Raw genomic sequence first — 55,302 nt, forward strand, 5'->3', positions numbered from 1 at the left:
GCTCCCCATCCAACCTTACATAGCTTGAGAGGATCTACAGAGAAGAATGGAAGAAACTCCCCTAGTACAGGTGTGCCAAGCTTGTAGCGTCATACCCAAGAAGACTCAAGGCTGTAATCTCTGCCAAGGTGCTTCAACAAAGCACTGAGTAAAGGGTCTGAATACTTATGTAAATGTAATATTTCAGTTTTTTATTTTAAATAAATTAGCAAAAAAACAAAACGTGCTTTGTCATTATAGTGTATTGTCTGTAGATTGATGAGGGGGGGAAACGATTTTATCAATTTTAGAATAAGGCTGTAACCTAACAAAATGTGGATATTTTTTTGGGGGGGGGGGGGTCAAATAACATCAGTGATCTATCTTCAGGTCAGAGCTCTAGAAATATGCTGCGTTCAATACAACAAGGGACTGAGAACTAGGAACTCAGAAATGTCCGATTTGATTGTGTTCAAGACAGCTGGACTCGAAAAAAAACGAACTCCGACTGGTAAAAATCATTTTGAACTATCATCCAACTTGGAATTCCATTTCGGCTGACCTGAAAATCACTTTCCGACCTGAAAATCTACATCCAAAGTAGGCTAACACATTTAGGGTGTGGTTTGTTGGATTATTTAATGATTCGGATTATTATTTTTTTCCGCTGTGTTTAATGACGGTTTTCGCGAAGATACATTTGCCTACACAAACTGTATTAGGCTAAAGTTGGTCTATTGCGATGCTAATCTTAAGAAGTTAGAATAGGCAACAAGTGTGAGTAAGCATTTTGCATTAAGGTAAGACAAAGCACAACATCACCATGGAAAGGGTGGGTTTATCATTGTGCCACATATGTTCATTAGAATAGAGATAAATGATAAATCTGGAAAGCCATGCAGTAATCATGAACGTGGGCATGATGATGTTACAGTTACAGGTCCTTAATTCATCCAGAGTGAACCACACTTGAATTATTCAAATCTTAATTCAATTATGCTGGATCGTCTTTTAAATAGGCTCATGTTGTTTACACGCAGCTCCATCACAGCACATACATGTTTTGGAGAAAGCACACGTGTAGTTGGCGAAAGTTGGAGCTAGAAATATACTGAATAGAGCAGATGTGATTCCTTATTGTACATGTCAGAGAGGTGTAACAGTATAACTTTAAACCGTCCCCTCGCCCCGACACGGGCGCGAACCAGGGACCCTCTGCACACATCGACAACAGTCACCCACGAAGCAGCGTTACCCATCGCTCCACAAAAGCCACGGCCCTTGCAAAGCAAGGGGCAACACTACTTAAGTCTCAGAGCAAGTGACGTAACTGATTGAAATGCTACTAGCGCGTACCCGCTAACTAGCTAGCCATTTCACATCCGTTACACTCACCCCCCTTTCAACCTCCTCCTTTTTCCGCAGCAACCAGTGATCCGGGTCAACAGCATCAATGTAACAGTATAACTTTAAACCGTCCCCTCGCCCCGACACGGGCGCGAACCAGGGACCCTCTGCACACATCGACAACAGTCACCCACGAAGCAGCGTTACCCATCGCTCCACAAAAGCCACGGCCCTTGCAAAGCAAGGGGCAACACTACTTAAGTCTCAGAGCAAGTGACGTAACTGATTGAAATGCTACTAGCGCGTACCCGCTAACTAGCTAGCCATTTCACATCCGTTACAGAGGCATATTTGTTCTAAAGAGCCTATTTCTATCTGAACGTTTCAAAACGCCCAGCAGGTACCACAATGTAGCCTACGCCCTCTGGCGAAGGAGTTTGATTATTACACCACACTTATTTCCAATCTATTTTAATCTATTTTAATCAGAATCATATCTGGTGACAATTCCGAATGCACTGTTGAGTAATTGTATGTCCAAAATCAATTGTTTTTCTATAAGCTTAATTATTGGACAAATTGTAATGAAATAGCTTCTTGTTGGTTATTCTGTAGATGTTTGTATTTCTTTTTTCAACCCCACGTTTTTATGATGGCATTGTGTCAAGCGCCGCTGTGGTGTGTGCGCCATGAATAATCTTATGAATTTACAGGATGCAAATGCTGTTGCCGGTGTCGAAGCTGTAGGGAATTTTCTCTTTTGTCCAGTAGTGGATTTTCCTCCACCCCGTGTAGTAGGACACATCCCTTCATAGCGACCACGGCTGCTGTCACCAACACCACAGCGCCGATGCTATCATAGGAGGACTGGATGACAATCTCTTTCGCCTATTAGGACATTGGATTTGAAAGACAGCTATCAGCCATTTTAACGTCGGTAAATTTACGCTCTTTCTATCCCTTTTCATTTTGAACAATGCCTTCATGAAGTAGGTTTACAAAAGCTAAATACGCCAGGTTTGGATAAGATAACAGTGACTTTTATTGACGCCAGTTTCCTGCTTTCGCACTCAATTCTAGCGTGTGACGACAGGGATGCGGAGTTTGGGGAAAGCAAATAAACTGGTTCGCATTTTGAACTATTTACAGGATTTATCAGTCTACTGCACGCTAAACTGTTACATCAAATAGTTTCTTTAATTTTCCAGAACCTACACGCAGTAGCCAGTGATTGTGTTTTTATTAGGGAGTGAGTATCATTCATAAGCCCCCCTTAAATTTCCTGATGTGGCAAAGCTGGTGAAATAACCAGAAATCGGTTTTAAATCACAAACAAGAGGTCGAATAGAAGGTCCTATATGGCTACATGGAATCTGGAACTATAAATTCAGTGTAGATAAAGTGATGATGATGTTATTGTACAGATACAATGTTGCTGATGGGCCACATTCCCAATGTTGACATGTAGGCAGTGATTTTCTCATTTTGTTGACACATGGCTATCAAAAGAAGTTGTACTACTAGCTAGTGCCAGGTGCATCAGCTTAGCAAAGCATACAGGAAGCACACAGACAAGTCTCAGTTTGAGAGAGGTAAGTTACAATGTTCATTCAATGTTTCATTTAGTTTCATATGAATAGTTACCTACTTTCTATGTATATAAATTCACTGTGACTTTTGTTATTAAAATAATGCTATGCTACTGTTATAATGGGTATTAGTTAAGATGGTCCATTATATCAGTAGTCAAACTAATACGGTGACTCAAATATAGTAGGCTGCCCTACAATGCAAGCACATGCCATAAACCATTTTTTTTGTTTCCTGAATCTGTCAGAAGTCATATCTTAAAATAGCCTACCATTTTTGAATGGTGCATTTATTGTGCAAATTCAATTGAAGGAAAGACTCAAATCATTTTGATGGAAATACAGGTTCATTCAGAAAATGGGACATGTCAATAAAATGTGTTCTGTTGACTTGACATCTTAGGTATGTTGTAAAACAACTTTTAGCTTTCTACGCCTTTCCATTCTCAAGCAACATTTTAATTATGTTGGTTTGTTGTCCTTACTGTACTGTATCATAGAAAATAGTACTAACAGAGTAGAACACTCCTGATTGGGTCTTTCTCACAACTCACATTTGACCAAAAAAAGCATAATTTTTCAGGAAGTATCATTTTTCACGAAATGTCCTCCTTAAATCACTGAGATTAGGATCTGTACTTATCTATTTCATAATTATTATACGTTTTTTTTAATCCGATATTATGCATTTTACCACAATCGATGCAAAAATTCTCATTCTTGCAATAGTTTAAAAGTCCCAAAAAGTAATAAACACGTTTTTTTTTGTACCCCCTTTTTCTCCGCTATTTCGATTTTGTCTTCTCGCTTTAACTCCCCAATGAGCTCGGGAGGCAAAGGTCGAGTCATGCGTCCTCCAAAATATGACTTGCCAAACCGCGCTTCTTAACACCCGCCCGGAAGCCAGACGCGCCAATGTGTCAGAGGAAACACCGTTCAACTGACGACGAGGTCAGCCTGCAGGCACTCGGCCTGCCATAAGGAGTAGCTAGAGCGTGATGAGCCAAGTAAAGCCCCCCCGGCCAGGCAAAACACATTTTTCACAAAAATTACCCCAAAAAACACAAGAAATGGATGATCAAGCTTTTTAAAGTTTCTAAAACAATACATGTATTACTAGTGAGAAGCAATGTGGTATGTTGTTTAAGTACATTTTTTGTGAACTGAGTCTTTTAAACAAAATATCACAGATGAGACAAAACTGTTCACCTGTCCCTTTAAGTGCGGGATGTTACCGTGGTAACGCGACTCGAGTCATGTTTGTGCCTGTGAGATTGAGAGTCTGACTAGTCACTACATTGTCTTCTCATCCCTAACATTTGAAACTCATAACTTTGAAAAACAACCTAGTTTGTGAACAAAGCAATGTAAATAGCCAAGAAACACAAGGACAAAGTCTCACTTAAGTAGACTTTCGTTTCAAGTAAATTAGACCAACTTTTATACCCGTGCCAGCGCTACTAAAAATAAAATATTTACTCAGTTCATCAGGTGTGCCACAGCCCCCAGCCAGGCAATGTTGCAGCGCTGTGTGGGTTAAAGACGCTGCATGATCAATCTGACATCTGTATGGGCCTTGCAGCATTTACGATGATATGGCCTCTGCACGAGTCATGGCATTCATACTTCTTGCGCTCCACCGAGAAACGCAGAGCTGTTGTTTAGGAAGTGAGTTTGTGTTTATACAGGACCTCTCGCCCTCACCTTCCAACCAATCATGTTAATGCGGAGCTGTACTGAGCCCTCCACGCTCTACATTTTTTTAGAAGTGCATGGCGATGTGGTACGGAGCTCAATTTGGCCTCTGTGTGCCATACTGGCGCCTCCGACCACGTTTTCAGATCAAGCATAAATTGTCTCTTACCTGCCAATGCCAAAATCTACCTTCATTTGACTGGTGGTGGGTGTTTATTTTAGGCCCTGTTAAAAACGAACTTGTCATTTAGAAAACAGCCTATGTGGGGTTAATATGAGTCAGTAACATTTATTCTACTGTCAAAATGTACTACAAAGTGTAAATAGGATAATTTTGTTCATAAAATCAGTCTTGTCCAAAACAGAGTTTTGTGAGACTTGTGGTCATTACTGCATCACAACGTAAATGAAGGTTGGGTTTGTTTCAGCCCTATCCACATGCCCACAACTGGCAGCAGCAAGTAATCATACATTCGGAGTGCAGCTGCTCCTGACCAGATCAAAATGCCTGTGGTAAATTTGGGTTGACTTTGGATAGCCATATAAGGCTAGTTTGGGACCATCTGTAAATTACACAACGTCCATGGGATAATATGTTAAAATTCCAACAGCTCCAAATTTCAATGACTTAAAGACCTCAAACCTACTATACATTGTAGAAATGTATTTACAAATTGAAAGTGTTTCATGAGAAGTTGTGCAACATAAAAATATTGTCTCATTTGCATTGTGTAGTTTATTGATGTCCCTAACTAGCCGGAGATAGGCTATCCAAAGTCAAACCAATTTTGCCAACCTCTCACATCAGCTGGAAAAGATTATTTGCCTAACTCTTTCCACCTGCGAACACAAGACACGAGACACCAACATCAAACCACACCCCGAAACCAACTCACATTTGAAATCAGTAATGGGCACTAGCATTTCTTAATTAACCAAATCTAAAACGAGGCCAAATCAGGAATGCAGTCGCCCTTTAATGCAATTGACTAAAATACCCCTTCAGTGTAAGTATAAGTACTGTAATTACATGCATGTTTTTTCAAAAGTGGATTTGAACGTAACACAGTGACTGTAAAAAAAAAATATATATATATATTATACAGTACCAGTCAAACGTTTGGACACACCTACTCATTCCAGGGTTTTTCTTTATTTTTACTATATTCTACATTGTAGAATAATAGTGAAGACATCCAAACTATGAAATAACACATCATGTAGTAACCAAAAAAGTGTTAAACAAATGTAAATATATTTTATATTTGAGATTCTTCAAAATAGCCACCCTTTGCCTTGGTGACAGCTGTACAGGTAATATTAGCTTTGTGTAATAGGATTTGGATATTTGTGGTTGTAAGGTATTTTAGATGTATTTCCGAATTGAGTGTGAATGCAAACAGCACAACACATTATGCCTATAAAGTACCTAAATATGTGAGATACTGATCAAAAACTGTCTTGGGATATCAAACAACAGTATAGGTAAGTGTGAAAACAGGTACACGTGTCAAAATGGGGGATATACTGGTGGGGTTGCTCTTTGCTGAAACATTAACTGCCGATTGTGGTTTAAAGTAAGTTAAATGTTTTTTATACACCCCGTATTTCTTGACAAACCTTACTTAATCAAATAACTGTTCTTTTACAAAAAATCTGTACAATCAGTTTATTAAGGAGTGGTCCTAGTAAATAAATAAAGGTACCAACACGCCCCCCCCATTGACTATACATTAGAATTAGCTTATTATCATTCCCGAAATTACTGTTATCATTACCAAAACGGACCTAAATATGATGTGGTAATGAGAAATGTGTGTATCGGTTATGAGAGGCACATAGCTCAATTTTCATATTATAGGAGACAGCAATTATGAGTCAGCAAACAATTGACCACATCACTGAAGTCCATTCATGCCAACATTCTGGTAAGGTAATGGTTCTCTGACATTTTACCAATTTTTGCTTTCAAACATTCAACCTCCAGCTGCATACCCCCTCTAGCACCAGGGCCAGTGCACTCTCAAATGTTGTTTTTTGCCATCATTGTAATCCTGCCATACACACACACTATACGATACATTTTATTAAACATAAGAATGAGTGTGAGTTTTTGTCACAAACCAGCTCGTGGGAAGTGATAAAGAGCTCTTATAGGACCAGGGCACAAATAATAATAATCAATAATTTTGCTCTTTATTTAAACACCATACAAATATAACACAGTATTTGTTCATCAAAAATTGTGAATAACTCACCACAGGTTAATGAGGAGGGTGTGCTTGAAAGGATGCACATAACTCTGCAATGTTGGGTTGTATTGGAGAGAGTCTCAGTCTTAAATCATTTTCCACACTCAGTCTGTGCCTGTATTTAGTTTTCATGCTAGTGGTTGCAAAGTGCATCAGTGTCTTAACAGCCGATTTGCCAAGGCAGGATACTCTGAGCGCAGCCCAATCCAGAAACCTGGCAGTGGCGTCTGATTAAATAACATTTTCACAGTACCGCAGGTTGCAATTTCGATGAGGCTCTCTTGTTCAGATATCGTAAGTGGACTGGAGGCAGGGCATGAAAGGGATAACGAATCCAGTTGTTTGTGTCATCCATTTCGGGAAAGTACCTGTGTAATTGCGCACCCAACTCACTCAGGTGCTTCGCTATATCACATTTGACATTGTCCGTAAGCTTGAGTTAATTTGCTCACACCTGTGTGTTGTTCTTGTTAATGCAGACAGAGAAGAGCTTCAACCTCTTAATCATAGCCTCAATTTTGTCCCGCACATTGAATATAGTTGCAGAGAGTTCCTGTAATCCTAGATAAAGATCATTCAGGAGAGAAAAACTTCACCCAGATAGGCCAGTCATGTGAGAAACTCGTCATCCTGCAAGCGGTCAGACAAGTGAAAATTATGGTCAGTAAAGAGGACTTTAAGTTCGTCTCTCAATTGCCCCTTGATAACAAGCGCACTTCTGTATGTTGTAAAAGCGTTACATGGCCATATCATTGCATAGTGCAGAAAATACATGAGAGTTCAGGGGCCTTGTTTTAACAAAGGGAACCATTTTCACTGTAGTGTCCAAAACGTATTTCAAGCTGTCAGGCTTTCCCTTGGTAGCAAGAGCCTCTCGGTGGATGCTGCAGTTTACCCAAATGGCGTCGGGAGCAACTGCTTGCACGCGTGTCACCACTCCACTATGTCTCCCTGTCATGGCTTTTGCAGCATCAGTACAGATACCAGCACATCTTGACCACCAAAGTCCATTTGGTTGTCCAGCTGTCCAGTACTTAAAAATATCCTCTCCTGTTGTCCTTGTTTCCAGTGGTTTGCAGAAGAGGATGTCTTCCTTAATTGACCCCCATAAACGTAACGGACATATCCCAGGAGCTGTGCCAGGCCCGCCACGTCTGTTGACTCATCCAGCTGTAACACATAGAATTCACTGGCTTGTATGCGAAGCAGTAATTGTTTCAAAACATCTCCTGCCATGTCACTGATGCGTCGTGAAACAGTGTTGTTTGATGGAGACATTGTATTGTTTTTTTGGCTTTTCCCCCAACATTGTCCCAGCCATATCCATGGCAGCAGGAAGAATTAAGTCCTCCACACTAGTATGGGGCTTGTCTGTCCTAGCCACTCGGTAGCTCACCATATAAGACACTTCTAGCCCCTTCTTATTAATGGTATCTGCTGCTTTTATACATGTCTTAATACTCGAAGTCGTCTTAATTCATGCTCAAAAAACTCCTGTGGCTTATTTTTCAAATTGTTATGTTTTGTTTCTGAATGTCTGCGCAAGAGTGAAGGTTTCATCGAGTTGTGTTGTGAGATAGTACTTTTGCACATATAACACACTGTGGCTGAGGAAAGGCACTTTGTGCCTCTTTGAAGGCCCAATGTCCCTGTCTGTTTTTTCGGTGCTTTCCCAGGAAAGGGGGCAGTAGCTCTTTGGCTGCATCAGATTCACAACTGTCAGTGTCCATGCTAGCTAGGTTAACAACAAATGTAGAATTACTGATGCTCAATTACTGATACTCATTGGATGTGCTTGAGGAAGCAGAACAACTTGTGTCATCGACAGGTGCAGGTGTAGTACTGCTGGTAGTAGCTGGTATGTGTCTATAAATGGATTGTTTGAAAATGTGAAGAATCCTTTTTTATTTTATTATGTGAATCACATTTTTATTTGGCGTACCCCCGACGGCATTGCGCGCACCCCAGTTTGGGAATACCTGCTTTAGATGATGCATCATGCATGGGTGAATACAACTTTATTTAAAAACTAATTGGAGTTTTTACAGTGTTACGTAATTAGGCACGTCTACAGACACTGTGTTGTTACATAATACATCTAACAGTTTAATGTAAAATTCAACTAAAATACAATTTTTGTGAGTTAAGGACAAACTACAGCAACATATTTTGTTTTATAAAAATATGTTAGGCTTTCTAAAGTAAAATTGACCCGAGAATTTAATCCAGACACATTTCGGTAATGAGAATTTGGGGTGAGAATGTACAAAATGCAGGCTAAAATATTGTACATTTATTGAAAATAAGACACATTGCCAAAAACTAGAAATCTAGTTGATTTTTCATGCATTAAGTTAGTCATGCTGTGTTCATGATCTGTGAGTGACTGAAGGCTTTCATGTCTCCTGTAATTGTATTTGAATCAGTGAAGGTCGTTCCCATCTGCTTGAGCATTACTGCTTCTTGCAGAGAAAGTAGGAATCCAAACACATGAATGGTGAAATTTTCCATATTCATCATCTCCAGCAAAACCCCAATGTCAATGTACAGTCGTGGCCAAAAGTTTTGAGAATGACACAAATATTAATTTTCACAAAGTCTGCTTCCTTGAGTTGTGTGATGGCAATTTGCATATACTCCAGAATGTTATGAAGAGTGATCAGATGAAATGCAATTAATTGCAAAGTCTCTCTTTGCCATGCAAATGAACTGAATCCCCCAAAAACATTTCCACTGCATTTCAGCCCTGCCACGAAAGGACCAGCTGACATCATGTCAGTGATTCTCTCGTTAACACAGGTGTGAGTGTTGACGAGGACAAGGCTGGAGATCAGTCTGTCATGCTGATTGAGTTTGAATAACAGACTGGACGCTTCAAAAGGAGGGTGGTGCTTGGAATCATTGTTCTTCCCTGTCAATCATGGTTACCTGCAAGGAAACACGTGCCGTCATCATTTGCTTTGCACAAAAAGGGCTTCACAGGCAAGGATATTGCTGCCAGTAAGATTGCACCTAAATCAACCATTTATCGGATCATCAAGAACTTCAAGGAGAGCGGTTCAATTGTTGTGAAGAAGGCTTCAGGGCACCCAAGAAAGTCCAGCAAGCGCCAGGACCGTCTCCTAAAGTTGATTCAGCTGCGGGCTCGGGGCACCACCAGTACAGAGCTTGCTCAGGAATGGTAGCAGACAGGTGTGAGTGCAGCGAAGACTTTTGGAGGATGGCCTGGTGTCAGGAAGGGCAGCAAAGAAGCGACTTATCTCCAGGAAAAACATCAGGGACAGACTGATATTCTGCAAAAGGTCAGGTATTGGACTACTGAGGACTGGGGTAAAGTCATTTTCTCTGATAAATCCCCTTTCCGATTGTTTGGAGCATCCGGAAAAAAGCTTGTCCGGAGAAGACAAGGTGAGCGCTACCATCAGTCCTGTGTCATGCCAACATTAAAGCATCCTGAGACCATTCATGTGTGGGGTTGCTTCTCAGCCAAGGGAGGGGGCTCACTCACAATTTTGCCTAAGAACACAGCCATGAATAAAGAATGGTACCTACACATCCTCCGAGAGCAACTTCTCCCAACCATCCAGGAACAGTTTGGTGACGAACAATGCCTTTTCCAGCCTGGTGGAGCACCTTGCCATAAGGCAAAAGTGATAACTAAGTGGCTCAGGGAACAAATATTTTGGGTCCATGGCTCCCAGACCTTAACTCCCCAAACCTTAATCCCATTGAGAACTTGTGGTCAATCCTCAAGAGGCTGGTGGACAAACAAAAACTCACAAATTCTGACAAACTCCAAGCATTGATTATGCAAGAATGGGCTGCCATCAGTCAGGATGTGGCCCAGAAGTTAATTGACAGCATGCCAGGGCGGATTGCAGAGGTCTTGAAAAAGAAGGGTCAACACTGCAAAAATTGACTCTTTGCATCAATTTCATGTAATTCTCAATAAAAGCCTTTGACACGTATGAAATGCTTGTAATTATACTTCAGTATTCCATAGTAACATCTGACAAAAATATCTAAAGACACTGAAGCAGAAAACTTTGTGGAAATTAATATTTGTGTCATTCTCAAAACTTTTGGCCACGACTGTACACTACCGTTCAAAGGTTTGGGGTGAAAATATTTCAGAATTCTAACCACCTTTTTAAAAATATATTATTAAATACAATTATTAACTGCAGAAATATGGTAATTTTACAGTCACTGACTTGAAGTATTTTTTTTTCCCCTTCACATTAAAGTCAGCCTCAAGCAGTGTTAATTACACCTAGATTTCACACCATGTTCCCATTTTGTACTGTACACGATGGGTTTCCAAGGCAGCATCAAGCAGACTATCACTGCATATCACTGAGGAATGGAAAGGGTTTGAATGCATGGCAACATCTTGCTTTTCAATCTGTTGCAGTATCATAGTAATATTTGGATTGAAGAATAGAGGGAACCCAGATGATTAAATGCACTGCTGAAATATGCTAATTGACCAAGCTAGATAAAGCCCCATCAAGGATTTCATCTCAGCAAAATATGTCCATGACTCACCCTATTTTGCTGCTTGGTTACAAGCTGTCATAGCAACAGTAGCACATTTTCTGGGAGGCATGTTGAGCTATTTTGAAAAACCTGTTAGAATTTGATTGAGAGGCTGCTTTTGGAAGCTCTTGTGCTATGAAATAACAGAGAAACTATACGGCTGAAAAAGCGAAACAAATCCAATAGCCATACTTGTCATTCAAGTCAGGTTATAAGCCAAGCTCTTGACCATTTATATGACTACTACCGAGGGTAAGCTGTCTCTGTGGACAACATGAATGTGTCTCTCTCAGTGAGAGGAAACTTTATCGATCCAATGGTATCATTACACAGCAGAGTCATGGCCATTAGCCAAGCTAAGGTTTCGCTCCTCTCGTCTCCAGTGGGCTATAATCTTGGGAGATGACAGATGGACACATTGGGAAGATTGGAACCTGTGACCCTGCAGTCTAAAGACACCATGGAGCAAGGCTTCAGCTTCAGCTTCAGCACACTGGTGAGTCTTGTCAGTCAGCGGTGAGGGTACTTAGGGTGGGAGGGTGGGGGGGGGGGGGGGGTAGGCAGGGAGGGGTGAGCTGTGTGTGGAGTGGGATAGGTAGAGGAAGAGGCAGTGTGAAAGGAGGAGCTAGAGGGCTCTTGTCTTGGTAATCAAAGGATTCAAGGTTAGTATAGGAAGGCTGATGGAAGGCTGGGGTGAATTGAGTTTACTCTGTAGCGGGTGTTTATGAGGGTCTGGGAAGGCGTGTGTGTGGGCTGTATTGACTTCTTCTGTAGAGTGGGGGAGGGGGGGGGGGGGGTTAGTGGGTCTGGGGTGGTCCACTCCAACATTTTCCTCTGACTCACTCCCATTAGTATTCCCACTGCAGCTGCTCTGTCATTCAGACTCATCTCTTCATTCAGGGCCATCCCTCCATCCTGCGTTGGGAGAGATGGATGGAAGAAGAGAAGGAGGGATAGAGCGGATGTTAGCCTCTTCAGACTTTACTTCCGCTGCTCTTGAATAGATGATTAGACAAAGGAGATGTTATTATCAAACCCTCAAAAGAGAGAGCGCTCATGCCTGCTTCAACTGTCACTGCCAAAAGGATGTCAAAATTTGATACTTTGAGTGTCCAAACACTTCCCCCATTATTTTGCCCGTTATGTTCTGCGAGCAATGGTTCTGTCTGCAGTCTTCGTCAATTTCCCCCTGTGGAGTCCAGTAGAATCTTGATAAGACGCCCACATTCAGTAGTAACCTTATAGGAACTCTGCAGCAGCAGTGTCCAGTGTGTACTGTGCTGTGCTCATTAGTATGGTGCAGAGCAAGGCCGTTCAGGCCAAAGCGGGGGCTAGCATAGCAGCGGGCTCAGAGGAAGCAGGCTTCCGATCAGCTCCCCCCTCAATCCCCCCAACCCCCGCCCACTGAACCTGCACTGGCTGCCCTGTCCCAGTGAAGGATGAACAGTGATGATGTTGTCTGGTCATGTGACCACCTGGAGAGGGAGGGCTGGGAGACTACTGAGGGAGACAGCCCATGCTGATGCTAGCTGTTGTTTCAGAAGAAGCTACAGTAGTACTGCTGCTAGGGGTGATAGTGTTGCTGTGTCAGACTGTTGGCCTTAGGGTTTTTCTGGTACTGATGCAATGTTAGTGATGCATGTGTTGTTTTAGGCCCTGGGGTGTAGAAAGAGGTGTTCTAATGCTGGTGTTGATAACCAGGTTGACTTAGTCCTATCCTAACCTTATCCATTAGATGGGAAAATGCAATAATAGCCTTTGATCAGTTTCTAGGGACATCTACTACACTCCGATGCTTGTACTTTGACTCCTAAGTTGACCTCTATGACTGCTCTGCCCGTGTCCTCTCGGACTCTGACCCTGGTGTTTGAACGTTGATCTCTGATCCCGGTGACCTTTGACCACCAACAGAAGAAGCTGGCGGCCGAGCCGGACCACACGGACGTGAGCCTGACGGCGGCAGAGCGCGTGCGGGCCCTGAGCAAGATGGGCTGCAGCATCGAGATCAACGAAGAGATCACGCCACGCCGCTACTTCCGGTCCGGGGTGGAGATGGAGCACATGGCCGCCGTGTACCTGGAGGAGGGCAGCCTGGAGAATGCCTACGTCCTCTACAACAAGTTCATCACGTAAGGAGAGAGAGACAGTATCTTATACCTGTGTCTAGACTAGGGCCAATGATAGCCCAAAGGTATGCTAGTACTACACTCTATGTCCAATGTAATAATGGCAGATCAAGTACAGTATCTGATGATTAATGCACTACTGTAATCTGTCTAACCACCCACTATCTCTCTGTTGTGTTCTAGTCTGTTTGTCGAGAAACTCCCCAGCCATCGAGACTACCAGCAGTGCAGTGTGCCTGAGAAACAGGTGATAATAAAGGTAAGCCCTTGGGCTTCTGTTTTAAGTGGACCCATGTGGTGCTCAGCCCTGCGGAAAGCTCATTAACATCAGGGCTTATTAGCCTAGCTGGAGGGATGGAGAGAGGTGTCGAGGGATGGAGAGAGGAGTGGCAGGGTGGTACGAGGGCCCTGTCTGTCTGGCTGAGTGGTAGGCTACTTAGTGGGTGCCTCATACTTAGTGGGGGGGGGGGGGGGGGGGGGGTTCAGGTCTGCTTTAATTTAAGTGATGTATGTAAAGGTAAGCGAGTCCAAGGTCAGCTCAGGAACAGCACGAGTTTAGAAAGGGCTGTAGATAACCTTTTGTGGACAAACAATAGAAGCGCCACTACGATCTATTAAGAACTTTGAAATGGTAGATGAATGGCTCATCGTTTTTTTGTTCTTCATGTAATGATTTGGCCCACTCGTATTGACCATTGGAGCTGCAAAGTACCACGGCTAGTGGAAGAAAGTAAGTCCCTGCCTGCACTCACACAGTTGATTTTATTCTCAGAAGTTGCAAGATGTCGCATTTCCGCGGAAAGATCAATTGAAGAAGCTCCTCCACGAGAAGTACAACAAGGAACATACAGAGTATCTCAAAAGTCAGGTAAGGTTTAGCACCCAAACCTTTCGTGACATTCCTTGAGATTAGCTAGGAGACTGGCTGGGAGCACAATGTGTGGCTCTAAGCCCAGTGCTAGTGTGCAACGCCTGTTCATATTAGTTACAGTGTGGTATTTGTATCACTTGTTCGGCGAATGTGAATGCCTCAATGCAGCAGTTTGTAGTTACATTTGTAGTTTGCGATAAGTAGTGATGAGGAATGTTTAGGAGTAAGATCATGTATATCAACAAATTGTACTAATATTAAAATGGCACAGATCTGAAGTGTGTCTGCATCTTTGGTTTGTGCGTGCACGTGCGTGTTCATGTGTGCACTCGTTCGTATGCGTGTGCAGAGCCAGGCGGTGGTGGCGGATTGCTGCGGCCAGCAGCTGCAGAAGATGTCTCTGGTTGAGCAGGAGAGGCAGAGGGTGGCGCAGCTGCGCAGGATGCAGATGGAGTCGGAGCAGTTCCGCTACTTCGAGGAGCAACTGCGCAGACAGGAGCTGGCCAATCGCAGAGACGAGGCGGCCGCTAAAGTGCCTGAACAAACGGACGGCTCCTGCCTGTCCCACTCCTCCAAGAACCATGTTCGTCTCGACCCAAACCGCAATAAACAGCTTCTCCCCAGCAGCAAGCCAGCAGTTACACTGGCTGGCGTACATAGTGAGTGTCCTGCTCCCATTAGTATATAACATCTAGGTTCTATATTTTCGATTGAGTGATTGTTACTCAGAGACTATCCATTAGTAAGGTAATGGGGAAGTCAATAATGAGGTATATTAACAGATGGTGTATATATTTGAGCTGGTTAGTCACTGTTGATTCATGTTTTTGTGTTGCATGAGTCACACTGATGGACATCCTGTTATTGTTGTTACACATACTGTGCTTAAGTGTGGTGTGTGTGTGTGTGTGTGTGTGTGTGTCCATACAGATCAACGGGTTGAGGGCCTGAGGCGGGTGGGCATTCCTAGAGACCTGACCTACAGGTTTTTACTGCTAGCCGACAGTAACACAGCCAGGGGAATAGAGACATGCGGGGTACTCTGTGGAAAACTGGTAAGACATGCTCTGCTCTGCGCACAAACATTGATCGATTTTATTTGTCGACAAACTGCCAGTTTCTTTGGGGAAAGTCAAACTTGCCAGGCTGCTGTTTACCTTATCTAAGCAAACTGTCGGAGACACCATTTTTACTCAGTGCCGTTCCATCTGCAAACAATAGTTATGTCGAGTAGGAGGAGAGCGTTGCCAATGTAAGGTGTTCAAAGTTGATTGTAGTTGCTACAGTATTTGCTCTCATTTTATGATGTACTGTATGTCATGTGCATGCTTCAGATTGTTGTGTGTAGGTGGGTGTGCTAAATCCTGCAAAATAGCAACAACAGCACCTCAGTGCCAATAGACTTATGCACAGTTATTAGCGACTATGTTGTGCATTGTAATGCATTAACTCATAGGAAGTGTTACCTTTGTCTCTTCCAGACTCAAAACGAGTTCATGCTGACCCATGTGGTGGTGCCCAAACAGTCAGCCGGCCCAGACTACTGTGATATGGAGAACGTGGAGGAGCTCTTTAGTTTCCAGGACCACCACAACCTACTGACTCTGGGCTGGATCCATGTGAGTCGACACTACACACACACCTCCACACATACAGTTGAAGTCGGAAGTTTGATACACCTTAGCCAAATACATTTAAACTCAGTTTTTCACAATTCCTGACATTTAATCCTAGTAAAAATCCCCTGTCTTAGGTCAGTTAGGATCACCACTTTATTTTAAGAATGAGAAATGTCAGAATAATAGTAGAGAGAATGATTTATTTCAGCTTTTATTTCTTTCATCACATTCCCAGTGGGTCAGAAGTTTACATACACTCAATTAGTATTTGGTAGCATTGCCATTAAATTGTTTAACTTTGGTCAAACTTTGTTGGAAAAATTACTTGTGTCATGCACAAAGTAGATGTCCTAACCGACTTGCCAAAACTATAATTTGTTAACAAGAAATTTGTGGAGTGGTTGAAAAACAAGTTTTAATGACTCCAACCTAAGTGTATGTAAACTTCCGACTTCAACTGTATGCGCAAGCGCACACACACATGTACACACACAGATGCACTCAAACATGCACATATACACATACATACACACTTATGCACTCACATACACACACGCACACACACACACACAGAACCATGTGCGCGCACACTTACCCACCCCCACCCTTTAATTTGCATAATCAAATATCACCATAGAAACCAGGTCCATTGGTTCAGATGTCAAAGTTAATCATAGACCTGCCTTCTGAGTCTGTGCCAGGGATGTTTCTAGGAGTTGAGGACATTGGGAGCTTAGCCCAAAACCAGAGGGGGCATCCTCCCCCGGAAGAAGACATTTTTTTATTTCAACAGCATAAATGCATCAATCTGGTACACTTTGAGATAAACATTGAGAGATTTATTAAAATACACGAATAATAGAGTACCAGTCAAAAGTTTGGACACACCTACTCATTCAAGGTTTTTTCTTTATTTTTACTATTTTCTACATTGTAGAAAATAAAATGATCCCTTATGGAAAAAAACACGTTTTCATGTGAAGTTAATGTGATAACGTGACAACATGTAAAGCAATTCATAATAGAAAAAAAAACAAGATACCGGTAAAACGGATTGTATCTTTTTGAATGGTTTGGGCTACAGACACACGGTTTTCCCTAAATTAATGATAAAACCATGACAGTCACAAAACTGAGCACTTGCCTAGCGTGTAAGTGATGCGCCGTTTATGGAAACTTATATCAGACTTACAGCCTGCAATTTCGAAATTCTTTGACCATCAAAAGGTTTGGGACTTGACCAAAAACGTTCAGGGCTGCAGCCCCGGGAGCCCAGGTCTAATAACTTCTAACATGGGAGTTACACAGTGGAGGGTCAGACTGAAATCTAGTTCCACTGATTTTGGGGAATAAACATAATCTGCATATATCAGATATAACACCTAACATATTTCTGACACAGTTCCATTATCTCCAACCAACTCTTCTGTTGCTCTCCTCTGCCCTCAGACCCATCCCACCCAGACGGCCTTCCTGTCCAGTGTTGACCTGCATACACACGGCTCCTACCAGCTCATGCTGCCTGAAGCCATCGCCATCGTCTGCTCGCCCAAACACAACGAGTGAGTCCCTGTCCCTGTCTGCTAGAATGAGTAGGCCTGCTGATGCTAACGCTAAAGAAAACCAATCCATGCAATGTGGGTGGTATCAAATTGTTTATTCAGTAGGGAGCAATGTTACCCGGAAATGCGTGATGTAGAACCGACATGAGGATTCTCTGTGATGTGGAAGAATGGGTTGTGTCAGTTCTATACTTAACATCTCTATCTAATTCTACACAGCTCTAAATGTTCTACCTCACTGAATAAGCCTCAGGCATAAGTTCAGAACTCAGATGACTAACCTAATGTAGGCCTTACAGTTGCTTGGCTGGAAGACGCTCTAGTTTTACCAGATGAATGTCATGACTTCCTTTGGCCATGAGCCCTACTGTATATAGACAAGTCCTGTGTCTGTGGTCTGTGTGTTGCAGTACGGGAGTGTTCAGACTCACCAGCTCTGGGATGGGGGAGGTCGCTGGCTGCAGACTGAAGGGCTTTCACCCACACTCCAAGGACCCGCCGCTCTTTAGCGTAAGTAATACACACAGACATCCTCCCAGCAGAGAGAGGCCTCACTGCCTCTGCAGACTCCCTCTTATTCAGCACAGTCACAAATAGAGCTTGTGTGTATTATTGTGTGTGTGTGTGTGTGTGTGTGTTCATGTCGAATCCCCGAGCTGACTAGGTAAAAATCTGTCATTCTGCCCCTGAACAAGGCAGTTAACCCACTGTTCCCCGGTAGGCTGTCATTGTAAATAAGAATTTGTTCTTCACTGACTTGCCTAGATAAATAAAGGTCAAATAACAAATATGTCCCTCTATTCATGGTTGTGCTTCTCCACTGTTGTTGTTAGTTAACCTGAGAATTAAACAAGGCCTTTTCTCTTTTCAGATCTGTAGGCATGTTGTTATAAAGGACTCGAAAACAACAGTGCTGGACCTCCGGTGACAGCGAGGGGAAGACAAGACAACCACAACCATCACTCCTATTTATTTTTTTATTTAACCTTTATTTAACTAGGCAAGTCAGTTCAGAAAATATTCTTATTGACAATGACGGCCTACCGGGGAACCGTGGGTTAACTGCCTTGTTCAGGGGCAGAATGACAGCTCTTTACCTTGTCATCTCGGGGATTCGATCTAGCAACCTTTCGGTTACTGGCCCAACGCTCTAACCACTTAGGCTACCTGCCGGCCCATTTTTACCTTTGTTTACAATGAAGGATTTTGTATTTTTATTTTTTTGTTTTGAGATGAGCTACTGTGAATTGAAACTGCTTTGCAACACAAAGATGTGAGCTATGGAATTGTTCTAATGGTGTTGTTTTATCAACTCTTTATCCACTTTAAGTATGTTTTTTTTTTTGGGGGGGGTGGGGCTTTTTGATAGCTTGGCTTGACAATTTTGGCAGAGGGGAGTTTTTGAGGCAGAGAGTCTTTCTGCTTGTCAGATTTGATGTGAAATTCTCCAGAGAGAACTATTTTAGCACGCAGGCTTACTGTAAATGGCCTTAGGTGTTTCAGTGTGAGAACAACTGGCTGAGAATAAAGTGTGTGTGGGAGCAGGTGTGTGTGTTATATGAATGAATACATGAATGATAGTCTCCCATGACGGTATCCTTACCCTTAACTTTCGCGGTACAGGATACAACAGACAAGACTTGAGAGACACAATTATACAGTATTTACACAATTGGTTACATACGCAGAGATTTAACAAATGAACAATTTTTTTTTTAAACGCAATATAAAATGGACTGATTGAATTGTGATGGCTCTATGTGGTTTAGGAAGTTTCATGTTGTATTTTTAGTCTTACATTTGGCCAGTTGGATTTTAGCCTTGACATTTTTGCATTATTTGTGAGTCTTGATTTATCTTGAAGTGTTGACCTAAAAGAAAAGTGTAACTAATCGAGGTGGAATGTCTTGTGCGGGGAGGAACAAACCGAAGTGCTCAAAGAATTAGTGACTTAAGAAAGTTTTCATGCCCCTTGACTTCTTCAAAATATTGTTGTCACGATCGTGTGGCGGATTGACGGACCAAAATGCAGCAGTTGGAAAATAAGCCATCTTCTTTTATTTTAAAAGATGACAAACAATAAACACGAAACACTTTAACAAAATAACAAAACGACCGTGAAGCTACAAACGTTGTGCACAAACATACAGGCTACAAACGTTCTACATAGACAATTACTCACAACCAATGAGAGCCTATGGCTACCCTAAATAAGGCTCCCAATCAGAGACAACCGAAATCAGCTGTCTCTAATTGGGAACTCATTCAGGCCACCATAGACTCTCCTAGACAACTAAACATACATAGAAAACACTAGACACCTGTACTCCACACAAACCCCTATACTATACAACAACCCATAACCCCTTTACCATATAAACACCCAACACCAACAAAACATAAACATTCCCCATGTCACACCCTGACCTAACTAAAATAATAAAGAAAACCAATAATACTAAGGCCAGGGTGTGACAATTGTTGTTACAGCCTGAATTCAAAATGGATTCAATAGATTTGTGTCACCCATCTATAAACAATACCCCATAATGACAAAGTGAAAACGGAAAAGAAATTGCGACGGTATTGAAAAAAATATAAAAAATATATATATAATTTACATAAGTATTCACAGAGCTGAGTCAATACTTTGTATCGCGATTTGTATCGCGATTACAGCTTTGTGTTGTCTTGGGTATGTCTGTATCACCTTTGCACATCTAGATTTGGGGATTTTCTCCCATTATTCCTTGCAGATTTTCTCCAGCTCTGTTAAATTTGTTTTGGAGCGGCATTGAAAAGCAATCTTTCCACAAGTCTTTCCACAGATTTTCAATGGGATTCAAGTCTGGGCTTTGGCTGGGCCACTCAAGGACTTTCACATTCTTGTTCTGAAGCCATTCAAGCGTTGCTTTGGCTGTATGCTTGGTGTCATTGTCCTGTTGGAACGTAAATCTTCACACCAGTCTAAGGTTGTTTGCACTCTGAAGCAGGTTTTCATCAAAGATTTTCCTGTATTTGGCTCCATTCCTTGTTCCCTCTATCCTTACCAGTCTCCCAGTCCATGCCGCTGAAAAGCATCCCCATAGCATGATGCTGCCCCCATCATGCTTCACGGTAGGGCAGGTGTTAGACGGGTGATGAGCTGTGCCTGGTTTTCTCCAGACATAGCGCTTTTCATTCAGGCCAAGTTTGTCTCATCAGACCACAAAATATTTTGCCTTACGCTCTGAGTCGTTCACGTGCCTTTTTTGAACACTCCAAGGGCCTCATAACTGGCTTGTAAATTTTACCTCGAATATTTGCATGCACCATTTCTGAAAAGGGCGCACACACAAAAATATTTAGAATTACTAACTTGCCACATTCCATATATAAGCATGTTTCCCGTTATAAATCAGACCTGAAGTAAAATGTGCACATGAAGGAACATTATAACTCTGCCTGAAAAAAAACACCAATCATTCACCTTTTATGGTGACAATAACTAAGTTATTTTCTGTATACTTTGGAAGTATTGGAATGCCCGTCCTACAGAAGGCTATATTGGTCTGCTAATACAGCACTAGTAAACGCGCAGTGCACTAGGTTTGTGGGGAGAATTATTATTACTATTTTCATACTATAGGCCTACTTACAGTGGTAGCCTATACACCTCAAAGCAAAAATATAAATTGTCTGTTCACCTGTTGAATTCTATTGTATGTTATAAAGCGCGCTCACTTTCGGAAATTATAGCATATCTACTACTGGTGGTAGGCCTAATTAAATGAGAGCTGCGCACGGTAATTTGTTGTATGCCTACTTCGGGAATATGAATTCATCATGGCCAGAAAATCTGAGGAATTTACTCTGCAATGGTTATGATATATATATTGTTTATAAATTTATATATTTTCTACTTGATGAATTTGACATTACCGTATTCAACGTTCTAGAGTACAAAAAATAAAACAAATCGATTTTTACTTTTCTCACTAACGGCAAGTGATAGCATCTGGTAATTGTATATTTAGCTACCCGATTTTGTTGTTCTTATGAATAAGACTGTCATATTTTCCTGCACGAGGCTAGTCTACTTTTGCCTTCTTGCCATACAATACCTCAACCACTAGAAACTGTGCATACGCATGGTCTAAAGTTTGCGAAAGGATAAGCACATTCTCACATTTTTTTTATAATTGCCAACCTTAGCGGGAAAACTGGCATTTTGGGGATTTTTTTGTGCATATAAAGTTTATAAATGAAGCCCCATGTGTGCTGTCATGTGCCTTTTTCTCAGGAGTGGTTTCCATCGTGCCACTCTCCTATAAAGCCCAGATTGGTGAAGTGCTGTAGAGACTGTTGTCCTTCTGGCAGGTTCTGACATCTCAGCCAATAACTTTATATTTCTGTCAGAGTGGTCATTGGGTTCATAATCCTGTCCCTGACCAAGGTCCTTCTTGCCCGGTTGCTCAGTTTGGTAGTTCCATATGTTTGCAATTTCCCAATGATTTCAACACTCTAGAAATTGTTTTATACCCTTCCCCAGATATGCCTCGTCACAATTCTATCTCAGAGATCTATGGACAGTTCCTTGGACTTCATGGTATAGTTTCTGCTCTGACATGCACTGTCAACTGTAAGACCTTCTATACCTTCTATAAATAATCTCCAAACAATTGAACTGGCCACAGGTGGACTCCAATCTAGTTGTAGTGACATCTCAAGGATGATCAAAAGAAATTGGATGCACCTGAGCTCAATTTGGAGTGTCATAGCAAAGGGGTGTGAATAATTATGTAAATGAGATATTTCTGTATTTGTTTTTGAATACATTTGCTACATTTCTAAAAACATGTTTTCCCTTTGTCATTATGGGGTATTGTGTGTAGATGGGTGAGAGAAAAATATATATTTAATACATTTTAAATTCAGGCTGTAACACCAAAATGTGGAATAAGTCAAGGGGTATGAATACTTTCTGAAGGCACCGTATAAGTGAAGACGCATTAGACGCCTTATAAGAGGAGTATATTTTTGCCATCCCAAGGTCCTTGACTACACAGAGCTCAGGTATAAGTTCACTTTCCACCCCCATGAAGCAGTTAACTAGCCTGGTCTCAGACCTGTTTGTGCCGTCTTGCCAACTCATCAGTGTTTGGCTTGACAATGACCGTGGAAGTTAGCGAAACAGCATAAACAGATCTGGGACAAGGCTATCCTTTAACCACCCCTCGCTGTAGAAAATGGAGCTGTCCTTTTTTTACCTTTGGCAGAAGCGGGCATGTATTTATTTACTCTGTACACGCCCTCACAGCAGTGCTGATAATGGCATTATCAGTTGTACAATGTGGTGTTGGACTATTGCTGCAGTGTGATTAACTGTCCCAGTGGTGCTGCACAAACAGGTTATGTTGTAGTGGCTTTATGTTTGGCAATGTGAAAGACAACCAGTCAATGCAGTGACTCTACCACACTTTTCCACTGCCATTTTGGTAATAAAATACACACTGCGTTATCTCCTTGTCCAAGTTGTTGTTTTAACTGCACCTCATGTGTTGTCAAATGTTGTCGTTCTGCGTTTTTTCCCCAAATGAACAGAACCATGTCATCAAGGGAAAGGTATGAGTGAAAACTGGTTATCAAGACAGGACCAGAAATCCAGTTCCTCTGCAATCCATGGCATGAAGTATGTCAGTGTAATTATTTTGTTTGAGAATTAACAAAGGCAATCTCCTGAAAGGATGAACCAGGAAATTGTTTTTTTACCAACAGGTATTCTGTTGTAGTTCATTTTCGGAGAATGTAGGGTAGCAGTGACGCATAGATTCTGGTGTCTTTTGTATAAAAAGAAGAGTAACTGTAACACTTGTAATAGAAATGTATGAGCCAGAGACCCTTGTATGAGAGCTTTATTCCTTCCTTGGGTGTTCATTCATGTTCACATGGAGCTTTCCAAACAGATGGTTGAAGCTTTCAGCAGTGATCTGAGCCATGCGAGAGACCACATCCAGGGATGAAATACTGAACAAAGTGAACAAAAGAGGGAGAATGCTAGCTCTGTGGAACAGATTCAGCCTCTTCTACTTCATTCTATCGCCACTGCTGGAATCTATATACACTCGCCCAGGAATGGCCCCAAAGTTTTATATCAGCTGCACATTCAAGCTTAATTCATTCAACAACAAAAAAACATAACCAACCAATAACATAACATTCACTCAGGGGTGGGCAGTGCAAAGATAGAAACACGGGAGGGTAAATAGGGGACACATTCACAGTTTACAGGCAAAAGAACGAGAGCAGAAATTGGGGCTGGAGGGAGGGAGTGGGCTGGGGTGGGTGGGTGGGTCTGGGCCTTGTTTAGAAGCACTTGCGATGCACAATGGAAGGGCCGGCCTCGTCGTACTCCTGCTTGCTGATCCACATCTGCTGGAAGGTGGAGAGGGAGGCCAGGATGGAGCCACCAATCCAGACGGAGTACTTCCTCTCAGGTGGGGCGATGATCTGGTAACACAGAATATGTCATTTAATACACAGAATGAGCAAATCACATATGTGCAGTGAATAAGGTACAGTACAATAAAGCTTAGTAAGACAAAATCAATGATATTTAGCTTTAGATTGAGTCTGAACAACTTGCATGAAATCATGAAACATTTATCAAGACAAAGATTTATATTTAAAGTAAAGAGGTCAAAAGAATAATTGCGTTGAAATGGACCAATATCATTACTGGCTGTGAATGGCAAAAATAGACCTTTAAATTAGGACGAATACTATACCGAACAAGGTAAAGTCCCTTTATAACATCTCACACAGTGACTTGTAAGTTAACTCTGGATGTTAGTATTTTCTACACACCTTGATCTTCATGGTGCTGGGGGCCAGAGCTGTGATCTCCTTCTGCATTCTGTCTGCGATGCCAGGGTACATGGTAGTACCTCCTGACAGGACGTTGTTGGCGTACAGGTCCTTACGGATGTCAATGTCACACTTCATGATGCTGTTGTAAGTGGTTTCATGGATACCAGCGGACTCCATGCCTGGGGAGAAACCAGAGGAAATCACACAGAGTCACAAGAGACAGAGATAGATCCTTGTTTCAAACTGTTGAGAGAACGGCAGATGGAGAGAGTGAAAAAGGGATACAAAAAAACAGAGTGGGATTACCGATGAAGGAGGGCTGGAAGAGGGTCTCGGGGCAGCGGAATCTCTCATTGCCGATGGTGATGACCTGACCGTCGGGCAGCTCATAGCTCTTCTCCAGAGAGGAGGAGGAGGCAGCGGTGGCCATCTCATTCTCAAAGTCCAGGGCCACGTAGCACAACTTCTCCTTGATATCGCGAACAATTTCTCTCTCAGCTAGAGATAGGAGAATAAGGGGGAGATTAGGTCAAGGATTGATTGGTAGTTTGGCAGAACAGCACTTCTGTATCCGCGTAGGCCTCTGCTTAAAAGTCATATACTGTACAGTGTGAGAGAATATAGTGTCATCAGAGATTTGCCCATCCCAGAGTTCCTACTGACCGGTGGTGACGAATGAGTAGCCCCTCTCGGTCAGGATCTTCATGAGGTAGTCAGTGAGATCGCGGCCAGCCAGGTCCAGACGCATGATGGCGTGGGGCAGGGCATAACCCTCATAGATGGGGACGTTGTGGGTGACACCATCACCAGAGTCAAGGACAATACCTGTGGAGGTTTAGGAGGACACCGTTTTTGGGAGGACACAAGGGTAAGACCCAGTGGAACTGAATGGTCAGTATAAAACGAGGCTGGTTTTGACTGGTGTGTTAGACTGACCTGTTGTGCGACCAGAGGCGTAAAGGGACAGAACAGCCTGGATAGCTACATACATGGCTGGAACGTTGAAGGTCTCAAACATAATCTAGAACAGGACCATTTGTTTAGGTTACAGTGTTATTTTTTCACACTAACATTTTGACAGTGAGCATATCATTCTCATGGCACTAATCAAAGGTCATAGCCTCGTGTAACACATTTCTTCTGTATATATCAAGAGCATTACAGAGCCTTAAAAGGCTAGGTAGGAGATATACATTGGACCAAGTCCCAGCTGTAGTGTATGAGGGTCATCACCTGGGTCATCTTCTCCCTGTTGGCTTTGGGGTTAAGGGGGGCCTCTGTCAGCAGGGTGGGGTGCTCCTCTGGGGCCACACGGAGCTCATTGTAGAAAGAGTGATGCCAAATCTGCCAATCAACACAAAACACACAAACCAATCAAACTACAGCCTCACCACAACCTGGTGAAAAAAAAGGGGTTCGATTGAGGCCCTTGTTGAAATCCCAACACAAAAACATTGAGGTCGATTTTGAGAGAAATGTACGATTCTAAGTGAATAACACCATCTGTTGAGGGGATGACAGCATGTGCTCTGAGATAATTGGTTGACATGTTTGTCTCTTAGTCACCGGGGATGAGTCATAGCTAAATTACATGACAAGACTGCCATGGTGGAGGATGGGGGGCGCCATTAGCCTAACATCTCTTTAGCCAACTCCATCTTTATCTAACCAATGATCATGCCGTAGTTCTGAGAATAGATCCTGGATCTAAATGCCACTGGATGGATCCCAAAGTGCCACCCGGGGAGTTGTGTTGGCTGAGGGGCTATTTTTGGGTGACACGATGGAAAATGAACGTACATCAAATTCCATGTTAGAGGGTGTTCCTGTTTTCCAATGTGATTTTTTTTTACGGTCGTCTAAGTCATGTGTGTTTTATGAGTCTGTGTGTCGTTGCTGTATTGTGTGTAGTAGGGTGTGGTAGGCTTACTTTTTCCATGTCATCCCAGTTTGTGATGATGCCGTGCTCGATGGGGTACTTCAGGGTCAGGATACCTCTTTTGCTCTGCGCCTCGTCACCCACATAACTGTCTTTCTGTCCCATGCCCACCATCACACCCTGGGGAGAGAAACCGGCTGCTCAGAAACACACTCACCACACTGTAAAGGGGATGCCATTGCTAGCACTGAAATTCAACAAATAGACTTTGCTGTGTGGAGACTTAAACCATGATGGGTAAAAAAAGGTGAAACATTTAAATAAAAATGCTTTGAAATTAAGATAACAAGGACCATGAAAGACTACGGTCAAAAAGGGGATGATTTCCCATCGCCCAATCAGAAGTCGGTTACATCCATCCGCTCTTTTGATGGACAAATGGCGGCTCACCTGATGTCTGGGACGGCCCACGATGGAGGGGAATACTGCCCTGGGGGCGTCGTCCCCGGCGAAGCCTGCCTTGCACAGACCGGACCCATTGTCGCACACAAGGGCGGTGCTCTCTTCGTCGTCACACATTGTCAATTCTTTGCTTTACCTTCCTTACTCCGACTGGAGACAATCACTGCAGGGGCACCAAACAGAAGAGTAAGTTAACATCTACAGATTGGTAGATTAGTGTGTGTGTGTGTGTGTGTGTGTGTGTGTGTGTGTGTGTGTGTGTGTGTGTGTGTGTGTGTGTGTGTGTGTGTGTGTGTGTGTGTGTGTGTGTGTGTGTGTGTGTGTGTGTGTGTGTGTGTTTTATGTGTGAGTAAGTCTATCCCTCTAAAGTAATGTGACCACACCCTTCTGAGGTGAATTCATGAAAACCGTAAACCATAACAAAAGTCTGGTGTGGCAATTATTGACATCAATTCATGCAGGAATACATGGCTCAGGTAAATCCACTAGTGCGTACCAAAATGTGAAAAAAGGATGTAGGCTATTCCTATTAAAAGTGAAAAAGTCCATTTGGAAAGTTGGCATGTGCTTGGAGTACAATATAAATACATTTTTCCAAAAGCCTATGAAGCACTTTGTTATACAATGTTATAATACTGTAAAAATGTAACATTAATAGCAGAACATTCATGATTAAGACCAAAACTCCCCATAGGATTTACCCTACAACCCTCCTGAGTTAGGGTTAGGGATGTACTTCCGTCTGTAATGAATGAATTCAGCACCCTGGGAAAACTTCCTAATTAGGAAATGATGCGACATCATGTCTGTCTTTGGACTGGACTTTGAAAACCTTTCTCCTTCACTCCCTTTCTCTCTGGTCCTGCCTGTCTACAATCGTAAAAAAAAAAATAGAAAGGAGAGAAACACGACAGGGATGGGAGGGAGAGAGAGAGAGAGGGCAGCAGAATCAAGGAGAACCATATTTAGTCATAAACCTTTGGAATAGAGGATTTCCAAATCTTTCCAGCAGAGGGTACCATGAGCAGCTAAGATGGAGTTCACTGCTGAAAGTTGGCCGGCGTTGAACTCTTCAAGACTCCCATCATTTGCAGAACATAACAGAGGCCCCTATATGCAACCAGTCATCATCTCATTTGCATATTTCAACAGCTTTTCACATTTCAAAACTGTAGACAGTGTTTTCCAAAACGTTCAAACTTTCCAAACGGACTACTTAACACTCTATGAGACAATCTATGAGCCTGACTGTCCCCAAGAGACGTTTCAAGACTTTGAGGGAATTGTTTCTCTTGCGTTATGGCACTGACCCAGCTGTCTAATACCATGATCAACTAACTGAAAAAACAATTCATAATTGATAACAGGTATCTTAGCCTATACCATAGTTGCAACAAGACATTGCAAATTGAGCATTTACAACTGTGTTATTCTACCACACTCTTTCAAGCAGCAACACTTGCTTCTTCAACCACAAATCCTAAATGAACCACAACAGCATGAGGCTTAAGATCTCTTCCAAGAGCCGGGACACTTAATACCCACAACAGACCACAGTGACTTAGTTGTGAGACTTCAAAAGCCCTGTCTTGCATTAACATACACCTGTGAGATTCGCCAAAGCTCTTCAAGGCTAATGAGCTTGGTTTTAAATTGAGCAGCCGTCTGTGCTCTAAGGTGCTGACCCCTGCAGTTGACTCAGACTAGCAGATTAGCAGCTAACAATTTTGCAGGTGTCGACTTGAGGCAGTCAGGCAGACCGGCGGGCAGGAGAGGGGGAGAGGGTAGGAGAGCAGAGAAGAGGAGGAAAGAAGTGGAGAGAAGAGGAAAGAAGATGATAGGAGAGGAGCAGGGAGGAGAGAGGACAGAGAGGGGCTGAGAAGAGCAGGGAAGAGAGAGGGGGAAAGGAGAGGTGAGGTGGTGGCCTACTTACCCTGACAGTGCTTGGCCGGGGTATGCCTCTCAAGGATGGTGTGCCCCCTCACTGGCCTGGGGAGAGTTTATGTAGCTCCCAGACCCTATCCTCCACTTCCCCCTCCCACTTCCCAAACATGGAGCCGGGGCTGCACTCTCCCTGTCTGCCTCACTCAGCCAGAGCCTTATAGGGATGGCCGGGGAAAAACAGTCCAATCCTAGTGCTTTAGTGGAGGGCCCCAGTTCCATCATTCAGAGCATTCCAGGGGCCTTTTTTCTGTGAAAGGCAGGAGATCTCACCATCCTGGAACATAAACACACTGCACAGAGCTCATAGGACTGCCCCCTGTGACACACAGGGCCCTAATACACACACAGACTGAGTGACACGGAAGAGTGAAACGGGTTAGGTCACAAATACAGCCTATAGGTGCTGTTTGAATTGGCATCAGTTAGATGAGGAAATATTCGATCAGTGTGAAGAAATATTATTTCTTTTCAGTTGAGGTAGAGGTCTGTTAATTTGTATAACTATGGAATATCCTGACCTTTCAAAATGTCAGTGTCACGCCCTGACCTTAGAGATCCTTTTGTTGTCTCTATTTTGGTTTGGTCAGGGTGTGAGTTGGGGTGGGTATTCTATGTTCTATTATTTGTATTTCTATGTTTTGGCCGGGTAGGGTTCTCAATCAGGGACAGCTGTCTACCGTTGTCTCTGATTGAGAACCATACTTAGGTATCCCTTTTTCCCACCTGTCTTTGTGGGAAGTTGACTCTGTTTATGGCACATAGCCTTTAGCGTCACGGTTTGTTTTGTAGTGTTTATTGTTTTTGTCGGCATTTCCAATAATAAAGAGAAAATGTACGCTGACCACGCTGCACCTTGGTCCTCCTCCTTCACCAGCCGTGACAGTCAGATTGTTATTCTACACACTTTTTCTCAGTGCTTCTCTGGAACGATCTTCCAACCCAACTTGTAACTGTCGGTGATAACCCACACTGAAAGGAGAGTGGTCACACTTTATTTGGATAATCTCATATAGTTGATCTTCAGATGGTCATACTAACACTAAACTATTTGTTGATAAGCAACTGGTTGCTACGGTTACTGTTTAGGATTAGGATAAGGGTTAATGTTAGGGTTAGGGTTAGGGTTAGTAGATAGTTAGTTGAAATGTTGTTGACAGTTATTGAACATCTACGGAACATCTACAAACCATCTACTTGGAACAATTCAGATAAAGTGAGTGTTACCAAAAGTGCTCCCGTTTGTGAGCGGCGGCTTGGGTAGGTAGACCTTGAGACCATTGCGAGGAAAAGTGAAGTTGAGGCTTTACTAATGGTGCTGAAAGAACCTGTCACCAACTGCCCATTGCCACAGCGCTGAGACCCACAGAAAGTGGCATGTTGAGTCGCTGGCTCTTAGTATTACAAAGGCTACATCCCTCTGCTCTAACAGTCAGGGGGTCAGATGAACGGTTCTCCCCTGGTCAAAAAGCACTTTAGGGCCATTTCATTCTATAGTCAAAAGCTTAAGTGCCCCTTTAAGTTGAAGCTAAATAGATGCCGTTATTATTGAACTATATGAGGTGCCGCTGGTCATAAGTTGGGGATGGGACGGTAATCATCATCTACCCTGGCGCTGGTGGGATCCCATACTGTAAACCCATGAGCTCATCTTCAGACGGATTGGCCGGGTGTTGTCTCAGGTCCCAGGCTCTCTGGGCTCTCTGCTTGTCTGATGAGGTATGCTACGCTACAACAACGTACTGACAATGGCCAGCACAAAGCCATATCAGGATGAGAGACAGCAGGGGAGAGAGGGAGATTTGAAAAGGGGTGGAGAGAAGGGGAGAGAGAGGGAATAAGGAAGTGAGAGAGTAAGAATATTATCAGCATGACTGGAGGGCTATTGGGTTTGTGGTTGAGCTAACTAAATGTACTGTGAAAGGCTATTGTCAGTGAATATGAATTGTCATTAGATGCAAATGGTACAGCAATCCCTCTGAAACAGTTCAAATGGTCAGGACTCATCAGACTGTGCAAAATAATGTAGTTGTCACCCGGTGATCAACAGCTTTAAGGCTACAGCAAAATCTATATTTTTCATTGAAGTTTAAAAAGTAAATATTTTTCTTTCTCTGCCATAAATCTTGAAATAACGTTCTCAATTCATTCTCATGTTCTACAAAGTCACGAGGATGATATTTGACTGATTTTGTTCCAGGGAATTCTCAGTCCTGTTGTATTAAAGGATTCGTCATGTTCAGTAGTACAGAAGCTAAACTGTTTCATGGAAAAAAATGCTTGGAATGTTAGGTCTGCTGTCAAAAATAAATGCAGTTGGTTGTAGCCCACACTCCATCATAGGCTGACGCTAGCTGATGCTGGTATTCCTTTGGTTCATACTTTTAACACTTGGAATTAGCAACAAGATGTTGTACAGCAAGATGGCCAAATGTACCACATTATAAGACTTTTCATTTATTGTAACACAACGGCAAAATGATTCAACAGTACACAGCTCTCCCAATATTGTTTAACTAGTCAGACTTGCACATCTCTACAAAGTGGCCCTTTACCAATACATGACCTTTGCAATACTAGCATGGCTGGTGTTTATCACTGTCTGTCAGCGTGAAATCCCTCAAATTGGAGGTCAGCTTTACACGTGGATGGAAAGCCACTGATCTGCCTCCCACTCGGCTACAGTAACAGCGTGCAGAAGATTTGAATGCAGCACCAAAAAAGGAGCTGTTCAGTAAACAAGGAGAGACTTGGCAGACCACGCTTCCTCAAGGCATGTAGGGAAGAAATCATCCCACTGAAGGTGTGGTCTGGGAAAAAACATACCCTCACTCTATTTTGTGTGTGTGTGTGTGTGTGTGTGCGTGCGTGCGTGTGCGTCTGCATCTACGTAATACTGTCGGTAAAAGGCGCTCCGCGTGTTTAAACTAAAGATATCCTTTGCACCCCATCAGTCAGCGTGCGCTCACTTATTTCCATGTCTAGCTGCACTCTTTACTTCCTCTCCTCTCTTGCAGCGACTTCTCTTCTCCTTTATGAGACCTCCTCTCATTCTTTGCCTCATTGAAGGCACATCTGCGTGCCTAAATGATAGTAACGGCAGCAACTAATTCAGTGAGCCTTGTTTTGAAAGACGATGCATAACACACTGCACCATTCGGAAGACCATGGGTATACAGCATCATGTAAGACATGTTATCTGTCTGAGAGGTTCTAAAGAAACATGATAGTCATCATAACCTCGTGTCACGTAACTTTACAAACATCTCTGCCCCTCAGTATCTTCCACCTATGCCTCTTTCAATGAATCGAGTTAGCAGCATTTATTGGGGAAAGTGGCTGTAGACCATTACATCTCCCTCAACACAGCTACTGCTGCTACTGTTCCGACTATCAGCGTTGATATCAATTCTCTCCACATTAAATCCTCATCTGACATCAGACATCAACCGATCAGAGCAGGCCAGTGTGTGCAGCAGGCCAGTGTGTGCAGCAGGGCGTTGGGCTCTTGCAGGGATCTATTGGCATGTGCTTTGACCGAAAATGGCAAAGCAGCTGTGGTCTTTAAGGACGTTCCCTGCTGCCGTCTCATTGGACGCTTAGCATCAACAGGCATCTGCTCACAACCAGCTCTGGAATGTCTTATGGTTACTCCTCGCAAGCAAGGCCTGAGCCCGCACCCATTTTCTTCCTGTTTTGAGTGTGTCTCTCTCCCTGTATGTATGTGTATGTGTATGTGTATGTGTGTGTGTGTGTGTGTGTGTGTGTGTGTGTGTGTGTGTGTGTGTGTGTGTGTGTGTGTGTGTGTGTGTGTGTGTGTGTGTGTGTGTGTGTGTGTGTGTGTGTGAGAGAGAGAGTGAGAGAGAGAGAGGGAGAACGAGAACATTGTGTTAGCTAACTCGAGTACAGATGCAGAACCTCAATACTCTTCAGATTTCAGTTCCTTGTTCCAGTTCCTTAATGTGCTCTGATTGGTCAAAGGATTTGAAGGTCTCAACCATATTGCTTTCACCAACCAAATCCAATCAAATCTGTGGTAATGAGGTGAAGAAGATGAGAAAAAGAAGACAGAATGCCCTGTTGGGTAAACCTATGGATATTATCTGGTGTAATCAGTCTTGTCTCTGTTGGCTTCCACCTCTTTTACTGTTGTATTTAGCCTCACCTGACCTCTGGCCTACTGGTATCCCCCTTTCCCTTTACGGCCCTCACTGTCTGCTTCTGCGAAGCACTGGCACTCTCTGTACTCCATGTGTCTTTTCCTCTCTCGCCCTCTTGTGGCATAATAATAGCTTTTGTTTTTCAGCAAAACATCTTTAGGTAAGAGTTCCTATTCAGATATTTTGATTTCAGATTCAACCCAACTGACACTACCTACCTAGAGAGTTGTCATCTGTATTTTTCATAGCTGTTTACATACCACCACAGTCAGAGGCTGGCACTAAGACAGCATTGAACGAGCTGTATTCCGCCATAAGCAAACAAGAAAACTGTCACCCTCCTAGAAGCCAGGGACTTTAATGCAGGGAATCTTAAATCAGTTTTACCAAATTTCTATCAGCATGTTAAATGTGCAACTAGAGGGGAAAAAAACTCTGGACCACCTTTACTCCACACACAAAGACACATACAAAGCTCACCCTCGCCCTCCATTTGGCAAATCTGAACATAATTCTATCCTCCTGATTTCTGCTTACAAGTGAAAATTAAGCAGGAAGCATCAGTGACTAGATCAATAAAAAGTGGTCAGATGAAGCAGATGCTAAGCTACAGGACTGTTTTGCTAGCACAGACTGGAATATGTTCCGGGATTCCTCTGATGGCATTGAAGACTACACCACATCAGTCACCGGCTTCATCAGTAAGTGCATTGATGACGTCGTACCCACAATGATAGTATGTACATACCCCAACCAGAAGCCATGGATTACAGGCAACATCCGCACTGAGCTAAAGGCTAGAGCTGCCGCTTTCAAGGAGCAGGTGTCACGGGTTACTAGGAGTGGAAGGTAGGAGTCAGGCGCAGAGAGCAGAGGGTTCAATGATTTGTATAATTTAATTCTCCGGAAAAAACGGTCACGCCAAACACAGGGCGCATACACACTGACCAACCCAGAACACAGGGCAAACGATCCAGAGAACAAAACACATCCACAATCCCGCACAAACCTAAGCGGGCCTAACAGGCTTAAATAGACCAAATTCAAGAAACACAAAAAGGAACAGGTGCAACTAATAAGACTAAACTAACAGAAAAGGAAAACGGGATCGGTGGCGGCTAGTAGACCGCCGAGCACCGTAGGAAACAGGCAGGGGAGCCACCTTCGGTGGGAGTCGTGACAGCAGGACTCTAACCCGGGAGTTTATAAGAAATCCCGCTATTCTCGCTTCGAGGCAAATAACACTGAAACATGCGTGAGAGCACCAGCTGTTCTGGAAGACCGTGTGATCACACTCTCCGCAGCCTATGTGAGTAAGACCTTTAAACAGGTCAACATTCACAAGGTTGCAGGGCCAAACGGATTACCAGGACTTGTACTGCTAGCATGCGCTGACCAACTGGCAAGTGTCTTCCCTGACATTTTCAACCTCTCCCTGTCTGAGTCTGTAATACCAACATGTTTCAAGCAGACCACCATAGTGCCTGTGCCCAAGAACACTAAGGTAACCTGCCTAAATGACTACCGACCCGTAGCACTCATGTCAGTAGCCATGAAGTGCTTTGAAAAGCTGGCTCACATCAACACCATCAACACCATTATCCCAGAAACCCAGACCCACTCCAATTTGCATACCGCCCCAACAGATCCACAGATGATGCAATCTCTATTGCACTCCACACTGCCCTTTCCCACCTAGACAAAAGGAACACCTATGTGAGAATGCTCTTCATTGACTACAGCTCAGCGTTCAACACCATAGTGCCCTCAAAGCTCATCAATAGGCTAAGAACCCTGGGACTAAACACCTCCCTCTGCAACTGGATCCTGGACTTCCTGACGGGCCGCCCCCAGGTAGTAACGGTATGTAACAACACATCCACCACGCTGAGGGCCCCTTAGGGGTGCATGCTCAGTCCCCTCCTGTACTCCCTGTTCACTCATGACTGCACGGCCAGGCACGACTCCAACACCATCATTAACTTTGCCGATGTTCACCGACAATGACGAGACAGCTTATATTGAGGAGATCAGAGACCTGGCCGTGTGGTGCCAGGACAACAACCTCTCACTCAACCGTGATCAAGACAAAGGAGATGATTGTGGACTACAGGAAAAAGAGGACCGAGCACACCCACATTCTCATCGACGGGGCTGCGGTGGAGCAGGTTGAGAGCTTCAAGTTCCTTGGTGTCCATAAACAAACTAACATGGTCCAAGCACCCCAAGACGGTCGTGAAGAGGGCACGACAAAACCTATTCCCCCTCAGGAGACTGAAGAGATTTCCCATGGGTCCTCAGGTCCTCAAAAGGTTCTACAGCTGCACCATCGAGAGCATCCTGACTGGTTGCATCGTTGCCTGGTATGGCAACTGCAAGGCCTCCAACCGCAAGGCACTACAGAGGGTAGTGCAAACGGCCCAGTACATCACTGTGGCCAAGCTTCATGCCATCTAGGCCCTCTATACCAGGCGGTGTCAGAGGAAGGCCCTAAAAATTGTCAAAGAGTCCAGCCACCCTAGTCATAGACTGTTCTCTCTGCTACCGCACGGCAAGTGGTACCGGAGCACCAAGTCTAGGTTCAAGAGGCTTCTAAACAGCTTCTACCCCCAAGCCATGAGACTCCTGATCACCTAATCAAATTGCTACCCAGACTATTTGCATTGACGCCCCCCCCCCCCCCTATTTTACACCGCTGCTACTCTCTGTTGTTATCATCTATGCATAGTCACTTTAATAACTCTACCTACAGTTGAAGTCGGAAGTTTACATACTGTAACGGTCCTGACCTGTTTTATGTTGTTTTTGTATGTGTTTATGGTCAGGGCGTGTGTTTTGGGTGGGCAGTCTATGTTTTCTGTTTCTATGTTGGTTTTGGGTTGCCTGGTATGGCTCTTAATTAGAGGCAGGTGGTTTGCGTTTTCCTCTAATTAAGAGTCATATTTAGGTAGGGTGTTCTCACTGTTTGTTTGTGGGTGATTGTCTTCCGTATCTGTGTTATGTCTTGCACCATACGGGACTGTTCGGTTGTTCGTTTCGTTTCGATGTAGTCTGTTTCCTGTCCGTAAGTGTTACGTTTAGTTATGTAAGTATATGTTCAGGTTTCGTCTACGTCGTTTTCTTGTTTTTGTATTTTTTAAAGTGTTTTGTTTTTTCGTGTTGCCATCGTCGTGTTAAATAAAAGATGGCTTATTTCCCTAATGCTGCATTTTGGTCTGATGATCCTTCTCTCCTCTCCTCGTCCGAGGATGAGGAGAGCGACAGCCCTTACACATACACTTAGGTTGGAGTCATTAAAACTTGTTTTTTAACCACTCCACAAATTTCTTGTTAACAAACGATAGTTTTGGCAAGTCGGTTAGGACATCTACTTTGTGCATGACACAAGTCATTTTTCCAACAATTGTTAACAGACAGATTATTTCACTTATAATTCACTGTATCGCAATACCAGTGGGTCAGAAGTTTACATACACTAAATTTACTGTGACTTCAAACTTGGAAAATTCCAGAATTATTCCAGAATTCTAGAAAATGTTGTAATGACTTTAGAAGCTTCTGATGGGCTAATTGACATAATTTGAGTCAATTGGAGGTGTACCTGTCGATGTATTTCAAGGCCTACCTTCAAACTCAGTGCCTCTTTGCTTGACATCATGGTTAAATCAAAAGAAATCAGCCAAGTTCTACAAAATTTGTAGACCTCCACAAGTTCGGTTCATCCTTGGGAGCAATTTCCAAACGCCTGAAGGTACCACGTTCATCTGTTCAAACAATAGTATGTAAGTATAAACAACATGGGACCACGCAGCCGTCATACCGCTCAGGAAGGAGACACGTTCTGTCTCCTAGAGATGAATGTACTTTGATGCGAAAAGTGCAAATCAATCCCAGAACAACAGCAAAGGACCTTGTGAAGATGCTGGAGGAAACAGGTACAAAAGTATCTATATCCACAGTAAAACGAGTCCTATATCGACTTAACCTGAAAAGCCGTTCAGCAAGGAAGAAGCCACTGCTCCAAAACAACTATAAAAAAGCCAGGCTACGGATTGCAACTGCACATGGAGACAAAGATCGCACTTTTTGGAGAAATGGTCTGATGATAGAAAAATATAACTGTTTGGCCATAATGACCATCGTTATGTTTGGAGGAAAAAGGGGGATGCTTTCAAGCTGAAGAACACCATCCCAACCGTGAAGCACGGGGGTGGCAGAATCATGTTGTGGGGGTGTTTTGCTGCAGGAGGGACTGGTGCACTTCACAAAATAGATGACAGCATGAGGCAGGAAAATGATGTGGATATATTGAAGCAACATCTCAAGACATCAGTCAGAAAGTTAAAGCTTGCTCGCAAATGGGTCTTCCAAATGGACAATGACCCCCAGCATACTTCCAAAGTTGTGGCAAAATGGCTTAAGGACAACAAAGTCAAGGTATTGGAGTGGCCATCACAAAGCCTTGACCTCAATCCCATAGAAAATTTGTGGGCAGAACTGAAAAAAACGTGTGCGAGCAAGGAGGCCTACAAACCTGACTCAGTTACAACAGTCCTGTCAGGAGGAATGGGACAAAATTCACCCAACTTATTGTGGGAAGCTTGTGGAAGGCTACCTGAAACGTTTGACCCAAGTTAAACAATTTAAAGGCAATGCTACCAAATACTAATTGAGTGTATGTAAACTTCTGACCCACTGGGAATGTGATGAAATAAATAAATGCTGAAATATATCATTCTGTCTGCTATTATTCTGACATTTCAAATTCTTAAAATAAAGTGGTGATCCTAACTGACCTAAGACAGGGAATTTTTACTCCGATTAATGTCAGGAATTGTGAAAAACTGAGTTTAAATGTATTTGGCTAAGGTGTATGTAAACTTCCGACTTCAACTGTACATGCACATATTACCTCAACTAACCGGTGCCCCCGCACATTGACTCTGTACCGGTTCCCCCCTGTATATAGTCTCACTATTGTTATTTTACTGCTGCTCTTTAATTACTTTTTACTTTTATTTCTTATTCTTATCCGTATTTTTTTTTTTTAACTACATTGTCGGTTAAGGGCTCGTAAGTAAGCATTTCACTGCTGTATTCGGCGCATGTGACTAATAACATTTGATTGGATTTGAAACAGAAACAGAAAACTCTCATTCCTGATGGTGAGTGGTCGACTACCTTTGTATTTCGAGTGAATAGCTGGATAATAGACCATGGCTCATACTGTATATGACCTACCAAGCCCTGCTTTTGATAAGCATCTGTTTATACTTGTCTTGACTTGTCTTTTGGGTTTTGGAGTTAGGTTACAAACTGTGATCCTCCCATTGCTGGAAATATTTTCCAAGCTTATCCCATACACAATGGTTGATTTCACTGTAAGGTACAACGCCTGTTGTATTTGGCACGTGACAAATAAAATTGGATTTGATTTGTAAGACTCATCTCAGCCGGAGTACTCACCATCATAGCAAAACCTAAACACCATCATTCTCACATATTATCCAATAGCAATGTTGTTCAGCTTTGTTTTAGAAAGAGACAGAGGATCTTAGGATACATCGCACTTCTAGTTGTCTTTAAAAGTGAACCATGAATTGCAAACACTAAATAATATAATATTCTCAATCTGTGTGATATTGCTTCAAACAGTGGTTCCCCACTTTGTGAGATCCTCTGTGATTCACTGACTTGCCTAGTTAAATAAAAGTGAAATAATAAAAAAATACAAAAATGCCAGTGCCTCTTGTGACCTCAACCCAGTGTTGACCACAACTCATGGACCAGTGGCAACACACCAGTGGGCCGCAAACCAATATCTGGAAAATACTGCTCTAAATACTATCATAACATTCACAAAGAATCCTACATGTTCACAAAGATATATTCAGAACATGTCATACAGTGTATTGCATAAGCCAGGAAATTAGTGTCTGATGGCTCTGTTTTGTCTGCAGAATTGTATTGTTCCTTCTCCTGTTCGGGAATTCTCCAATTACTTCTGGGAAATTCTCAATTGTCAATCTCAGGAAGATGTCCTTTTCCCTTTTTAGATGAGGCTTTGGCGAATTCATATTTGGTTTGAAAGTGTGGATGGGGGCAAGGTTGATTACTGCACTTTTATAAATAGTGGACTTCATTCTGTATTTCCCCTCGCGGGGAGGTCAGGAAATGTCTGCATCCTGTCACCAGTGGATTTTGGCACAACTTTCACCTGATTCCAGTAATATTGGAAAGGGCCTAATTAACATGAATACTATTGTCCATATATAGAAATTAAGAAAGAAAACTGTTTGTTAGAAATTCATAAAATGAGTACATGCTAATGTTTAAACATTTTGATCATGTTCAGGTCACATGGTCCAGAAAAAAACTCCTCGATCTTGTAATGAGCATTGACCTCTTTTGATCACAAGGTCACGATTAACAAAATAACACATTTGCGATGCAGCAAGACTTTCTTGAGAAGAAACCTTCTACTTAGACCACATGATTTATGAGTCATCTGCCTCTTAAAAGTGTCTCGAGCCCTAATGGACCACTAGTAGAAACATGCATCAATATAAATCTCTTTGGTGCACGGTGGCACACTCATGGGTTTCAAATTACTGTACGTAAATTATACTTATGTATATATACATCATATGAAACCATCATGGTTGTCCAGCATGCAGCGTTGCTGTATCTGAAAATTGGCATCTCCATGAATCAAAAACATTGTAAAACAAATAGGCTTACGTACAGAAACATTTTGATTAATGAAAGCGAGCCACACACATTTTTGGTTATAAGTTTTATTGCTCCTTGCTTTGTAACTAAAATGTTGGGGGTTATCTCTTGTTAATGCTGCATACAGCTTGAAACAGCTGAACATGTTGTTCTGTGATGCTCACCCGGTAGCACTGAGAAGTCAACACAATCATTCACAACAGTCTGCAGTCATTCAATCCCAGTCAAATTCATTCGGATAGATCTGACTAAACTGGTTCATTTAACCAGGTTTTAAATTTGACCTGAAAATGTTTGTACATTGTAGAGTCCATTGCATGAATCTTTAATATACAACAGTCATAGAAAATCTGCAGTCAGGCTATGCCATTATAAATAACACATTTAATTAAAAATAATTTTATTAAATACAGCTTTATCTTTACTATGCTAAATAACATCGACATATAATACAATATATCACAAAGTGATGCTCTCTGCATCCCATCCTTTTAACATAAAAGATATTCAAGATGTCCAATTGCACTTTCTTCTGTGCACAAATTCAGTCTGAATGCTTGTGCAATGTCCCAAAAACCCTGTCCCAATGTGTGAAGTACGGAGCATAGTTGGACTTGAACTTCAGATGGTGCAGGTCGTGGTGTGGAGCTCCACCGTAGAGCCCAAAGGGCACCAGTCTATGCGTGGACCAGGGCAGGTCATAGCCAGAGTGGTCCTCCACAGAAAGCCAGATATTCAGAACATAGAAGAGCATTTCTGTCAGGGGGTGGCAGCCCAGCAGCAGAGGGTTGACCCCAGCGAAGAATCCCAGTGACAGGGTTTCCCAGGCCCCAGAGTACTCAGTGGTCAGGGCGAAGGTGGATGTGTGCTTGTGATGCACCTTGTGGAATGTCCGGTACAGCCAGGGCACCTTATGGTGCAGCAGATGCCAGATGAAATATTGAAAGTCGAACAGCAGGAGGCAGGCGACCACGTCCCAGATGAGACGCAGCGTTCCGGGGGCCTCGGGCATGAAGCTGGCTGGTCTCCAGAACCAGTGCAGCACAGTGAGAGGGAAGAGGAACACTACATGGTTGTAGAGGGAGTGAGCCAGGCAGCTCCACATCATGGTCCAGGAGACATGGCTATTCTGCTGGATCTTAAAGGTCCTGATCCAGGCCAGCCTGGGGGAGAGGAGGTCCAGCACCACGAAGGGCAGGCAGAAGGTGAGGTAGACACTGAGGGAGAAAAGCACAGGGAAGAAAGGTGATCTGAGCCACACATTATATCCCAGTATGAAGCCCCATAGGCTCTGTAGAAGCATTGTGTTCAGTCTTGTGTGTGAGCTTGACGTGCGTGTTTAAACAACCTCCTGCAAAAGCTCTCCCTTTTTATGAGTTCTCTGTGAAAAGTATCCGCCCACACATGTCCTTATATAGCCTTACTAAACTTCCTGTTGACCTTTTACAGTGTCTTCAGAAAGTATTCATACCCCTTGACTTATTCCACACTTAGCTCCGTTATCTGATTCGGAGTATGATTGTTCTGTGTGCCTGCAATAAAAATCTCAATACAATCATTAAATAAATACATTTATAACCAGAAATGAGTGTTGTTCTAAGCTAAGGTATATCAAGCTAAGGTATATCAAATGAGGTGGGTTGAACATTTTTATTTTGCCAGGAGCAAACGACGTGGTGAGAGCTGATGGAGGTCTGACCCACTGACAGTCAGAGAGACTTTACCACTGTTACAACAGAGCCGTGACCCTCTGATGACTTAACCTGTGTAGCAGAATTCCTGTGAGAGCTGAGAACTAGGCATAGTGACTATGCAAACAGTAGGTGGTGCTGTTGATTGCTTTCTGTTTCCATTCCACTCATTTGCCTTCTATTCACATTCCAATGTGTGATGAAAGGAACTTTCCATTCATCAGTACTAGGGATGTGTTTCTGAACAGTATTATGTCAGTGCCAGAGGTCAAACAGAAAATGAAACCTCTCATTCCGGATGTTGAATGGTCGACTGCCTTGGTATTCAGAGTGAATAGCTGGATAATAGACCATTAGTCATTTATGATCTATCAAGCCCTGCTCCTGATAAACATCTGTTCACAAAACCAAAGTAATTACAACATTTTGTATGCATTATGAGGAATGTCAAGATAACTTTCTGTAAACTGCCTGTTGAAACTAACTAGGGGTTAGTTCGGGTCTATAATCCATCCTCATCTCCACTTAAAAGTCTATCCATCTAACCTACGATTCACACTTTTAAACATTTTTAAGCAGGTTACACAGGAACCCATCATATCAGAGGCATCTTTAATGTTCACACACATGACAGCACAAGGAGAGAGCGGGAGTGAGTCAAGTGGTGACTCTCCCTTTCTGAGATAAGATAAGGTAAGTTCAGTTCCACTTGTCTTGACTGGTTCTTTGGAGTCAGGTTACAAATTGAGATCCTCCCATTTCGGAAAATCCAGTGTGTACTTTCCAAGCTTACCTCACGCACATTCCCAAATCTCAATTCGGATCCTATCTGTGACAGTGCCGACCGGATCTGTGGGTTTATTTTGGCTCCATCCTCAATCACACAATCTGCCTTCTACAACCAATGTCCTTAGTGAACCACTTTATATTGATCAAATCAAATCAAATGTTATTTGTCACATGCGCCGAATACCACAAGTGTAGACTTTACCGTGAAATGCTTACTTACAAGCCCCTAAACAACAGTGCATTTCAAGAAGAAGAAAATATTTACCTAGTAGACTAAAATAAAAAGCAATAATAAAAGTAACACAATAAGAATAACGAGGCTATATACAGGGGGGCACCGGTACCGAGTCAGTGTGCGGGGGTCCAGGCTAGTTGAGGTAATCTGTACATGAAGGTGGGGGCGAAGTGACTATGCATATAACTATGCATATAACAAACAAACAGCGAGTGTTGATCTATACACAGCAAATTGGCCAGTGTTACCTCGTGTTGATTTTGCAGTGTAACATTTCTAGTGTTGATTCGGGTGTTACATGGACTCTGTAAGTGTAAGATTAACACCTATTGGTGTAAAAAAAAACGGTGTTGGTGTAAACAAAAACCACGCACATCATTATCATATTTCCCACCATGCCCTATTGCAGGCAGATTTTTAGATACTCCAGAAACTGTGTAGAAATGATAATGAATCTATATTTTTAAACAATTTAACCTCTGAACTATGTCTTCAATCACAGTATATTTTCAATATAGAGTTATTAGCGCCACTATTTAGCAGATTTGCTTGATTTTGTGGTCTCAAACCAGTGAGCTTAACATTCTTCATCACGAATATAGGCAACATTTTATTATTGACAATGAAAAAGGTGGGATTGTTGTTCCCTTGTCCAATAATTGGTACATTTACTATCAATATAGCATTAAAAACAGTTTTCCAGATTGCATTTTGGCAACAAAAAAATCCTTTGTGAATATTGGATAACGACAGACAACCTGGTTCAATTCGGGTCTCGAGGCAAAACCTGTCGAGAACCACTGGTTTAGGTAGTCTCATATCTTAGTGTTCCCAACCAGGCAGTCAATCTGAATTCAGGTTGTGGGTGAATAAAAATTCTAAATGTTGGATATCCCCACTCTGGCTGGATTCCAAAGGAATTACTCATCACTTTGCAAGCCAGCATAATGTGACTTGCAGGCCTGATGTGGCCTGAAAACCATGACTTTCAGGCCACTGTATTAAGGTAGAACTATGCCCATAAAATAAGGTCTTATGAAATATGTGCTTTATTGGGTAAAATCATATCATTTGAATGATAACATATTCATTTAGGAGTTCATTTGGTTAAGGCCACAGGACTGAAAATGGATGAATGCCACAACTATTTCTCTGTCACTAACAAATACAGTCATTGGTGGTACACTGCATTCGGAAAGTATTCAGACCCCTTGACTTTCCACATTTTGTTACGTTACAGCCTTATTCTAAAATGGATTTAAAAAATAATTGATGAAGGAATTGGTTTCCTATATGTTCATATCACAAATACCACCGAAGGTGGCTCCCCTTCCTGTTCGGGTGGCGTTCGTCGCCGGTCTACTAGCTGCCACCGATCCCTTTTTCCTTTTCGTTTATTTCTGTCTAATTGTTTTCACCTGTTCCTTGTTGGGGTTTTGGGATGGGTGCTATTTATGTTCGTTTTGCCCGCTGGTGTTTGTGCGGGCTTGTTGGTTGTTACGTTTGGTGATGTATCGTGTCTTGTTTTGGGTTTTCGCTGTCCAGTGTTTGTAACGAGGTTTGGGGTTTGTTTAGCGCCAGTGTTTTGGGCATTCACCCATGTTTTGGACCTGTTACGTTTTGGAAGGATATTAAAGCGTTTTCCCGTTCATTTCGCTCTCTGCATTTGACTCCTCACTCATTTCACTCACCCGTCGTTACAGTTCATTAACCAATTTAATTATACAAAGCAAACACTCTGTCCATTTCTAAGAATATGTAAGATCCTTATTTGCATAAAATAGATATAGACCCGTGTCCAAATTAATCAATAGTGTTTATTCTCGAGAGTACTCTGACGTACAAAACCGTTCTTTTTATCTCTTCTATTACTAACGCACATACATATACACTAATCTGGATTATCTCCTGAAGCCTTTTACCAGTTTATTACCCCTTAGCTGACAGTTCCAGCCCCACCCCCCCTTGAACTTGAACTATTCTACCTTATCTCCACAGAGTTATAGCTTAGAGGTTCAACCATAGGTTAATGATCCCTTAGTTTTCTTTAGGCACACACACAGACATTCCTTTCTACCCCCCCATGCTACCAAACAAATAATCCTGATGGTTAAGTTTCTGGGTAGAATTATTTAATCATTTATCTTAACCCTTGATAAAATATTCTAACAATAATCCTCATCAATCTACACACAATACCCCATAATGGCAATGCGAAAACAGGTATTACTTTTTTTTGCAAATACCTTATTTACATAAGTATTCAGACCCTTTGATATGAGACTCTAAATTGAGCTCAAGTGCATCTGTTTCCATTTATCAACTTGATTGGAGTTCACCTGTGGTAAATTCAATTGATTGGACATGATTTGGAAAGACACACATCTGTCTACACAAGGTCCGACAGTTGACAGTGCATCTCAGAGCAAAAAGCAAGCCATAGGGTTGAAGGAATTGTCCATAGAGCTCTTGACACAGGATTGTGTCAAGGCACAGCTCTTGGGAAGTGTACCAAAACATTTCTGCAGCATTGAAGGTCCCCAAGAACACAGTGGCCTCCATCATTCTTAAATGGAAGACTCTTTCAATCGGGGGAGAAAGGCCTTGGTCAGGGAGGTGACCAAGAACCCGATGGTCACTCTGACAGAGCTCCAGAGTTCCTCTGTGGAGATGGGAGAACCTTTCAGAAGGACAACCATCTCTGCAGCACTCCTCCAATCAGGCCTTTATGGTAGGGTGGCCAGACGGAAGCGACTCCTCAGTAAAAAGGCACATGACAGTCTGCTTGGAGTTTGCCAAAAGGCACCTTAAGGACTCTGAGACCATGAGAAACTAGATTATTTTGACTGATGAGACCAATATTTAACTCTTTGGCCTGAATGACTAACGTCACATCTGGAGAAAACCTGGCACCATCCCTACAGTGAAGCATGGTGGTGGCAGAATCATGCTGTGGGGATGTTTTTCATCGGCAGAGACTGGGAAAATGGTCAGAATTGAAGGAATGATGGATGGCGCTAAATAAAGGGAAATTCTTGAGGGAAACCTGTTTCAGTCTTCCAGAGATTTGACCCTGGGATGGAGGTTCACCTTCCAGCAGGACAATGACCCTAAGCATACTGCTAAAGCAACACTCGAGTGGTTTAGGGGGAAACATTTAAATGTCTTGGAATGGCCTAGTCAAAGCCCAGACCTCAATCCAATTGAGAATCAGTGGTATGACTTAAAGATTGCTGTACACCAGCGGAACCCATCCAACTTGAAGGAGCTGGAGCAGTTTTGCCTTGAAGAATGGGCAAAAATCACCGTGGCTAGATGTGCCAAGCTTATAGAGACATACCCCAAGAGACTTGCAACTGTAATTGCTGCAAAAGGTGGCTCTACAATGTATTGACTTTGGGGAGGGGGGGGGGGGGGGGTGAATAGTTATGCACGCTCTAGTTCTGTTTATTTGTCTTATTTCTTGTTTGTTTCACACAACAACAAAAAATTGCATCTTCAAAGTGGTAGGCATGTTGTGTAAATCGAATGATACAAACCCCCCATAAATCAATTTTAATTCCAGGTTGTAAGGCAACAAAATGGGAAAAATGGGGGTGAATGGGGGGTGAATACTTTCGCAAGCCAGTGTATGTCATTAAATATCTCAGAACACTGAGCTGGAGCTTACAACTATAAATAAACATTCTTACGCATCATGGTCTTGAAAAATGTCAATTCTTTCAAGAAACATTAAAACACAAGGTTCTTTAAACTTGATTCAAGAGGAATCAATGTTTAGGCCACCACTGAACTTTTGTTTGCTTTTAAAACAATATTTTCTAGGAATGTGCTCAAAACAAGAGAAAGAGATCATGATTATCAAAGGTTTACTGAGGAGCACTTATTGGTCTCTGGTGACCTCAGAAAGTATAAATCACACACAGGCAGATTTACTATATACAGTGGGGAGAACAAGTATTTGACACACTGCCGATTTGCAGGTTTTCCTACTTACAAAGCATGTAGAGGTCTGTAATTTTTATCATAGGTACACTTCAACTGTGAGACGGAATCTAAAAATCCAGAAAATCACATTGTATGATTTTTAAGTAATTAATTTGCATTTTATTGCATGACATAAGTATTTGATCACCTACCAACCAGTAAGAATTCCGGCTCTCACAGACCTGTTAGTTTTTCTTTAAGAAGCCCTCCTGTTCTCCACTCCACTACCTGTATTAACTGCACCTGTTTGAACTCGTTACCTGTATAAAAGACACCTGTCCACACACTCAATCAAACAGACTCCAACCTCTCCACAATGGCCAAGACCAGAGAGCTGTGTAAGGACATCAGGGATACAATTGTAGACCTGCACAAGGCTGGGATGGGCTACAGGACAATAGACAAGCAGCTTGGTGAGAAGGCAACAACTGTTGGCGCAATTATTAGAAAATTGAAGAAGTTCAAGATGACGGTCAATCACCCTCGGTCTGGGGCTCCATGCAAGATCTCACCTCGTGGGGCATCAATGATCATGAGGAAGGTGAGGGATCAGCCCAGAACTACACGGCAAGACCTTGGACCAAAGAGAACTGGGACCACAGTCTCAAAATAAACCATTAGTAACACACTACGCCATCATGGATTAAAATCCTGCAGCGCACGCAAGGTCCCCCTGCTCAAGCCAGCGCATGACGAGGCCCGTCTGAAGTTTGCCAATGACCATCTGGATGATCCAGAGGAGGAATGGGAGAAGGTCATGTGGTCTGATGAGACAAAAAGAGCTTTTGGTCTAAACTTCACTCGCCGTGTTTGGAGGAAGAAGAAGGAGGAGTACAACCCCAAGAACACCATCCCAACCGTGAAGCATGGAGGTGGAAACATCATTCTTTGGGGATGCTTTTCTGCAAAGGGGACAGGACAACTGCACCGTATTGAGGGGAGGATGGATAGGGCCATGTATCGCGAGATCTTGGCCAACAACCTCCTTCCCTCAGTAAGGACATTGAAGATGGGTCGTGGCTGGGTCTTCCAGCATGACAACGACCCGAAACACACAGCCAGGGAAACTAAGGAGTGGCTCCGTAAGAAGCATCTCAAGGTCCTGGAGTGGCCTAGCCAGTCTCCAGACCTGAACCCAATAGAAAATCTTTGGAGGGAGCTGAAAGTCTGTATTGCCCAGCGACAGCCCCGAAACCTGAAGGATCTGGAGAAGGTCTGTATGGAGGAGTGGGCCAAAATCCCTGCTGCAGTGTGTGCAAACCTGGTCAAGACCTACAGGAAACGTATGATCTCTGTAATTGCAAACAAAGGTTTCTGTACCAAATATTAAGTTCTGCTTTTCTGATGTATCAAATACTTATGTCATGCAATAAAATGCAAATTAATTACTTAAAAATCATACAATGTGATTTTCTGGATTTTTGTTTTAGATTCCGTCTCTCACAGTTTAAGTGTACTTATGATAAAAATTACAGACCTCTACATGCTTTGTAAGTAGGAAAACCTGCAAAATCGGCAGTGTATCAAATACTTCTTCTCCCCACTGTATACACTAAAATATACAGGGCATATGACAGTGTACAGTAAAAACTGCTGACAGATAATGTTACAGTCTTGGAGTACATTAAGACCAGGCAAATTCAAATCTAAACCAATTCCTTAAACTGTGTGAAATGTGAATACAAAGAGGTCTTTTCATTGAAGTATGACTCACACCAACCCACACAAACTATGATAAATCCGAGCAGTACTCAATCGTTATTCGCACCATTCTCTATCATTCATATCATCTGCCTAGTACTTTCACAACAATACCCTGCTGTTGCAATGCCTATTACTTTAAAACAGATATTGTGTTGTAATGCATTTTTATGCAATGCTGTTGTAATGCTGAGAAGCTCAAAAACCTCAATGACCCAAACCTTTACAATTTCAAAGCTTTTCTATTTCAGTACACATTGTTTAATTGCATGCTTTTTCCTACTCTCAGAATATATTCTTTGTGTTTTTTGTACACGAAGCCTTCCATTAGAAATTAAATTATTTTAATGTAAACGATAAAGATAAGTGTTATTGCGCAATGGCAAGGTCGTCATGCAGAATTTCATTTCTGCACAGGGGTGGCGTCAGGGTGCTTGGTTTTGGCAAGATGATCAGTATTATCCTTTTGAAAGGCTTCAGGGAAAATAAAAAGAGGCTGATTGTAACATCTTTTCTTTAGGTCAATGGGCAAAGGAACATTGTTGTCTTACATGAATTTTATCCTATCACTTTTTTAGATCACTGTCTGAATTTGCATCTTGTGAGTGTGAGCATCAGTGTGTGTCTGTGTGCGTGTGTGTCTGTGCGCAATTAAACTACTGTATGATCCATATATTTTTTATCTTTGAAATTGATGTTTTCGATTTTTCTGTTTGGAAGGATAAGTGACAGCATTTGATGCATCAACCAAGATAGAAGACATTACATTTCACCACAGTGGAGATTATAAATGACTCTTTCCTCCACTTATTAACTCTCTACTAAGATGGATGTTTATGTTTGTAGTTTGACTGCTATTATGGCAGTGTGTCGAATCCAAAAACCTTTGTGGACAAACTTGGCATTTAGGCCTCGATTCAATCTGTAGTGCTGAAGAGCTGCGCTACAGCCCTATAAATTTAAAGGCAAAGTTCCCGCGTTAGCGGAGACTGCATTCACGGTAAAAGCTGCATACGTTGGCTCAATCGGAAATTACCTTTGAATGTGAACCTTGCTATAAAGCGGATCTTCAGCGCTACAGATTGAATTGAGCCCTCGTTTCTGAGCTTTTTTCAGGACACAATGATCTTGTAAGTTCCAGGAGATGAGTAACTATGGATGTCCTGAAGAGGAGCATCAGTTTCATTATTTTAAGCTTTTACAAAACTAAAGCAATGGCAGAAGTCTAGATTACCATATTCGTCCCATTTTAGTGTTTAACTGAAGATATTATCGCAAGAGATAAAATTCACTTAGGGGAAAATCTAGAATAACTTTTTCTTATTCAAACGTGTGTTGACGTACAAAGTCATGTTTTCTGTCTTAAGTTACAAGTGGATGAGTGTTTGTGGGATTGGCCAGAGGTGTCATGTAGTATAAATGATTGGAGACAGGCGCAGGAATTCGAAATAGGGGGTTTTAATTAGAGGTCGACCGATTAATCGGAATGGCCGATTTCAAGTTTTCATAACAATCGGAAATCGATATATTTTTTTTTTTCACCTTTATTTAATCTTTATTTAACTAGGCAAGTCAGTTAAGAACACATTCTTATTTTCAATGACGGCCTAGGAACGTTCTGCCTCAGGGGCAGAACGACAGATTTTTAACCTTGCCAGCTCGGGGGATCCAATCTTGCAACCTTACAGTTAACTAGTCCAAAGCTCTAACACCTGATTACATTGCACTCCATGATGAGCCTGCCTGTTACGCGAATGCAGTAAGCTAAGGTAAATTGCTAGCTAGCATTAAACTTATCTTATAAAAAACAATCAATCAATGACTGTCTTTTCTCCAATGTGTACTTAACCATAAACATCAATGCCTTTCTTAAAATCAATACACAAGTACATATTTTTAAACCTGCATATTTACCTAAAAGAAATCCAGGTTAGCAGGCAATATTAACGAGGTGAAATTGTGTAATTTCTCTTGCGTTCATTGCACGCAGAGTCAGAGTATATGCAACAGTTTGGGCCGCCTGGCTCTTTGCGAACTAATTTGCCAGAATTTTACGTAATTATGACATAACATTGAAGGTTGTGCAATGTAACAGGAATATTTAGACTCATGGATGCCACCCGTTAGATAAAATACGGAAGGGAATAAACGTTTTGTTTTCGAGGTGATAGTTTCCGGATTAGTCAAAGGTATATGGTTTAGAGAGAAATAGTCGACGCGTTATAATAATAACTTGCGGCTGAACTTGAAAGGGGTTCCTTCGTTATTTTACCGTTCATGTCTTCCATAGAGATTGTCTTGATCTACTTCAAATAAGGTCTGTGTTTCGTGCAGGCTTAAACCGCCTCGACGTTTTGATACCCGTGTAAATCTCACTAGGATAAGGTAACGTTTGTCAACATATTTTCATAAATCCACTCTACTCTAATTTTTTTTAAATCTTCGCTTATATTTAGCCAACATTGATCAGAGTTACCTTGTCCTAGTTAGTTATAAAATTGGCAAGGTGGTGTAAGCCTACACGAAACACAGACCTTATTTTAAGTGAATCTAAAAATATCCTATGGAATAAATGAAGGAACCGCTTTTCAGATTTTGCTAGGTGTCATGGGAATTATGACTCGCACTTTGGTCGTCAATTCTTACCATGCCCATTATTAAAATAGGATTTCCTGCATATAGAAATTAAAGTTTTTGTTTTCAACATTCATCACAGGTAACTTAAAACTCTATTTTTATTCAAACAGTTGAGAGTATTTGTCTCCTAAGCAGACTCTTCAGTATCGTTGTCACTTCAGAGCTGTGTGTGTGTGTGTGTGTATAAGAGCGTCTGCTAAATGACTTAAATGTAAATGTAAATATTAAGTTAAAATAAGTGTTCATTGTTCATTCAGTATTGTTGCAATTGTCATTATTACAACAATGTGTGTGTGTGTATGATATATATATATATATAAAACATTTATTTACTTTTTTTTTTTTTATATATATATAAATCGTCATCGGCTTTTTTGCCCTCCAATAATCGGTATCGGTGTTGAAAAATCATAATCGGTCGACCTCTAGTTTTAATACTCCACCCAAAAATTCAACATGCCATGAAAGGCACGGGGACGCCCAAAACAAACACAAAAACACAGGGATGTAACCCAAACAAAAGAGTGAGATTAAACCTCTAATAAATACACGGGACGAGACCTGTAATAACGAGTACACAATACACGCAGTACGAAAGCCGAAACAACAAAGCACAGGTACTCACAAAACACACGGACATGGGAACAATAACCGACAAGACAAATGGTGAATAGAGGGCACATACATATACAATTACTAATCAAGGGAAATGGAATCAGGTGTGCGTAATGAGTTCAGTGACACCTAGAGAGAGAAAAAAGAAACGTTCTCTCACTGTCAACTGCGTTTATTTTCAGCAAACTTGTGTAAATGTGTAAATGTGTAAATATTTGTATGAACATAACAAGATTCAACAACTGAGACATAAACTGAACCAGTTCCGTGACTAACAGAAATGGAATAATGTCTCCTTGAACAAAGGGGGGGGGTCAAAATCAAAAGTAACAGTCAGTATCTGGTGTGGCCACCAGCTGCATTAAGTACTGCAGTGCATCTCCTCTCCATGGACTGCACCAGATTTGCCAGTTCTTGCTGTGAGATGTTACCCCACTCTTCCACCAAGGCACCTGCAAGTTCCCGGACATTTCTGGGGAGAATGGCCCTAGCCCTCACCCTCCGATCCAACAGGTCCCAGACGTGCTCAATGGGATTGAGATCTGGGCTCTTCGCTGGCTATGGCAGAACACTGACATTCTTGTCCTGCAGGAAATCACGCACAGAATGAGCAGTATGGCTGGTGGCATTGTCATGCTGGAGGGTCATTTCAGGATGAGCCTGCAGGAAGGATACCACATGAGGGAGGAGGATGTCTTCTCTGTAACTCACAGTGTTGAGATTGCCTGCAATGACAACAAGCTCAGTCCGATGATGCTGTGACACACCGCCCCAGACCATGATGGACCTCCACCCCCCTATCGATCCCGCTCCAGAGTACAGGCCTCGGTGTAACACTCATTCCTTCGATGATAAACGCTAATCCGACCATCACCCCTGGTGAGACAAAACCGCGACTCGTCAGTGAAGATCACTTTTTGCCAGTCCTGTCTGGTCCAGCGATGTTGGGCTTGTGCCCGTAGGCGACGTTGTTGCCGGTGATGTCTGGTGAGGACCTGCCTTACAACAGGCCTACAAGCCCTCAGTCCAGCCTCTCTCAGCCTATTGCGTACAGTCTGAGCACTGATGGAGGGATTGTGCGTTCCTGGTGTAACTTGGGCAGTTGTTGTTGCCATCCTGTACCTGTCCCGCAGGTGTGATGTTTGGATGTACCGATCCTGTGCAGGTGTTGTTACACATGGTCTGCCACTGCGAGGACCATCAGCTGTCTGTCCTATCTCCCTGTAGCGCTGTCTTATGCATCTCACAGTCATTTGCAATTTATTGCCCTGGCCACATCTGAAGTCCTCATGCCTCCTTGCAGCATGCCTAAGGCATGTTCACGCAGATGAGCAGGGACCCTGGGCATCTTTCTTTTTGTGTTTTTCAGAGTCAGTAGAAAGGCCTCTTTAGTGTACTAAGTATTCATAACTGTGACCTTAGTTGCCTACCGTCTGTAAGCTGTTAGTGTCTAACGACCGTTCCACAGGTGCATGTTCATTAATTGATTATGGTTCATTTACGAATTATCGTTGAAAAACAGGGTCCTGAATAAAGGATGTTTCTTTTAATGCTGAGTTTATTTTTGATTACATTACAGACCATTACTAGAATTCCCACGAGACAGTAACAGTTAATGTGATTGGATGTCAATTATTTGACTAGGCTACCTGTATTTGACATTGTGTTGTTATTTCGCTGATCACTAGATGGTTTAATTTGATTTTTGGCAGTGAAACGAGGCTACTCAGGCGAGAGAAAAAACTCACCCAAATGTATAGCCCCATTGAAAAATATTGTTTCCAATGGGAAATGGGACTGTTTAAAAACGTGAAGGATTTTCCCCCAAAAAAAATAAACAGAAGAAATGTTTTATTATAATTAAAACAAAATGTGAATCACATTTTTATTTGGCATACCCCCGCGGCATTGCATACCCCAGTTTGTAAATACCTGCACTACACGTTTGCATTTCCTGCAGTACAGGAAAATTCTCTTCAACAAAGGAGTGATCAAATTAAGATCCTACATCCGTAAGACTTCTCAGCCTGAGTACTTACCATCATAGCAAAACCTAAACATCATTCTCAGCTATTACCCACTATCAGTGTAGTTCAAATTTGGTTTGGGAAGAGACAGAGGATCATAGGATCCATCTTCCTTCTTGTTGTCTGTAAAAGTGAACCACGAATAGCAGACATGAAAAACTATTATATTCTCAATCTGTGTGATATTGCTTCAAACAGTGGTTCCCCACTTTGTGAGTTCCCCTGTGACTCAGTGATTAAACAAAGCCAGTTCCTCTTCTAACCTCAACCCAGACTTGACCACAACCCATGGACTAGTGGCGACCCACCAGTGGGCCGCAAACCACTATCTGGATAACACTGCTCTAAATGCTACCGTATCATAATATTCACAGAGAATCCTACATGTTCATAAACATGTAATAAAATGTCATAAATTATACAATGGGTGGGTCTAATCCTGAATGCTGATTGGTTAAAATTGCATTCTAACCAGTGCCTATTCCACAAATTGCCACCAGCTAAATCCATGCCTATAAATTGCCTATTTACTCTATTCCATCTGACTGCGCAATTTACTGTCTCATCAGCCCAGCAAGGCAACTTATAAGCTTGATCTCCATTATTGAAAGCATCTAGACATGATTTCACAGACAGGCAGGCAGCATTTCTCAACAAGTTGAAATCATGAATCAGCTGGCATCATTTTAATGGATATATACAAAAAAATGTCAATTGAAGAAGGTACAACAAAGTGCAGCTAATTTGCTGTCTTTCCAGCTTCAGTTTGACGTGATTGTGTTACTGTAGCTGTGTTGTTGGCTAGCTCCTCCGAACAACAGTGTCCTGACGAGTGAGCACATGTTCTATGCCAGGCAAAATCACGCCTCATTAGCTCATTGTTATGGATGTACCCAAATAAATGTGACCCGATTCAGGAAACTAGGCGTATGTCGCAAGTCACGACTTCACAGGAGAGCTGTTTGAACATTAAAAAAATAGGCAGAAATGCCTTCTCGAACATGTGAACTTTCATGTGCCTTAATATCAAACTTGTATGCCTACTGTAAATACGGATAAAACATGTAAATTACGAGCCTAGTTGGTTTAGCCACGGAAAAAGCCAGCAACCTTCCCGCTAGCCATGATTGGCTGAGATAATGAGTGGGCTGGACATGCCGAGAGATGAGTTTGGATTGGTCAGCCATATAGCACACATCTGTCTATTAGAGCTGGTCAGTATGTCTAGGTAATCGTGTCAAACGTTTCTTTAAAAAAAATGTGTCACGTAGTAAAACTGCATAAACCTAGTTAAAGGGTACTGTTAGCTAGCTAACGTTAGCTGGCTGGCTCGCTAGCTAACGTTATGTGTATGCTCTCCACTTTCTGGAGGACCCAGTTTTGAAATCAGTGGAATTCGAACATGATACTGTAGCTAAGGAGATGGAGAAAACGCAAGTCTAGCTAGCTATCTAGATACTTTTCTTAACAAAATACTCTCGTCTTAGTGTGCCAAAGCGCAGAATAACTGATACATTTTCTGAATGCTCAACACCCGTTGAATATGGCCGGTGTCAGTAAATGTCGGCAACAAAGCGTAATTCAATTGTTGCCAGCAGCACAGTTACAGTCACCAATGCTCTGGATAACATGAAAACTGCATAACCAGCTCTGCTAGGGGGAGTAAAATGGTCAGGGTGGGGTGTTCTCTCATTACATGTCTGGAAGTAGCTAGCCAATGTTAGCCAGTTAGCTTGGGTGCTTGACTGTCGTTGTGAGGTCAGAGCTTTCGGAACAACCCTACTTTTTGGCCAGAGCGTCCAGTGTGAGCTCTGAATTCGAAACGCTCTGAAATTACGAATGGACAATCTGACAGCACAGTTGCAGTCACCAACGCTCTGGATAACATAACAGCCTAACGAGCTCTCCAAGGGCGAATAATGTTCAGTGAGCTGTTCTCTCTCTCTTAGATGTCTGGAAGTAGCTGGCAAGTTAGTACAGAACGCACGGATCAACCCCTAAAGAGATGGGTTGGGCTA

The 55,302-nt window shown here is 42.4% G+C and overlaps 3 protein-coding genes across 6 annotated transcripts; 1 reads left to right on the plus strand and 2 right to left on the minus strand.

Moving 5' to 3' along the window:
• Window positions 1-373: 373 nt before the first annotated feature.
• On the plus strand, window positions 374-23,079 carry LOC129829126 (AMSH-like protease). Of its 4 annotated transcripts, none has more exons than XM_055890678.1 (11): window positions 374-579; window positions 11,785-11,897; window positions 13,313-13,530; window positions 13,711-13,786; window positions 14,300-14,395; window positions 14,748-15,057; window positions 15,329-15,453; window positions 15,880-16,017; window positions 17,467-17,579; window positions 17,990-18,089; window positions 18,451-23,079. In XM_055890678.1, exons 2-11 carry the CDS (start codon window positions 11,811-11,813, stop codon window positions 18,505-18,507), a joined length of 1,320 nt encoding a protein of 439 aa, XP_055746653.1. In that variant the 5' UTR covers window positions 374-579; window positions 11,785-11,810; the 3' UTR covers window positions 18,508-23,079. The 4 variants fall into 4 exon arrangements, with proteins under 4 accessions (XP_055746653.1, XP_055746651.1, XP_055746654.1 ...); XM_055890676.1 differs by lacking the exon at window positions 374-579 and adding an exon at window positions 1,884-2,263; XM_055890677.1 differs by lacking the exon at window positions 374-579 and adding an exon at window positions 2,270-2,918.
• Window positions 23,080-23,457: 378 nt separating this feature from the next.
• LOC129829127 (actin, aortic smooth muscle) lies at window positions 23,458-28,802 on the minus strand. Its single transcript, XM_055890680.1, has 9 exons — window positions 28,703-28,802; window positions 26,758-26,932; window positions 26,359-26,487; window positions 25,662-25,772; window positions 25,365-25,449; window positions 25,092-25,253; window positions 24,735-24,926; window positions 24,426-24,607; window positions 23,458-24,068 (listed from the first exon to the last, which is right to left on the minus strand). The coding sequence occupies exons 2-9, from the start codon at window positions 26,884-26,886 to the stop codon at window positions 23,925-23,927; spliced, it is 1,134 nt and encodes a 377-aa protein (XP_055746655.1). The 5' UTR covers window positions 26,887-26,932; window positions 28,703-28,802; the 3' UTR covers window positions 23,458-23,924.
• Window positions 28,803-39,660: 10,858 nt separating this feature from the next.
• On the minus strand, window positions 39,661-41,044 carry LOC129829128 (cholesterol 25-hydroxylase-like protein). Its single transcript, XM_055890681.1, has one exon. The coding sequence runs from the start codon at window positions 40,903-40,905 to the stop codon at window positions 40,147-40,149; it is 759 nt and encodes a 252-aa protein (XP_055746656.1). The 5' UTR covers window positions 40,906-41,044; the 3' UTR covers window positions 39,661-40,146.
• Between the last annotated feature and the right edge of the window lie 14,258 nt (window positions 41,045-55,302).

This window comes from Salvelinus fontinalis, chromosome 30, assembly GCF_029448725.1.
Source record: "Salvelinus fontinalis isolate EN_2023a chromosome 30, ASM2944872v1, whole genome shotgun sequence".
Lineage (NCBI taxonomy): Eukaryota > Metazoa > Chordata > Actinopteri > Salmoniformes > Salmonidae > Salvelinus > Salvelinus fontinalis.

Coding starts and splice junctions, on each gene's coding strand:
- LOC129829126 (XM_055890678.1), top strand. CDS start 11,811: ATGGACACATTGGGAAGATTGGAACCTGTGACCCTGCAGTCTAAAGAC. Junction 11,898..13,312: donor GCTTCAGCTTCAGCACACTG/GTGAGTCTTGTC, acceptor GACCACCAACAG/AAGAAGCTGGCGGCCGAGCC. Junction 14,396..14,747: donor CAGAGTATCTCAAAAGTCAG/GTAAGGTTTAGC, acceptor ATGCGTGTGCAG/AGCCAGGCGGTGGTGGCGGA.
- LOC129829127 (XM_055890680.1), bottom strand. CDS start 26,886: ATGTGTGACGACGAAGAGAGCACCGCCCTTGTGTGCGACAATGGGTCC. Junction 25,450..25,661: donor ACAGGGAGAAGATGACCCAG/GTGATGACCCTC, acceptor GTCCTGTTCTAG/ATTATGTTTGAGACCTTCAA. Junction 24,608..24,734: donor CTTCCAGCCCTCCTTCATCG/GTAATCCCACTC, acceptor GTTTCTCCCCAG/GCATGGAGTCCGCTGGTATC.
- LOC129829128 (XM_055890681.1), bottom strand. CDS start 40,905: ATGCTTCTACAGAGCCTATGGGGCTTCATACTGGGATATAATGTGTGG.